This window comes from Enhydra lutris, unplaced genomic scaffold, assembly GCF_002288905.1.
Source record: "Enhydra lutris kenyoni isolate GAN:26980312 unplaced genomic scaffold, ASM228890v2 scaffoldscaffold22, whole genome shotgun sequence".
NCBI classification, from domain to species: domain Eukaryota; kingdom Metazoa; phylum Chordata; class Mammalia; order Carnivora; family Mustelidae; genus Enhydra; species Enhydra lutris.
The window spans coordinates 3,704,496-3,772,649 of NW_019154106.1; the positions used below are offsets into that span (position 1 = coordinate 3,704,496).

The 68,154-nt window shown below is 57.0% G+C and overlaps 3 protein-coding genes across 6 annotated transcripts; 2 read left to right on the plus strand and 1 right to left on the minus strand.

Annotated features, from left to right (window-relative positions):
• The first annotated feature begins 5,896 nt into the window (after window positions 1-5,896).
• Window positions 5,897-9,611, plus strand: LOC111149408 (fibroblast growth factor 19). The gene is made up of 3 exons (XM_022506446.1): window positions 5,897-6,137; window positions 6,506-6,609; window positions 9,297-9,611. The coding sequence occupies exons 1-3, from the start codon at window positions 5,897-5,899 to the stop codon at window positions 9,609-9,611; spliced, it is 660 nt and encodes a 219-aa protein (XP_022362154.1).
• Window positions 9,612-23,559: 13,948 nt separating this feature from the next.
• Window positions 23,560-31,456, plus strand: LOC111149459 (oral cancer overexpressed 1). Of its 4 annotated transcripts, XM_022506553.1 has the most exons (6): window positions 23,560-23,699; window positions 24,994-25,099; window positions 26,458-26,528; window positions 29,326-29,443; window positions 29,753-29,865; window positions 30,368-30,427. In XM_022506553.1, the coding sequence occupies exons 1-5, from the start codon at window positions 23,650-23,652 to the stop codon at window positions 29,819-29,821; spliced, it is 414 nt and encodes a 137-aa protein (XP_022362261.1). In that variant the 5' UTR covers window positions 23,560-23,649; the 3' UTR covers window positions 29,822-29,865; window positions 30,368-30,427. The 4 variants fall into 4 exon arrangements, with proteins under 4 accessions (XP_022362261.1, XP_022362260.1, XP_022362258.1 ...); XM_022506552.1 differs by having other exon boundaries at window positions 29,753-30,435; XM_022506550.1 differs by lacking the exon at window positions 29,753-29,865 and having other exon boundaries at window positions 23,611-23,699; window positions 30,368-31,456.
• Window positions 31,457-39,504: 8,048 nt separating this feature from the next.
• Window positions 39,505-49,184, minus strand: LOC111149458 (cyclin D1). Its single transcript, XM_022506549.1, has 5 exons — window positions 48,756-49,184; window positions 46,993-47,208; window positions 46,299-46,458; window positions 42,424-42,572; window positions 39,505-39,872 (listed from the first exon to the last, which is right to left on the minus strand). The coding sequence occupies exons 1-5, from the start codon at window positions 48,951-48,953 to the stop codon at window positions 39,708-39,710; spliced, it is 888 nt and encodes a 295-aa protein (XP_022362257.1). The 5' UTR covers window positions 48,954-49,184; the 3' UTR covers window positions 39,505-39,707.
• Window positions 49,185-68,154: the final 18,970 nt, after the last annotated feature.

Consider the following 68,154-nt stretch of genomic DNA (forward strand, 5'->3'; position numbering starts at 1 on the left):
CGTGAGCAGTGCAGGTGCGCTGGCTCTGGTCCAGGGTGAGTGTTGCTGCCCTTCTCCTCCGGCGTCGGCGGGCTTCTCTCTGCCGCAGACTCGTCTCCAAGAGGAGTGCCAGCCTTCCCGGCGTCATGGTGAAAATGAGCGAGATAGCCTGTCTGGAAGTGCTCCTGAAGTATGCTCAGGGTGCGGGGGCGTCCTCGGGGGCGCTCCGGTTGGGTCGGGAGCGCTGCCTGTGGGGTACCACAGGGCAAGAAAAGGTCCGATGCATGAGCTCTGACCCATCAGAGGTGCTCGGAAAATGTTGGCGGATCAGTGAACAGTGAGTATCCGGCCAGGGAAGTCAGGGCGAGGTGGAAGGAAGGATGGACAGAATGCGCAAGGCAAGGACAGACAAACGGAAGAACCCGGTGCCTTCACAGCCACGTGGACACCTCACGGTTTCCTTTCAATGATGCGTGAGCTATTTCTTGGCCACTGGCTACGTGTCAGGTTGTGCTCAAGGCACTGCGGACACGGCTGCACACCGAGCAGACGCATTTGCCACCTCCACGGACACGTGTCCGGGAGGAGACAGATGGCAGAGCACTGGAGCGCAGCCCCCAGCCCCCGCGGTGCTCCAAGGGGGAGCGCTCTTGCTGTCTCGCTGGTCAGGGGCCACCGAGTCACGAGTGCTCCCACTCAGTCCCTCTGGGACTTTCCAATATCAATATTTTTAAACCTTTTTTTTAAGATTTTACTTATTTATTAGAGAGAAAGCACAAGCAGGGGGAGCAGCCTAGGGAGAGGGAGAAGCAGACCCGCTACTGAGTGGGGAGCCGGACGCAGGACTCCATTCCAGGACCCCAGGATCACGACCTGAACCGAAGGCCGACACTTCACCAACTGAGCCACCCAGGCGCCCTGCCCAGTATCAATATTTTAATGCTATAGCTTTGAGAGACATCACTGTGAGCCCAGTTCGTGTTTTCTCATTCAGCAATTTTTTTTTCTTGAGGTGACGTTTCCCATGTTCCTGCAGTCTTGGGCATTGACACACTGGGGCAGGTCCAGATGGTTTTCACTGGAACACACATCTGCCTTCATGATTAGAATTCACCTACAGAAATCAGTTTTATAGGCATGCTGGGAGGAATCCCTCTGTCCCAGGGAAAACAGCCAGCCCCCGTATTGCACATGACAGAGTGAGGCACAACCACACCCAGGCGCTGTGCTGGTGGGGGGGGACTTGGCCAGCAGGTAGGTATCAGGTCCTGGGTGGGGTGGGATACTGAGCTGGTCCCCAAAGGAGCTTCTAGTCCCAGGTCCTCTGTCATTTGGTGGGCTGCTGGTGGCTGTGACTTAAACATAGTCTCAGACCCACCTAACGAAGTCTGGAGGAAGTTGTGCCTCCCTTAGTGTGGATGGAGAAGAGTAGTTTCCCAAATTCCAGGGGAAAGCTGCCGCATTCCCCCCTCAATCCAGTGTTTGTACAGGGACTGGGACTTACCTGGGAGAAGAGACCACGGGGCTGGCATTTCCCCTCTTGACAGTGGATAGGTGTGACCTGCGTCTCCATGGATTTCCTCCCCTATGTGACCTGGGAGAGGAGACTGGAAACAACCTAATGTCCAGCCACAAGGAACATGGCAGCCCCCACAAATCTCTCAGTGTCCGTGGGGGCTGTAAAATGGGTTTAATGTCCTCGGAGATGTTCACAGTAAGTGGAGGAAAGGAGGATACAATTCAGATGTTGGCTGTTTTGGTTTTTTTTTTCCCCCAAGGTACATAATGTATATTTTTTTAAAAGTCTGAGGAAGAAATTCACCCAGATAGAAGCAGGAGCTCACAGTGCAGTCAGCGTCCGGGTTTTAGACTTGTCCCCGTTGTGGTTTTCTGTATCTTCCAAATTTTCATCCACAAACAAGTACAGCTTTTACAATGAAAATGTTCCAACTCCACTTCATTGAGGCACAACTTAAAATGCGCCCTAATTTTAAGGGTACCATTCACTGAGTTTTGACCAATGTCATTGTCCGTTATTCAGCACCTCAATCAAGAAAAGGGGCATTCCCACCAACTCAGAAAGCTTCCCCAGCCCCATCTTCCGCCTCAGGCAACTACTGATGGAGCTTTTTGTCCCTATAGACTAGGTTTGTCTTTTTTTTTTTTTTTTTTTTAGGGTTGCAACTACGTTTTAAAATAAGTACTAAACATGGCAAAGAGAGCCAGAGTAGTCTCTAAGTAAATAATAACTACCCCTCCTATTATGTGCCCACATATGCCAGGCTGTCTCTGTGTAAACATTTCTCTCTCCATCGATGGAGTTACCTTTGCTAATTCTCCCATTAACTCATCTGGAGGTTAAAAGCATGACTTCTGCTGTCTTACAAATAAAGAGGCTGAGAAAAGTCTTCCCTTTTCTGCTCTATATGGTCTCTGCCAATTTCTGGGCTACCACGGTGCTGCTTTTTTAGAATAATGATCCTAGAAGGGGGAAAACGGATTTTGATGACACAGAATGCCTTGGGGGAAATGATGCAGGTTCTAGCAGATTCTAGCAGAAGTCCTGGACTGACTCAGGCATGCCCGAGTTCCATTCTGGGCTCGGTCAGAAACCAGTGGCTTCCCCAACCCAAGTATTCACCGTCCTTTCTGTCCCAGGCTCGTTTTGGCAGTTTTTACTTTTTGATGAAGATTTTTACCAGCATCCAGAAGTTTCTGTAATGACAAAGGACTTCTCAACTGTGAGGCGGGGGCGGGGGATCTGGGATGGGCGTGAGGAGGTGCTTCTGTACTTAGGAAGGCATGTTTGACATTGTAACGTAAATTTCTAGCCGTAAAGTGAAAAGAAAAACAACTACTTTCGTAATGCGGAAGACTGGAAGTGAACGGGAACCAGATTTTCTTGGGTGCTGGGAGGTGGGTCTAGAAACAATGAAAATCCCTTAGTGTGGCTCTCATTTGCCACATCAGGACTGACTCAGACAAGCTTGGGTTGAGAGAGGGTGACCCCGGGAAAATAAAATCCAGAGCCAAGCTGCCAAGCAAGGTCTTTCTGGTCACCTGGGCCTGTGACCCCTGGGGGTGCTGAGCGGGGCATCGGGGGTGACGTGCAGTCTGGCTCCAATCGCCCCTCCACACCGGGGTAGGCCACCTGGGTCGGTCACCACCAGAAGAATCCCGGTCATCCCCCACCCCCCCCCCCCCCCCCCCCCCCCGCCCCCGTACGGTGGCTGCAGGGGTGGGAGTTTGCACTGGGTTCCTCCTTCTGGGCAAGCTTACCTGGAGCCTTAACCACAGCGCCCCCTGCTGGCCAGCGCCACCTTTCCTCGGCCCCTCTGTAGTCTTCGTCCAGCACAGAGACCCATGGTACCAGCAGATCTGCCCAGGCCCCCAGCTCAGGTGAGCTGGGTGCAAACACTTGCGGCTTATCTGGACAGCTCTGTACGCATCTGTTTCCTGATCTGCAGCATGGATTAATCACCCAGACTTTCAGAGCACCCTGCGACTACGAAGTGCGTAGTACCCGGGTGGGTGACGCTTAGTGGATGGCCGTCGCTCTTCATGAACCGTATCTGGGACCTCATGTCCGCTCTCCCATGTGACCCCAGGACAAGGCTCAAAACAGGAATGAGGATGCAACAGGCCCAGCAGGTCCACGACCTGCACAGGCGTTGGCCAGGCATGGATCTGTGGCAGAGGGACTCCGACCACAGAGCCTGCACCCCTGCTTGGTGGCCACACCACCTCTCAGAGCGGAGGCACGGCCTGGATTTACAAGCTTGATGGCCTAGGTTCCGATGTTCTGGTCACCACTTGCAGGCTGGGTCCCACTGTGCTGGGGCCCTTGTTTCCTATCTATTCAAGGAGGCAGGGGACAGAACCCCCATGGAGGTTCTTATAGGGGTTTAAGCTGAGAACACCCATGATGTGCTCAGAACAGGGCCTGGGCATAGGAAGCTGCTGCCGCCTTTACCACCTTCCAGAGCTGGGTGATCACAGTGGACGCTCTCCTCCCACTGTGGTCATGGGAGGGGTAGCAAAAGAGCAGGGGTGGGGCCAGAGGCCGGTGTTCCCCACCCCCAGACCCATTCCGGTGGGTCCCCCAAGGCAGCTCCTGCCATCCTCCTCAGTGCCCCACATTTATCCAGGATCTTTAAAATGAAAGCTGCAGGGGAGGGTAATTAAGTTTAATAGGAGCCCTGTCGATTTAAAGCCACAGGGGGGAAGTAATTAGATTTAACAGAAGCGGTGGCTTTCTGAACCGAGACACACAGCGTGGGGGTCCTGGTCTATAAAGGCTTTGAGATTATGTCTTTCTGTAAAGCCTTTCCTGGTGACATTTTCTGCACGCTCGGTCATTAACGCCAGTCACGGACTCGGGTATGAACATGGCCTTTACTCATTGAAATTCATTAGGCCTGGCACTGATTTCTCTCTCTGTGTCTGGACTGCTTGCCCGCCCATCGCCTTTGCGCTGAGACAGCATGACTTTCCCCCAGAACTGGCCTCCTGGGGCCCCACACCCAGGAGTTCGGGGGGTTGGAGAAGAAATGAGAAAGAATCAGGGTCCAGCCGAAGGTCCCTGGGAGGATCCTCTCCTTCCCAGGGGGCATTGTCTGGATGCTTTTCCCCCTTTTCTGAACATCACCAGAGAAAGTCTGGTTTGCGGGACCCACTTCACCAAGTGGCCCCAGTTTCCCGGCCTGGCGCCGTCCCCCGCCCAGCAGCGCCCCTCACTGCCGCTCTGGCCCTCCCCGACCTCTCCTCCCGCAGTCTCCCAGGACATCGCGCCCTGGCCCGGGAAAAGAGCTCAGGGACCCAGGGACCGGACCAACGACAAAAGGCACTCAGAGAGGGGGCTCCCTGCGCTGCGTGGCTCGAGCTGGGAAGCCAGAGCTTCCCCGCGTGCAGAAGCAAGCCCGCCTCGCCCCCGCGAAAGGCGCCTGCAGGGTGACCGCCAGTCCGGGCTCCGGCTCCGGCTCCGGCCCCGGCCCCGCCGCGCGCTCTGGCCGGCACCGAGGCCGAAACCGGGGCGGAAGCGCCATCTAGCGCCCGCCGTGCGCCACTCCTCCATTGTTCCTCCCGGGCCTCGAGCCCGGCCCCCCGTCGGGGGGCAATGGATGGGGGTAAAAGGGGCGGGAGGGGGGCCGGGATCGCGAGAACATAAGACCAGGAAAACGTGAGCTAGTCCGAGCGGCAGGGGGAAATTCTAATGGACGGCTTGGCATCTGGAGATATGACGGTTAGGGCCGTCGTGGGAGGGAGCGGATGCGGGCTTTTAAGGGGAGGGCGCCCCAAAGCCAAGGCGAAGCTTCTCCGTATAGGGGGTGAGGGATGCAAAGGTCGGTGCCCGGTTCTCTGGTCACGGGGTTCCTGCTCCCTGCCCCTGCTAGCGCCTCGCCACCAGCGCATTCCCTGGGGGGGCCGGGGGCGGGGGGGCGGGGACCGGTTGTCTCCTTTATTGCTTTATAAAATCAGACTCTCCCAGCCAAGGAGACCTGGTCCCGGGCCCCTGCGCTGCTGGGGGGAACTTCCCCGAACCCTCCGGTGAAACGGGGCCTCTCCTCCCCCAGATCTGGGAGGCCTGGGCGGGGTCACCCGGGCGGGGTCCGGGGAGGGGCTGGGGCGGGAGGCGGAGTGTGAGTGGGTGTGTGCGGGGGGCGGAGGGCTGATGCAATCCTGATAAGAAATGCTCGGGTGTCGCGGGCACCCACCCGCCGCGAGGGTAAGACGTGCTATATAAGGCCGCTGGCCTCGAGCCGTCGTGCCGTCGGAGCAGGACCGCTGAGCGCCCAGGCGCCCGGAGGGCACTGCTGGCTGGAGGGACCCACCCCGCCGCTGCACCCGCATTCCTGCTGCCGCCCAGCCTCCCGCACCCTCGCCGCCTGAACTGCGTGCCGAGCCCGAGGGAGGTGCCATGCGGAGCGCGCCGAGTCGGTGCGCGGTAGCCCGCGCGCTGGTCCTAGCCGGCCTTTGGCTGGCCGCAGCCGGGCGACCCCTAGCCTTCTCGGACGCCGGGCCGCACGTGCACTACGGCTGGGGTGAGCCCATCCGCCTACGGCACCTGTACACCGCCGGCCCCCACGGCCTCTCCAGCTGCTTCCTGCGCATCCGTGCCGACGGCGGGGTTGACTGCGCGCGGGGCCAGAGCGCGCACAGTGAGTGCCCACTCGCCCCGGTGTCCCTTCCCTTTCCCTCTTTCGGGAAGCCCACGTTTTGGCCCCACTGCGTTCTGCTCCCTGCCCGCGGCCCCTGACAGCGCGGGGAGCTGAGAGAGGGGGTTGCCGGCACGTGGACCCACTGCACCCACGCCTTATCGTTCGCTTGCCCCCTTCAGTTCCCGCGAACCCCCCACTCCCAGGAACTCCAGATCTTGGCACTTGGGAGTCCCAGTCCCTCCCCAGGGTCCTAGGCAGCACGAGAAGACAGGGGAGTGGGGGAGGGCCTGGGCCTGCGCGCCCACCGCATCCACGTGTTGGGGGCCCCGTGAGTCCCGGCTGCAGCCTTCTGCTTCTCTGGCGCCCAGGTTTGGTGGAGATCCGGGCAGTCGCTCTGCGGACGGTGGCCATCAAGGGCGTGTACAGCGACCGCTATCTCTGCATGGGTGCGGACGGCAGGATGCAAGGGCTGGTAGGTGTCTCCGCCGGGGGATACGTACGCCTGTCCCCAGGCGGGGCCCCGCAGGGGAGCTGGGCGTGCTGGATCGAATCCAGGCTCTCCTCGCATTCTGCCCCGGGTCCGGCATGGGGCTCGGAAGGGAGGACGGCAAAGGGCCAGATTAAGCTGATGTGCGAATTTTTTTCTACGCAAGTTTACGGGGAGTCCTCTGGCTGGTAGCCAGAGAATGGGTGAGAGCTGCCTTTGCATCTCCAGCGGTGCCGAAGGCCGGCCCAGTGGGACAGAGGAAGCGCTGTACTCGGCTTCCTTTGACATTAAACAGTGAAACCCACCTCGGGCCTTTTCAGTCTGGGCGTGCGCGTGTGTGGTCCTCGCCCCCGTTTCCCTCCCTGCCGTATAAAGTAAAAGGAAGGCACGAGAAAGGATATTCACAACTTGGATCATTTTTAAAAAGCCAGCCTTCAAACAAGTCAGGAAAAATTACATGTGGGACTTTTTTCTTCTTCTTCTTCTTAATGTATATTTACTGGAAAAGCAGTGTGGTTTTTGCTGACGAGTTGGAAGAATACTCCGGGGGCGTGTTCGTCCTTGTGTCGCGCTCACCTGTACTGTAGATGCTTTGGGGGGAGGGGGTGGGGGGGGCGGGCTGGGAAGGCCCAGGTAACCATCGAGGTCTCGGGGAAGGAAGTGCGCGGATATCGGGTCTCGGTCTCTGGGAACAAAGACTGGGAGTTCAAAGGGAGCCCGCGCCCCTCCCGCGCCCCCGGGCGCACAGAAGAGGCTGTGTGAGGTCCCGGCCCCCGCGCAGGGGCCTCAATGCAGCCCCGCTGGGTCGGGGGCGCGGCAGGAGGAGCCGGGCGGGCGGGGGGGATGGGGCGGGGCGGGGGGAGACCGCGCCTCCCGGGATGCCCCCACCCCCCAGAAAAGATGCAGATGCCGGTCCTCCCCCCCCCCCTGCAGCGCGCATCTTTTTAGTGTCCCAGTTGTTTTGTGTCTCTGGGGCCGGTTTAGCGCATTTATCCAGAGGGGTCTGTTTCAGGTTTTATGGCGGAGTCCCGCGTGAAAGGACCAGAACGGAGGGAAAGAAAGGAGGTGGTCGGCTTGCTGAAAGCTGACACCCAAGGCCGCCCCAAACCCGCAGTTGCAACTTTTGTTGTGACATTTACTTGGGGCGGAGGGAAGGAAGGTCTGGAGGACCCGCCAGCGGAGATGGGTCCAATCCAGCATTCTAGTCCAGATTTTGGGGTGGAGGGGTGTCCCTTCCCCTAAAATCCTGCTTTGCTTCCTGATCCCTTGGGTATGGCTTAGCCAAGACGGAGGGGTTTTTTGTTTTGTTTTGCTTTGTTTTTTGTTTTTTGTTTTTTTTTTTTTAAATAAATTCCACTTTTTCCGAGCAACTGGATGGAAACCAGTTGCTTTCCTGTTTGGAGAAGAGAATGGGGGTGCTAGTTTGTCCCAAAGGACCGGGAGAGTGAGATGTGCCACCGTTTGCTTTCTCTTCCCTTGTGTGTTTATGGGTTTGCATTTCCCCCGCTGTCTGGTGGCCGTGTCCCCATGTCGGGAGCAGGGCTGGCCCTTGCTTCCTGAGACCTGAGCCTTATCAGAGCCTTATCAGCACAGCGCTCACCCACCTGCAGTTCAGCGACCTTTGTAGGCTTGGGCACAAATGCGACTGGGTGCCTCCTGGGGTTGTTTACCGCCCAGCCCTCCCTGGCTCCCTGCCCTCTGTGTCCCCCACAGGGTAATGACCTCCCTCCATTTGGCACAGGACTTGGCCCACAGGTACCTGTCCGGCTACCAGCGTTTTGGGACCCCAGGGGCTGCTTTTCCGCCCTTCGGTTTGCATTTCCCGCCACCCCGCTGGGTGCAGGCTCTGTCCTGGGCCTGGGGGGAGGGGCCGGCTTTATCTTGATAATCCTGGCAAGTTGCCCGGAAGGCTCTGGGCCCTAGAAGGAAGGACCCCGTGGGGGCCTAGGTTGCCTATATGGGCACCAGAAAAAAGGCCTCAGAATGGCCCACCACTCACTGAACGCAGGTCTGAATGGGGAATAGGTGCTTTAATCTGGTTCCCAGATGGGATCGGAGAGCCTACCTAGTTCAGCGGGGTCTCCCCAAGTGTCGGTGGCTGCCAGGGACGCAGACACTTGTGTTGCATGGCTGATTTTATGCCTCTGTTGCTCAGAACACTACTAAATTGAAGAAGAGGCGTGATTTAGGGAGAGAGAGAGGAAAGATACACAGATAATCTGTATATACAGATACTGGGCCCATACGTAAACCACACGTGAATTACACACCTGAACTTCGTGCATGTGTACAAAGGTTATAAAGGTATATAAAGCAAGTTTATAAAGTTTACGTAAAGTTTTATATAAAGTTTATAAAGCAGTACAAGTTTATATTGGAGTATATTTAATATGTCATACTTCACGTTTCATATGATAATTTATCGTGTTTATATCCATATAGGCTTGGTGTGTGTATTAATGTAATGCATACTTTCTATAAGCATGAATTTACACACATAAGCACGTACTTTAAGTGTAACTACACACACGCATTTGTAGGACCGATCACGTGGACCCACATGGGAGTCTGTAGCTCAGATGGTCCCCTGTGCCCAGCCTCCCTGCTGCTTCTGGTGATGTCACCCCACGGGGCTCCCACTGGTACTCACGGCCCTCCCCTTTTCTCCCTAGGCTCAGTACTCCGCCGGAGACTGTGCTTTCGAGGAAGAGATCCGCCCCGACGGCTACAACGTGTACCGGTCCAAGAAGCACCGTCTCCCCGTCTCCCTGAGCAGTGCGAAACAAAGGCAGCTGTACAAGGACCGGGGCTTTCTGCCCTTGTCCCATTTCTTGCCCATGCTGCCCGGGAGCCTGGCAGAGCCCAGGGACCTCCAGGACCATGTGGAGGCTGATGGGTTTTCTACCCCCCTAGAAACAGACAGCATGGACCCTTTTGGGATTGCCACCAAAATGGGACTAGTGAAGAGTCCCAGCTTCCAAAAATGAGTGGGGCTGTGGCCTCCCCCTGCGCCCACACCACCCTTAGAGGCCAGGACTGTGGCAGACCTGTGGCGCTTGCAAAGCGGGTTCTGGCCGTGCTTCTATAAGTACAATCCTGGGCTCGTGCTCCAGTTAGCTTTAGGAAGAAACATCTAGAACTTGTACATACACAGAGTCGGACATTGGCTGTCCCAGTTCCTAGCGGATAGACTTGTATGCTTGTGAAATCATAAGCCCCCACCCTGCTCCTTTGCCGTTGCTGGACAGTTGCTGTGCTGCCCTGATCCTGCTTGAATACCTCCACTGACCGGGAGCTCACCTTTGGGAAGATTGTTAGGCCAAGCTGAAGTGTTCTACGGGTCTCTCTCCCATCATTTCCATCAGGGGCAGCCAGAAGAAAAGTGGTCAGTTTAAACTCACGTACAGGCGATCAGCTTTGTGAAACCCTAGGTAAATTCAACTCTACCACAGGAGAACTGATCGAGCTCTCCACTGCAGAGAGCAGCACTGGCTCTCCCCTAACCCTTCCAGGACAGAATTGACCTGGCACAGGCATGGCCAACCAGGCTTCGGGAGCAAGGGGAGCCCAGAAGCCTTCTCCAGCCTGGGTAACCCTTAAGAACTCCCCACTACGGCTGCTTCTGGGAGGGATAACCTTCACCGGACTACTTGAAAGTCTGCCCAGGGCACATCGGGGAATTCACTTGCCCCTCCCCTTGACCTTCAGCACCCTGCACATAGCCCTAACACTTGCAGGGCTCGGTCTGGTCCCCTGAGTGAACGACCACCTGCTCGGAGGGACAGGACACAAGGACAAACGCAGCAGCCCTCCTTCCCTGGGATCCCATCAGCTCTGGGCATGTGGGTTTCCCACAAGCGCCCCTCTGGACAGAGCCCCATGGGCCTCTGCCCCTGGCGTGCTCCCTCCTTCCTCTGCAGCCGTGGATACGGACCAGAGAGGAGCAGACACAGCCTGTGGGGCTGTTTCCCCATTGCCAGTCTTCTTGCCAGGTGGTGGGACTTGGCAGCCTTACCCCTTAGGGAGACCTGCACATCCCGTTCAGAAGCCGGGAGAGGTTGGGTTTGGAAGCCCCCGGTCTTGCCAGTAACTTGCAGAAGCAGCGGGGAGAGGGGCCCTTCCCCAGCACTTAGTTGCCAACGTGGTATTTATGCGTAATTTATTTTGTTTGATATGTACATCTATTTTCTTACTTTATTTATACCCCCATGTTGTATTTATGATGTACATGAGCTTTGTTTTCTACATTAAAGCACAATTTGTACCAAAAGTCGCCTTTCCTTATCCAGCTGGGATGCCTGCGAGGGAGAGCGGGAAGGGAAGGGGGGAGGGAAGGGAAGCAGAGCCTGGCATGGAGCTCAGAGGAGAGGCTGATGTGTTTGCTGTGTTTAAAACCACACTTTCTACAGAAGCTCCTGGTCATCGAAGCCTCCCTGGAGGCCGGGGTTCAGGTGGGTCAAATACTAGGTTAGGTTAACCCAGCAGTGGAGGCTGCGCGGGCCTGGGTGCCGGCTTCCTCGGCTCCGCTAGGATCTGCGTGGTGGGGGCGGGGGCGGGGTGGGCGTTGCAGGTGTTGCCGAGGGAGCTGGGATGATGAACAGTGACCCCCCTGCTCCGTCCACTAGACGCCAGTGGTAACCAGTGGTCATGACTACTAAAAATCGTGAAGAAGTTGCTGCGCTTCTTAGGACAAAATTGCCTTGCCAGCCGTTCGTTCTGGAGGAAATCATCGACCTCTCGAGCCTCCGTGTCCTCACCTGTAAAATGGGGGCAGGATGGAGAGGGCGGTGAGGCGTGGAGCCACCGCTCTGTACCTGGTGCGGGCAAGGGTCCAGTTCACCCCTCGGCTGGGAGTTACTGGGTGCTCAGGTTGGCTGGTAGTCCACCAAAGATCAAAGTTAGTCTCCCGAGGCCGTTTTGTGAGGTGCCTCCCACGCCCCCCCCCACAAGGACTCCCCACTCTATACGGCACGCACCCCCACTGCTGCAGACATGCCCAGAGCTGACCCCTCCCCCCTACTCCCGCCCCAGGTGGCAGTGCGGGGTGAGTGACACGTGCTGACTGGCGTCCTCTAGCCCTTGCCCAGGTGAGGGACTCCAGGACCGCAGAGGGAAGGCACGTACCCCAAGGTGCGTAGCGCGGAAGCAGTATGGCGGGAGGGCTGTGGGGTCAGGCAGTGGATCCCCCCACGCCTGTTAACTGTGCTGCCTTGAGTAAGGTGAGTCACTCTGTGAGTCTGTGTCCTTGTGCGGATGGTGAGCTGAACAAGGTATGCACTGAGCGACTGTGGGGAGAGTCGCATGGAATTCTGTCTGCCAGATGGTTGGGACCGAGTAGGCTCCCAGAAGGCAGCCCTCACCAGCACTAGAACTTGTGGCTGGGAATAGTTATTTCCACTGGTTCTTATATTTGGTTGCACGGTGGAGTCACCTAGGGAAAAATCCGGTCCCAGGAGATGGGGTCTAATTGGACTGGATGCGGTCTGGACATCTAAGATTTTGTGACACTCCCCAGTGACTCACACGTGGAGCCCAGGTCGACAGCCACGGGACGCCTGTTTACATGTGATCTTCTGTGCCCTGGAGACAAACACTTCAGGGGAAAATGAAGTGGAGTGTCCTCCCCATAGCACAGCCCATAGTAATGAGTAGATGCACATCTTTGTGAACTAATTCACACTAGAGTGTTGATGGTTAATACTTTTTCACTCTAGGTCACATTTTCGTTTGACCTGGCAGCCAAAAAGCTGGGATGGCCGTTTCTGTGGCTGACGTGGGTCCTCTGGCAGGAGATGGGGAAGAGTCTTCAAGGCTGGACCTTGCATTCACCCCATTGACTGGCCTCTACTCCTCACAGGAAGGTGGGCTTGCCCTCTTGCTGGATCTCCCCCCGCGCCTTCGAAGGTTGTCAAGTCTAGCAAATAGAAACACGACAGCCCCGTTACATTAGAATTTAGGAGAAGCAGCACACTTTTTAGTAGAAGTATATCCCATGAAATATGAGATATACTTATGCTCAGAAATTATTTATTATTCATCTGAACGTCAGACTTAACCGGGTGTCCTCTATTTTGTCTGGCTTTAGATCCACAGCACCAACGTGGGGTCAAATAAGGAGAAAGTACCAGGGGCAGGAAGTGACTCATTTGGTTAAGCCTGTCCAGGGGAGAGGTCCCAGAAGCAAAATGCAGAAGAATTCTTTCTTTGGGCTCTTTCTCCACCTGTGACTGAGAATCCTTACACTGCCTCAAGACTGTTACCCTGTGTGTGGGGGTGGGAGTGTGGGGGGATTGGTTCACCTTCTTACAAGGCCAGGTGTGCCTGGCTTCGGGCATGCTGTGGGGCTGGGGGTGGCGGGACAGCCCCAGTGTCTCTCTTTGCATCTTCTCCCCTCGAAATGACACATGGTCCCCAGCAGCTGCGGCTTCTCTTCCATCCTCTTGCAGCCTTGGCGGGGGCGGCAGACGGTCCTTTCCCACCAACAGCTCCTACAGGTGTCCCAGAACCCTTCTCCTGCCTCGAGTTAATTCTCCACCGGATCTGCGCAGCCAGGGGCCGAGTTGCTCTGATTGGCCAGCCTGGGGTCACCCCCTCCATTCTGGCAGGAGTCAGCCCAGGGAAGCTCAGGGGTTGAGAGCAAGGGTGCTTCCCCAGAGGAAAGCCCCAAGGGACAGAATTCTCCCGAAATGCCTACGTCTGTGGATTCACCATCCAGTGTGCTAAACTGGGCGAGTTTCCCTCCTCTGGATCAGGAAACGCTACCTGGAAATGATCCAAAAGATGGAAAAGTAGAAGGGGGTGGTGGGCACAAGGCCTCCCTGGACCCAGAAACTGGTCATCCATTTACAGAGGGCAGGAGAGCCGTGGCCGCTGCCTGGGGTTCAGGGCACCGTCAAGGTGATGGGAAGGGAGTCTCAGCTGGGGATGGGGAGAGGAGAGAAGGGGAATCTTTTGCAACTGGGAACAGAGGGAGAAAGACGGAGAGACAGACAGCTATATTAAACATCCCATCACATAGGACAATTTTGCCTCAACGGTCAAATATGACTTTAAAACGCTCATGAGAAGGGTCGTCTAACAGATTTGCCCTGGGTTTTCCCAGTCCGGTGCTGTTCGTTCCTTCCCAAGGTTCCAAGCCCTTTTCTGTTGTAATTTCTTCCTCTTCGGAGAACTTTGGTTCCCATTCTTGAGAGGCAGGGTGGCGGCAACACATTCTCCTCGCTCTCCCTCCACCTGAGAATAGCTGTTTCTCCTTCCTTCGGGCGGGTCTGGTCTGCGGACGGAGACAGAGTTCAACCGCTTTCTCCTTCCTCTTCCCTCCCTTCATCCCCCAGCACCCCAGAACATGACCATCTTTGGAGATGGGGCCTTTCAAGGGGTGATGAAGGTACCATGAGTTCACCAGGATGCATGTCCTCTTAAGAAGGGAGGAAGGACCGGGACACCCAGAGAAGACCCATCTGCTACAAGCCAAGGAGAAAGGCCTCCCTCCGGGGCAGCCAGACTGCGGACTTCCAGCCTCTGGACCTGAGACGACAGATGTGTGTTGGGACTTCAGGCACGGCCTCTCAGCAAACTCTCGTCTGTCTCCAGATGGTCTGCTGGTGACGAGAAGAGAGAGTTTGAGCCTGCACCCCCTTGGGCTCATGGAAGGCTGTGGAAAGAGTGGGTGCCCTGCCTGGTTTGCTGGCAGGAGAGTTGCAAGTCCCCAGGGGGCCGTAAGTGCCCTGGGGAGCTGGCTCCGTGTCCCTGTCTCCCGGAGGGCTCTGTTCGCTGGCGGGGCAGGGGCGGGGGGCACCCCGGCGAGGCAGGCTCCTTCTGGCCAGATGGAGAAGATGGGCTTCATTCCGCAGGCCACGGGGGTCATGGGGGTTACCCAGCACAGGGATGCAGGTCGCTGGGAAGCTCCATCTGCCATGGGGTGTAGCATGGAATGGGAGACACATCGCCGAAGTCCCCCAGGCCACGTGGGTGGGGTGCACTTCCTGTGGCAGGAGGGGTTCATGGACACCCGGGGGAAGGGGGAGCCCGGGAGGAGTCCCCGCCGGCCCCAGCTCTCACCCCAGCCACAGAACCCTTGGCCCTCTGGGGGCCTCCACCTTCCGGCCTGCTGAATGGGCGTCCTTGGGTTCTGCGTGAGGTTCCTTTTCAAGGGGTGTGTATTTAATCAGACTATGCTTGAGTTACTCTCCTTGTGAAAAAGCCAGCTATGGGCAGAGATGAAGTCCCTCCTAGCCCACCCCATCCCTGTCCCCGTCCCTGTCCCCTGTCAGGGCTGCTTGTGTATTGCCACACACTTGCGTGCCTCTGTGGTTCCAGGCACCCCACACTCCCCTCTGCACCCCTCTGCCCTCGCTGTCCTTGTCTCCTGCCTCCCTTATCGATCTTCCGGCCTCCGCTCCACTCTCTGGCCTCCTCCCAGCTTCTCCACGTCGACCACTCACTGTGGAATCTTCAGTCCCCACGGCCGGGACCCATCCTGCCTGTCCTGCCTGTCTCTTCGATCCAGTCTTTCCCAGCCACTCCGGCTAAGCTAGCCTGCCTCGACTGGCACAGAATCCCAGCCGCAGAGGACAGGGTGCTCTGCACCTCGGCCTGGCCTGGCCTGGCCTGGCCGAGGCTCTGGGTCGCCGCTCAGTCCCCTCTTCCCAGCAGCACTCCTCAAACATCCTGCATTCATTTCCTAAAGCTCCCATCACAAATTACAAAGAAGCAGGAAGCTTAGAACAAGAAAAATTTATTCTCTCCGTCTGGAGGCCAGAAGTCCAAAATCAAGGTGTGAGTGGGTCTCACTCCCTCCGGAGGCACTGGGGAAGGGTCCTTCCTGCCTCCTCCAGCTTCTGGGGGGCCTAGGCATCCCTGGGCTGTGGCTGCGCCCCTCCAGTGTCTGCCTCCATCTTCATGTGGCCCCTCTGTGTGTCTGCTTTTCTTTGTTATAACATGACACATGTCACTGGTCGGAGGGCCCAGGTAGGTAATGCGGGATGATCTCGTCTCGAGAGCTTTACTTCTGCAAAGATACGTTTCCCAACCAAGGTCACGTTCTCTGGTTCTGGGGGTAAAGACTTGGACACATCTTTTGGGGGGCACCATTCAACCCACGACAGAGGGAAGACATGAGTAGGGTTGCTTTGTTGGAAAGAGTATGCACTCTACAAATCTTTCCAGACGCTTCTGGATTGCACAGTCAATTATCCAGGGACTAACTTTAACGCACACTAGAGCAGTCAGGCCTCACAACCACCTTAACTGACTTTACCGCAGGGAAGACTGGGAGCTGATGGGGAGGGCGCCAGGCTGGGGTTTCACCCCCCTCCCCCACTGACACCGGGCTGGGCACTGCTGGGGCCCTGGCAGGTGGGTGTGGGAGAGCCCCAAGGGAGGCTGGGGGTCACCTCTTTTCTTGTCAGCTGCCCTGCCCTCTGGCTCTTGGGCCCCAGGTGGAGTGAGCGGGGAGGAGCCCAGGCCCAGGTGAAGCCTGGATCCGACACCAGTCCTCCATGAGGAGTCTGAGAGCTTTGGGCGGCTGGGCCCGGACCAAAGCAGGCGGATGGGGGAAAACCCTTCCTGGGAGACCTGGGACGCAGGTTCCATGATCGTGGTCCTCCATCAGAGCTGGTGATGTCGGTTGGCCCCGGGCGTGTGTCCTCCATATGTGATCTGTGGCCTCAGAGCTGGACACGGGCAGTGGGCCAGGCCCTGCCTGCTCTCATGGGGGCTGGGTGGGTAGAGGCTGGGGCAGGTGGTAATGGAGGGAGGCCTGTGATCTGGGGTGGCCAACCCTGGGAGGGCTTTAACATCGGTCTGTCAGAAAGCCAAGTAGCCCCCCACCCCCAGTCTCAGTGTCCACCCTGAGTATCACTGATAACATCCGGCTCCAAGGGGCGTTTTTAAGAATTACAGGTGATAGGGGTGCCTGGGTGGCTCAGTGAGTCAAGCCTCTGCCTTCGGCTCAGGTCATGATCCCAGGGTCCTGGGATCGAGCCCCACATCGGGCTCTCTGCTCAGCGCGGAGCCTGCTTCCCCCTCTCTCTCTGCCTGCATCTCTGCCTACTTGTGATCTCTGTCTGTCAAATAAATAGGTAAATAAAATGAATATATAAAAAAATTTAAAAAAAGAGAATTACAGGTGATAACCTGAGAAGGGGTCTGACACACAGATGAGCGGGTCCTTATCGTTATTGCAGCCTGGATGGGGGAATGGAAGTCCGTCCGGGATAAGACCGGTCCCGCCGCGAGGAGGGATCCCCCCCGCCCCCCCCCCCCCCCCCCCTCCCCCCTCCCCCCTCCCCCGGCCCTGGCGGCCGGTGGTCAGGAGTGCGCTGGGAGGAGCGGCCGGAGGCGCAACGGCGCCCCCCAGTGGCGGGTTCCCTGGCACGGTCTCCGCCTCCTGCCGACTCCCGGCCGGAGTCACCTCGGATGCTGGACCCCGGGAGCCCTCCGAAGGGAGGGGAAGGCTCCTCCCCTTCCGCGCCCCACCATTAGATATACACCAGGAAGTTATCGTGTTGCCAATAGTTACTAACATGTTTGTGCACCTCCGGCCGGCCAGGCACACATTCTCTTACCAACCCTGCAGGTGCGTACCTGTATTCCTCCCATATTACAGATGAGCACACTGAGCCCCGGGGTTGGGGGAGGTGAATTCCACTGAGGCCCAGAAAAGCTGGTTTCCTCTGGCAGCCCCACACTCTGAGCAGAGGAGAAGTGGGAAAAGGGGGTTGGCCTTTACTGTTGCAGACCCTACACTGGGTGTCTCCCCTCCCCCACCCAAGGCTTACAGGGAGCCCCAGCCTTGCCTTCTGATGTCACCGCCCTGCTGGGAGGCCGGTAGTCAGGCCAGGAGAAGGAAGTGTCAAAGCAGGAATATCTGTTCCACAGAGGTGGGAAATGAGGGATCTCTCCCAGACAGGGGAAGAATGGGGGACGCCAGGAGGGGCAGAGGGGAGGGAAAGCCCAGAGAGGGGTGCTGGGCCAGAAAAGGCCACAGCCCTGGGAAGACAGACACTGGAAGACCAGAGCTGGGGCCCCTCTGAAGAAAGGAAGGGGTGTGTCACACCGCAGAGACCCTCTACAGCCTCTGTTAGGGGTTCATGAGCCCTCACGGGTCCTCTCCAGTGACAGCAGGTTTGGGGGGGCGGGTCAGGGCTGGGTCCTGCCTTCACCGCCTCACGCAGCCTCAACAGGACCACTCCCTCTCCGAGGGGCCACCGTGGAAGGCCACCCTCTACGGGGATGACCCCACACACCGTGATCAAACACGCCAGGCAAACAGCCCCGCTGGGCTCTGGCCCTTCCTCCCTCCTCTGGCCCTGGGCGGCCCTTCCCAGCCACCTGCCACCATCCACAGGGCGTCCACTCTGTTACGGGGCCTTTGCAAAGTGAGCTTCGCAAGTGTGTCGTCTGCTCCTCTTCAAACTTTCATAGTATCTTTTAGAACTGTATTTACGTTGAAACTCACGGTTTTGGAGACCCCCCCCCCCCCCGCCACGCCGAACCCTCCCAGCCCATACTGGACTCTGTGTTAGTGGGAATGAGCCCTTCCTGGCAGAGGCCACGAAGACGTTGGGTTGTGTGTTTGGGACTGCGGCACAGCCAAACCCAAGGGAGCACAAGGGTGTGCGGGAGCAGTTGGTCCCCTCTTGGTGAAAGGACCATTACCAGGTCTCTGTGCTACTCCCCCCGTCCCATAGTCTCTGCTTCTGCATAAGCATAGAACTCCCCTGAGACCCACGCAGCTTTAAGGAATTCTGGTGCGGCCTCCCTGCCCAGACTCCTCTTTTCTCCTTCTTGTACTTGGAAGCCCTGGCTGTGTCCCTGTGGGTCCCAGGGCCGTCGGGATGCTGGAGTGATTAAAAACTTGGGTGGGGGGGGGGAGGAACTAGGGGTCACCAGCTCTGGCCCAAATCTCAGAGCTGTCCCAGGGTTGGAGGCTGGTCCCTGCTGGCCGGGGCCCTTCTGTGGGTGTGAAGGCTCTGAGAGGTCTCTTGGTCACTGGTCACAACTGGGGCCAGACCCCCAGTCCCCACCGCAGGTCTCCCGTCATTTGGCTCCAAGAGATTCCCGAGTGGGCAGGTAGAAAGTGGCCCCCCCTCCAGGAAGGCGCACTGGATAACATCCTATTAATATCCGGAGCTTCCTGCTCCAGAAGCTACAAATACAACTGCCCTGTGATCCAGCAATCGCACTCCTGGGTGTTTACCCCCCCCAAATAGGAAAATGCCAATTCAAAGGGACGTATGCAACCCAACGCTTATAGCCCCGCTATCTACAACAGCCAAGCTACGGAAGCAGCCCCAGTGTCCGCTGATTGATGAATGGATAAAGAAGAGGTGGTGTATATACGCAAAGGAATATTACTGAGCCATAAGAAAGAACGAACTATTGCCGTTTGCGGGGCGCGTGGGGGGCTCGGTCAGTTAAGCTTTGGCCTTCGGCTCAGGCCATGATCCTGGGATCCTCACTGAGCTCACGTAGAGCTCCCCGCTCAGCAGGGAATCTGCTTCTCCCTCTCCTTCCGCCCCTGCTCCCGTGCTCTCTCACTCACTCACTCTTTCTCTCAAATTAATAAACAAAAATGAAATAAAGTATTAAAAAGAAACCTTCCCTTTTGCAACGATGAGGATGGAGCTAGAGAGTATTATGCAAAGTGAAGTAAGTCAGAGACAGACAAGTACTATAGGATCTCACTCATTTTTTAAAAAAGGTTTTATTTACTTATTTGAGAGAGAGAGAGAAAGAGAGAGCACAGCGGGAGAGGGAGAAGCAGATTGCCCGCCGAGCAGAGAGCCCGATGCAGGGCTCCAACCCAGGACCCTGAGATCACGATCGGAGCCACGCAGGTGCCCCATATAGGACGTCACTCATATGTGGAATTTTTTTTTAAATGTTTTCTTTTCTTTCTTTTTTTTTTTTAAGATTTTATTTATTTGACAGACAGATCACAAGTAGGCAGAGAGGCAGGCAGAGAGAGGGGGAAGCAGTCTCCCCGCTGAGCAGAGAGCCCGATGCGGGGCTCGATCCCAGGACCCTGGGATCATGACCTGAGCTGAAGGCAGAGGCTTCAACCCACTGAGCCACCCAGGAGCCCCTCATATGTGGAATTTAAGAAACAAAACAAATGAGCAAAAAAAAAAAAAAAAAAAAAGAAGAGAGAGACAAAGAAACTGAATCTTAACCACAGAGAACACACTGACAGTAACCAGAGGGGAGGTGGGTGGGGGGAGGCAGGCAGTAGGTCATGGGGACGAAGGAGAGCACCTGTTGTGATGAGCATGGGACATGGTGTGGGATGATGTAGGCAAGTGTTGAATTTCTATATGGTGCACCTGAAACTAATATTATACCGTATGTTAACTATATTGGAAATAAAAAAAACTTAATTAAAATGGTGGATTAAAAAGGAAGAGAAAAAAAAAAGAAAGTAGCCCTTCTTTGCAGGCTCCCAGAGCTCCACTTTGGGGAGGGAATGGAGGGGAATTAGCTCCAGAGTCTGCAAGGGACCCAATCCTTGGATTCTCTCCCTTCCCAGGGAGTCACACTGGGATGTTAAAGCCCCCAGATGCCTCTTTTTTTTTTTTTTTTCCAGTTGTGTTGTCATTTATTTTTGGTGAATACAGACTAGGAGGAAGAGTTATTTCCTGGAAGTAAGTTGTCATCTAATGACTTCCTTTTAAGAATTTGAAATCACTTCTTTTTTTCTCCCTTCTGATTATGAAAGGCATTTTTCCTCCATGATTAAAGGAGAAAATCAAACACAGAAACACCTACAGGAGAAGAAAGATTACTTAAAATCTCATCAGTCCATTAGCCAGAAATGAGCCCTCCAGCTCTGTAGCTAAGGACAGAATTAATCTGCGACAGGATAGGGCCCTACCCTTGCAGATTATTATTACTATTTTTTAAAGATTTTATCTATTTATTTGACAGACGGAGATCACAAGTAGGCAGAGAGGGAGGAGGAAGAAGGCTCCCTGCCGAGCAGAGAGCCCGATGCGGGGCTCGATCCCAGAACCCTGGGATCATGACCTGAGCAGAAGGCAGAGGCTTTAACCCACTGAGCCACCCAGGCGCCCCCCTTGCAGATTATTTTTAAACATATGTTGAATATGTTTAAATTTTGAGAGACCCGCAGTTTTCTTTAACCACCACAGGAACAAACGGCACATTTTGGTTTTAGCTCGCTAATAAAATGGGTGTGATTCTGGGTTGGCAGTGTAGATCGACAGGTTCAGGTTTGTTTCGTTTTGCAGGCTGCTGAGTATTTGGCGGCGGATGCATGTAAAATTAAAAAAAGAAAAAGGTCAATTCCATAAGTGAATATTTCACAATGAACTTTGAGGAATTTTGTTTTTCACTTGAGTTATGTCAATTTGGTTCTCTTTGAACTTGAACAAGAATACATGAAACATTACATGTTTTTGAAGTGTATTCTATTTGATATGGTCGATTTCCAGGAGCTGATTCTATCATCCCCTTTTTACCTTTTTTATCAATTAAATATTTAATAGTGTATCGAAGTCATTGGAGTAAGTACAATTAAGGCAGCCTTCAGAGATCCTAAACATGGAAACGTAGAAAGCTCTATACCTTTGAAAAACCTTTTTGGCTTCATTATACCTATACACATTTATCATTTCTTAATTCTATTCAATTAAATGCCGGAATTCCAGTTCCTTAGATCTCTACACAAGCAAATATCAGAACATTTTCTCAAAAAACTAAGATAATAAGGAGAAATACTAATTCAGAGTTTTTCTACCTACTTTTCAATGAATTCATTTGCTAAAAAGGACACCGAATTTGAAACTTATCTAAGGATTTTGAAATAAATTATATTTGTATGTTAAAATTCCCTTTTCCTACCTTGGAGTCCCTCTTTTTAAAAGTCTGATGCCTATTTGAAAAGGAAGCAATTTGTGAACAAGTATTGAAAATCCAAGATAACGCAGCGAATCTTTTACCCTTCAATGTTAAAACAATCTGGGTTCAAGGTAGTATTTTAGGAACATAACCATGGAACACATTGGGGGAAGATCTCGCCAAAGCTTTATTTTGGACACAATAGTTTGAATCAATACTGTTGGTTTTTGTAGCACATGTAATCTTTCAAAATTCTGCAGCTATTTAAGGTTTGAAATTAGGACTCTACTCTTCTATATACATCTTTATTTTTTTTTAAGATTTTATTTATTTATTTGATAGAGTGAGAGCACAAGTGGGAGGGAGGAACAGTCTCCCCACTGAGCAGGGAACCAGACTCAGGGCTCATTCTAGAACCCTGGGATCATGACCTGAGTGAAGGCAGATACTTAACTAACTGAGCCACCCAGGCGCCCCTGTATATATCTTTATATCCAAGGGTTTTATCCTGTACTGGCCTGTTTCTCCACCACATACTAACTCCCATGCCGAAAGAAACAGCTTGTTTCGTTTTCTTTCAACCGATGAGGTTTATGTTAAAAAAAATCTATTTTATATATATGTAATAACGAGAGAACCATTCCCTTACTTGGGACATTTTTGTAATATAATGTTAACTTTCATTAACTCATTAGTAGGCGGGGGTAAGGGTATAAAATTGTACATATATGATTATTTTTGTGAGAAAATGCAAAGGGAAAAAATGTAACAAGGTTAGCAAAAATTAACTGGTGGCAGACACCTGGGTGTGCAGTTGGTTAAGCGTTGAGCTCTCTTGGTTTCAGCTCATGTCGTAGTCTGGGGGTCCTGGGATGGAGCCCTACATCTGCTCTGTGCTGAGCACTGAGTCGGCTTGGGATTCTCTCCTTCTCCCTCTGCCCCACCCCTGCATGCATGTGCTCTCTCATGCACTCTCTCTCTAATAAATAATCTTTTTTAAAAGAAATATACCAGATCTTTAAAAAAAATTAATTGGTGGCCAGAGGGGTGGGAAAGTGGATTTGTTTGCTTGTTTTCCCTTTTACCTACATCCCAAATGTTTTGTGATTTTATCTGCTGATGAAAAAAGAAAAAAAAAAAAAACCCGACCTAAAAACGAAAAGATATTTAACGAACAAAATATACAAAGTCTATTTAATTTCATCTTCTGTGGGAAAAAAAATGTCTTATGGGGCTTTTTTATGCTCCTAAGGATCATAAAACATGGACCACTCAGAAAACATATAAAAGAGGACATTTAAAAATTAATGTAATTCCAAAATCTAGATCTAGTCACTGTGGACATTTTGGGGTACTTTCATTCTTTTTAAAAGAGTAATTGTGTGATGTGGTTGGACTGGGAGGATACATAGACTTTCTTTCCTTGAACATCAGGAGCATTTTCCATGACCTTCCTTTCGCCTCCTACATCGTGTTGGGCGCTGCTGGAGTCCGCGGGGCGCACGTGCAGTGGGTGCTGCAGCGAACGCGGGAGGACGTCCCGGAGGTGAAGTTCCAAGGTCATGGGCACACACACCCCCTTCTCCACTCTGCCCGCCTGACCGTGAATTCCGCCCTCCAAACTTTGGCCCATCTCTTCGCCCCTGTTAGGATGCACTCATTGCTTATCCTTTATAGCAAGTTCTCTATAAACCACACACATTATTGCCTTAGTTGTGATATTTAGGACAAACACACCTCCAGATTGTTCCTGGCCTTTTAATGTTATCCCCACTTTGGGCATGCGCGAGTTTACATTTGCACGTAGTGAAATATATCGGTTTTCCCTTCCTGATTTCCTCCGGGCTCTTCCTGTGAAAGGACGGCCCCTGCACGCTCACCTGGACGCCCCACCTAGAATTTCAACCCTTTTTTTTGGCAAAGGTGTCTCGACTTCGCGGGCCCCGCCCCCGGCGCGCATGCGTCCGGGCCTCCGCGGCGCCGGCTGGGCCCTCCGGCGCGCCGTCCTTACCCGGCCTGCCCCGCGCCGCCGCCCCCCGGAAGTGGCCTCGCCTCCGCAGAAGCGGTGAGTGGGAGCCCCGGCCTCGCGGGGGGCGGCTGCCGTGCGGGGCGGCGGAGCCCGAGGGGCAGGGCGAGCCGGGCCGAGCCGGGCCGGGAGCCGCCATGGCGGGGAGTCAAGACATGTTCGACGCCATCGTGATGGCGGACGAAAGGTGGGTGGCGGGGCCGGGCCGGCGTCTTTCTTCGGTTGCGAAGGCAGCGCAGACCTGGTGCGACGCGGGAGCGGGCGTCGGGTGGGGGGCGCCCTGGGCCGCCGGCGGGCACGGACGCGTGTGGGGCCGAAGTGCCGGAGCGGCTGCTTTCCTCCTCCTCCTCGGCGGCGCGGCACGTGCCCAGCTGCTCCCCCAGACCCGCCTCCCGGTCCGGGGCGGCCCCGAGCATCTGCTCGGCCTGATGCCCGCCTTCCTCCGGGGACGCCCCGTACTTGGGTGGGACGGACCTTTGCCATCTGGGCGCTGCCCCTTTTCCTTGTTCCTTCGTGGCGGGACATACGGCCGCATTCACGGACATGCTGATAAATGTGTCAGACGCCATCCCCCTGCCTCCGGGGCCCCTGGGGAGTGCCCGGGGCTGTGACGGTGGGGACCCCCCTCCAGTGCCCGGCCCACTTGACACATCAATAGGCCTCAGTCGTGGAAGAGAGCGAGCGTTTAACCGCCAGCCGCTGACATTTATTTCGAGCTTTGTGTGAGCCCACCAGCGAGCTCGGTAGACGGTGGTAGCGCTGTGAGTCAGGGTCTGTGATGCAGCGTGTTGTACAGACGGGGAGGCAGGATCACTCCCCGGGGCGCATCGCCAGTAAGTGGGAGCGTACACGGCCTCACTGCGTGCGGGGCGCCGTCCCACTTCTTCTGTTTGTGGTGACTTCAGGTTAAGATGGTCCCACGTCCCCTGTTGCGCCGGCAGAGCCCGAGCCGTTCCTGTATGCCGGGCACCGCTGCCTGCGTGTACTTTGTCGTGATCCGGTGGCGTTTCTCCCTTCCCGGGTACAGAGCTGAGATGGAAGGCCGCGTGGGTGGCACCGTGTTGGGAAGCACTTCTTGTCGTGCAGGTCGCACTCACAGAGCGCTGGCTCCCTGGCCTGGCTACACACGGGACTCTCCTAGGAGGTTTCAGAAAGCGCTCCCGGGCCTTCCTCCTGACTGGGTGTCGGGGGCCCAGCCCTCGAATTTGTGTCTCTAAAACTTCCCTGTGTTTCTGGTGTCCTCCCAGGTGTGGGATTCATGAATTTGGCTCCCCACCCCCCCCTCCTCGCTGTAGAAGAGGCAGATCGGGCTTCCAGGGGGTAGAGCTGGGGTTGTGACCTCCGTTTTCTGACTTACATTCAGTGCGGTTTCTTCTATACTGTGTCTCTTGCTGAGTCTGGGGTCTGTGGGAGAGAAAATTTCTTCCAGGAAAAACAGTCTTTCTCCTGTTTCTTTGGTCAAGCTTGCCTCTCCATCACAGGTTTCACGGGGAAGGCTACCAGGAAGGCTACGAAGAAGGCAACAGTTTGGGTATAATTGAAGGAAGACAGTATGGCACGTTGCATGGAGCCAGAATTGGATCTGAGGTAAGTGGGACCCCCCCCCGCCAATTTTTAGAAATGAATCTTCTTCATTCATAGTTTATAATTTCCGGCGACGGTCAGTGTGGCAGAGCCAGGTGTTCCGGCCTCTCGGAACGCTCCGGACTGGACAGTGTAGCTGGGGCAGCGTCCTTCACCCAGACGGACAGGGCGTGTTGCTGCGCCCGCACAGCTCGCCCCAGCTCCGCAGGTAGCCTGAGGTTGTCAGGTGGAAAGTCTGTGCGCCTCTGCCAGGCAGGCCCGTCGGCACCGTGTTTCCAGCAGCATTTGCTCACTTCTTGTCTCTGTGTCACACCTCGCTGACTCTTGCGTCGCTCCAGACCTTTTCGTTAGGATTATTATATTTGTTTCTGTGATGTGGGACCCGTGGTGACGGCTTGCTGAGCGTCGGACGATGGTCCGTGCTTTTTAGCCATAAAGTATTTTCTGCTGAAGGTACGCGCAGTGGTCTGCAGACCCAGGGCCGTCTCGCCGAGTAGAGTACCGTGTGGCGCAACCGTAACTTTCCCGTGCGCCGGGAAGCCAAGCAGTTCATCTGTTGGCAGTCGGCCTGGAACCGAGCCCGCCTCTCCGAGGTGTGCCTGCTACAGAGAAGGTGGTGTGGTCTGGGGGACGAGAGAGCCGGTCCTCGGCCATCTCAGCTTGCGCCGGCGGATCACGGTGCTTCCGCTTCCTGAATCCTTGCTCTGGGTCACCCCTTCCCACCGAAGTCCTCCGGAGTCCGTGGTCGTTCTTCCCTTCCCTCTCGATGGGCCCTCACTCCGGAAGACCGGCTCTGAACGGCAGAGCCTGGGGGGCCCTCAGGACTGCGGTAGATGTCTGCTGCGGGCGACTCTGACAGACACTGGACTGGGTGCTTCTGGCTCCGCACCGCCAGGGCAGGAGGCAGGCCTGCGGCCATGCGAAGGCTCGCCTGCGGCTGGGAGAGCCACTCCGGACACCGTTCACTCTCACCACTGCTCTTGCCGCGTGCACCCCCGCAGGGCTGCTGGAGCGGCCGTGACACGGGCCAGCGATGGCAGGGGTGATGTTTGCTACTCCTAAATTCAGAAGCCACGCTGTGCCTCCTCTGTGTTCTGCTGGCTACAGCTGCGGTTAGAGGGGACCACACGGGGCATGAGACCCGGGGGCGGAGCCAGGGGACCTTCAGGGAGGCCGTCGCCCCACTGAAGGCTCGGCCACCTGACTTCCGGGGTCTGATGCCCAGCACGTGCTTCCAGAACCGCAGCATGAGAAGCACCACTGCCCTGGGTCCCCACCTTTAGTTTGGAGAGCGCGACAGTTAGATGGAATGTAGCTTCTTGCTTATTAATTTCCGTCTTCACTTTTTTGTGAATTCACAGATTGGGTGCTATCAAGGCTTCGCTTTCGCTTGGAGATGCCTCCTGCACGGCTGTGCCGCAGAGAAAGACAGGTAGGGTCTAAGACTGCGTCCTTTTTCATTGTGTGGAGCAGGAGTGTGGCTCCATAGCTTCCCCTGACTTCGGGCAGTTCTGTCTCCATGTCCTCATCTGTCACGTGGAGAAAATAGACCAGACGTGAATGTGGTCCCGATATTTGCAGGAAATTGTGCCTTGCACAGATCTCGTTTACGGTGTCTGGCGAACACGCGTTATTACTTGTCTAGCCTTCGTGGAGCCGCCTGCCGGTTCCCTGCAGGCACCCTAGCACCAGTGGGTTTTAGATCCCTGCTGGTGAAGGTTGTCGAAGTGGATTCTGTCTTCTCGTTCGTCTTTCCCGGAGCTTCTAACAAACACAGTACAGTAGCCTCGGTACCAGGGTCGGAAGTGGGGACTCTGTCGTGGCTGGGTTAGCGCGGCCGACTAGGTGTGCCAGTGAGGTAAGGCAGCGTGTTTGACACGTGTCTGGGTCCTGGTGGTGCTGAGTAAGTGGTAGCTATTTTTTGGGTCATTTCTAATCTTTGGAAACTGTTCTCGCTGTATGCCACCTGCTGAAGCCCCAGGGACCCTGCTGCACATCTGTCTTCAGTCTTAATCTGGGAACGAGCCCTGAAGTCAAAGGCATGCGTGGCTCAGCGGTCCCGCCGCTCCTGGGAGCCCAAAGTTGGCTTCAGCTAATGCCGTGCCTCGTTCTGATGCCTGCTGCCTTCTCCTGGCCCCAGAGGGGCCCAAGGACAGTGGAGGACGGCAGGGAAGGTTGCATTCCCCTGTCCGAGTGACTTGTCTTACTTGAAATATTTTGAATTTCTCAAATTGGGGCACCTCCGAATTCGAATGTGAGGACGAGGGTGCTCGTGGCTGACTGGGTGATGCTGGGACAGCCTGCCCTACCCTGATGGAGCCCCTGGGCCGCTCTGGCGGCCCGAGTCGCTGGCAGTGGACCAGATGTGTACAGGAGTCGAGGTGCACCCGGGGCGGGGATGGTCCTCTGAGGACTGCGAGAGCGGTCGAGGTCACGTTTGGCAAGTTGGGGCGCCACTGGGTGGCAGGCGAAGCTGAGCTTGGCGCTTCACTCCAGCCTCCGAGCTGGGGTCACTGATTTCTTAAAGCCGCGCACCCGTCTGTCTCAGCTGGAGGAGGACCCGCGCCGTGCGGATAGGGACTGGCGGAGGCTGTCTGGTGCACCTTGCTGCCGCCCCCTCCCCACCAGCGCAGCCCAAGGGTCTCCTTGAAAAACAACCTAGAAGCCTGTCTCCTAGAGCTGTGGGTCATGGTTTTTTGCATTCTTGTGTCAGTACAATTTTTTAAATAATGATAGAGGGTTGATAGAGGACCTTCCACTTCCTTATGTTCCAAGGAAGGGAAAACCCCTATCTGCGTTTCCATTCAGTGACCTAAGGGGCCTTTAACGCCGGAGAAGCCACGGCAGACGGTGTCTCAGACGGAGCGGTGGTGCTTTACATCAGATGACTGCGGGTTTTTGATGGACTTGGAGGTGCTTCTCTGTCTCCCCACCCCTGGCCCCCCAGCAGGGTGGTGGGGGCCGTGTGCGGGCCAGCGTTTGGCCAGGGCTGAGCTTGAGGTCTGGCGCCGGCCGTGCCGTTGGATCAGCCGGGAGCGGGCACGCCCTGCTGACGGGCATTGACTTTGACGGTGTGATGGGCCGGGTGTGTTTCGAAGTAGCTTCACGGATCAGAGAAGGCGGAGTTGCTACTTGCCGACTTAAAAGTGGGTGTACTTTTATCACGCTGGAATACAGCCGTTTCCCGCCTGCTGGCATCCGCCTTCCGTCGCCCCGGAGACCGAGTGCTTCGTTGCTTTAATTGACTCCTTCCGACCTTTTACAGTTTGTGTTGGCTTAGAGAGGCGGCCATCGCCATTCTCGTTCACTGACTTGCCGTCGCAGACTCTGCATGTGACTGAGAACAGCAGTTCCGAGCCGGTACTTAGGAGGTGGTGGTTGCTTTTGATTCATCCTGCAGAAGAGTTCTGTCGAATTTCCTTTAGTCAGACACCTGGCGTCCTTCTGACGCTCGGGTGGCCCATCTCGGTCATCCGGGTGGTCTGGGGGGGTGCCCGTCAGGATCGCCATGCATCTCCCAGGTGCGCACATCTGGGAACGGTCTCGCCCAGCCCCGGGTGTGAGCCCCGGTCTCCAGGGTCCGGTGGAAGCGAGGAGACCTTACGATCACTAAGCACCTGCCCTGGGCTAGGTTTTGGGCTTGGCGGAGGTCACTTCTCCTCTCGAGAGCCGTGAGGTGGCTGTTGAGTCTGCATGTCACAGAGAAGTGAAATGCCGGAGGGCTGGGAGCCAGCTCGCCTCCCCGCAGAGCTTCGCCTTCCTGGGAAAGGGAACCGGACCCAGACACCGGACGCTGAGTCCTGCCCTTTGGAGGGAGGGGCTTGCTGGTCTACCTGCCGCGGAACTCCCCAAGGCTGTGAGCGTGATGTTTCTGGGTCCCGGAACGCCCCAGGCCCACAGCGGGCTAGATCGTGTCCCACCCAGCGCTCTCTCCTTGCCTGGTTTTGTCTCTTCCCACGTCCGTGACCTAGAGGAGGTCGTGGCGGGTGCCTCAGTCGCCTGCTCCCTGGCTGGGACGCAGCACAGCCGCAAGCTCCCTACCGGCAGCGGAGCGCGGGCTGTGGGCGGGAGCGCGTTGCTGGGTGAGTAAATATTACTGAGTGAGGAGCTCGTTCTCGCGCTTCCGGACTCAGGCATCGTTGCTCCAAGTACGTGATCAGCGTCGTCGTCCCGTAAGCCGAGCCCGCTGTGTGCGAAGGACTAAAAGTTTTTATTTCTGTGCTTTACAGCAAAAAGATGAAGGCCTTAGAGTCGTTGCTTGGGATGATTCAGAAGTTCCCTTACGATGACCCCACTTACGATAAACTTCACGAGGACTTAGACAAAATTAGAGGGAAATTTAAACAGGTTTGTCCGCTGCATGTGTCTCTCGGCTCGGCCTGCCTCTCTCCTCGCCCGCCGCACGCAGCCCCGGGCGCTCACGTCGCTCGTGGTCTCGGGGCCGCGTGTCCCCGCGCGTGGTCCACAGAAGCACGTTGATTTTGGGTTTCTGTGTGAGAAAACTGAAGACGGTCTAGAGAACGAACAGTCGTTAGAACTTTCGGGGGCGGTGTAGACACAGAAAGCTGCAGGTAGAGAGAAAGTTTTGTTCTAATTTGTGAGTAGAAACAAGTAAGATTTCAAAAGAGTACATGTTTTTTTCTTCTGTGTTTTCAGCTTTGTTCATTACTAAATGTTCAGCCAGACTTTAAAATTAGTGCGGAAGGTTCTGGACTTTCGTTTTGAGGATGACAGATGAACAAAGATGAAACCTCAAGGAACAGATGTCCGTATGTTAAGTGTTTAAAAATGTGATTCAAGGCAAAACAATGATGGAGTAGTCATTGTTCTGTGGGGAGGGTTCCAGTTTGGTCGGTGAAAGGGCTTCCTCCTCCAGGGGCTGCCTGTGTCGCCCGGGTGGCCCCCGCGGCCCCTCCACACAGGCCTGGCCTTTGTTGGGCCCTGTCTGCTGTGCAGTGTGAGTGCGCGCCCGCCAGGGCCCTCGTGAGGCCACTCGCTCCCGCTCCAGGGTCACTGGCCTGGGGTCCTTTCGGCTGGACAGGCCTGGCTGGTTCTAGAGTGGGGGCAGCTCTGGCTAGGATTTCCCCTGCCCCGAGCCTGGACTCGGAGCTCAGAAGAACAGTTTTTTAGGAACTGAGAACGTGGGCTTGACGTGAGGCGAGGTGGTGGGCAGTGTGCTGGGACTGACATTGGCGGACCCCGAGGATGTGCCGGTGCTGGGTGATGGGCTTCCCTGTTCTGTGTAATCCCTCCAGTGTTCCCACTTTTCAGATGAGGAAACCGAGACCCGCGGGGACCGCCCGGTGCAAGGGCATCGGCAGCAGAGCTCGGACTCCGATCCCACGCCCGCCTGTCACCGCAGCTTGTGCTGCCTGCTCTGGAACGCACGGCCACAGCCATGGAGCGGGCGGCTGCTCCCAGGCCCGGGGTGCGCGGGTCCCCACTGCGGTCCATGGAGCCACGGGGAGTCCCTGTGGCCTGCTGACACGGCCTCTGGCCGAGAGGGGCTTCAGAGGGAGCCCAGACACGCTTTTCGCACTGTCTCCAGATGGGGCCGGGCTCTGCAGCATTAAGACGGTTAAGGGGGCTGTACTGTAGGCTCACGACGGAAGGTTGGGCTGCTGCCGTCTCTGCAGACTGGGGGAGCCTTGTGTTGAGGACACTGCGTTTCTCCTGTGACGCGACTTCTCTCGTCGTCTGCCTGCACTTCACAGGCATCTGTATCCAGGGGAGGTATGGGTGGGGGGGGACGGGGGTTCCGTCAGTGGTTCTGGGGTGTCCCTGTGCCCGGCCCATGCCCTCCGGGGGACACCCTCAGCATTGCTGGCAGGTCTGCCTGCTTCTCTCTGAGGCAGCGTGCCTGAAAGTCAGGCATGAGGTGAATAAAGGGGTAACCGTGAATCTGTTCCAGTTTTTAACATCATTCTGGAACATTCCAGTGATCGCTGCTTTGCCGCACAAGCTGGTGGTCCTGAGCATGTGCCGGAGACTCCAGGCTGGGACCCCCGCAGGAGCGGGGGTGGGTGTTTGTTTCCCTCTCCTTCGGTTCCCCTGGCCAGTGCGCCGAGGAAGAGACTGGGGCTTGATCCTGCCATGCTGGCATGTGCGTCCCTGGCCACGGCCCTCGACTCGGTCCCCGCTGAGTCCCTGAGAGCTGGTGTGCTTACGGCTGCAGACAGTGCCCGACCCCTGGCTGGGTCCTGCGGCCACGAAGGCCAGCTGCGGGTGTCCCTTGCCTGTGGGATGGGCCCGGGGGTGGGGTGGGGCAACTGTGGTGGTTTTCCTTGGTGGGTGGTTGTGTTTTCTAAGTTCTCTGTTGTGGTGATAAGTGGAGAGAAAAATAAATAGCCCATTTTAAAGCAAAAAGCTGTCTGGGAGCATTTAATAATGTGACATCCAGCAAATTCATTTCTTTCTTTTTTTTTTTTTTTAAAGATTTTATTTATTTATTTGACAGACAGAGATCACAAGTAGGCAGAGAGGCAGGCAGAGAGAGAGGAGGAAGCAGGCTCCCTGCTGAGCAGAGAGCCCGATGCGGGGCTCGATCCTAGGACCCTGGATCACGACCTGAGCCGAAGGCAGAGGCTTTAACCCACTGAGCCACCCAGGCGCCCCAGCAAATTCATTTCTTACTCCCACGGTATCTGGGGTCCAGGTCTGAGGGCAGGTGCGCGTTGAGTGGGCCAGGCTGTTGCTTCCGGTTGCATTTCTGCCCACGCGTCTCGTTAAACCACGTAGACCTGATTGCTGTGAGAAAGTGGTCCCCCGTGATGAATGTTCGGGGGGGTTTCATTCCTCCTTGAGGACCCTGGCTCAGCCACGGTCAGCAGCTGTAACTGCCCCAGACTTCTCCTCTGTCCTCCACAGTTCGGCCCCTCATGTTCCGGGGCTTTGTGTGAGCCTCGGGGCAGCCCCTGGTGGGGGGTGGGTGGAGCTGATCTTCAGAGCTCTCCCCTGGACATCGGGCTTGGCCTGGGCCCGCCTGGACGCGGCATCTGGGAACCTTTGGTCACACCAGCAGACCCCAGGGACAGCACACAAGGCCATCGTGACACTTCCTTCGTTCTGTCCCGGGTGATGCCCCCTGCAGGGATGGGTCAGGCATGAGCAAGGCGCTCTCAGCTGAGGATATGGTGGCGGAAGTCTTCTGGGGGCCTCTGGGAAAGCTGCTGTCACTACGGAGAGAGCGGATCTGTTGTGGAGATTGTCCCGCGGCGGTGACACCCGGGCTCACTGCAGGCTGCTGACCGCCAGCTCCGGCTGGAGCTGCAGCGGGGCGTGTGTCGCGGAGCGTGGAGAGCACCTGGCCCCGGTGTGCTTGAGCCGCTGGCAGCCGGCCCGTGGGCTGCTCTGCTTTCAGGCTTCACGTTGCGTGAGCCGACGACCGTCCCACTCGCTCACGGCTGTTCCGGGGTTTCCGTCCTTCGCAGGCAAGGTGTCCTGCTCGCCCCGCACCCCCATCACACCTGCTCCCATCCTGTGCACCTGCTTCTCTTGGATGTTGACCTTTGTCCAGATCGGCCTTGAGTTTAGGAGCTCTCCGGCGTGGGTTTTGTTCTTTTCTGATGGAACAAAACACTGGTTTCCCAAAGCTTTGGCCTGCTCCCTCCTTCCTGTTGGAAATTCCCAGCATATCCTGTGCCACTGTTAGTCTACCCGGGCCCCGTAACAGACACCACAGATGAGGGTCCCCCAACAGGTAACGTACCGTCCCCTGGTCCTGGAGGCTGAAGCCTGAGGTCCAGGTGTGGGCAGGGCGGGGTCCTCCTGAGGCCTCTCTGCTCGTGTGAGGATGGCTGAGCTCTCCCTGGGTCCTCACGGGGTCGTCCCTCCGTGCGTGTCTGTGTCCTGTAAGGATCCTGGTCATGCTGGATCAGGGCCCACCTTGGTGACCTCATGTTATCTCGATCACCTCTTTAAAGACCCCGTCCCCAGGAGTACCTGCGGGGCTCAGTGGGTTAAGCCCCTGCCTTTGGCTCAGGTCATGGTCTCGGTCCTGGGATCAAGCCCCGCAGCATGGGGCTCCCTGCTCAGCAGGGGGCCTGCTTCCCCCTCCCCACTGCCTGCTGCTCTGCCTACTTGTGATCTCTTGTCTGTCAAATAAACAAATAAAATCTTTAAAAAACAAAAACTAAAGACCCCCGTGTCGAGATACAGTGATGTCCTGAGGTGCCGGGGCTCAGGAATTCAGCGTTGGAATTTGGGGGACACAGTTTAGCCTATAGCAGCCACCCTGAGCAGCTGCAGGGAAAGAATGTTGACCGAGGACTTAGAGGAGAGAAAACGTTTCACCTGGAGCTGTGTCATCGAGTTCTGGAATGTGAGTCATCGGGACCAAGGGCAGTGTTTGTGTACAAGCCGAACTGTCCTAGCAGAGGGCAGTGGTTTACTTTTCATTTCATATTTACACGCTTTTTCTCCACTCGGGGTCAGAAAAGGATTTGAAGGCACTTGGGGAGCATGTAAGGGGTTGTTCAGAATGAGGGAAGGGGAAGGTGGGCAGGGAGGGCTTTCTAGAGGAGGTACCCTCCACCCTCCTGCTTTGCTGGCCCTCGGCTGTGCTCCTCCATGTCCTTCCACCATCTTTCTCACCCCAGGGTGTGGCTGAGCGGGGCGGAGACCTTTTAGCCAGCCCAGCTGTGGCCTCTTGCTCGGCCCGTTCTGTAGAGTTGGCTGCCCTTGGCCTAGAAGAGGGAGACTTTAGCCGCGAGAACCTAGGGCCACTCACCGGGTGGTTTTAGGATTTAGGGAGACACTGCGTGGGGCCCTGAGCACAAGGCCGGGTCCAGCGTTTGTGCTCGGTGAGTGCGAGCTGGGACTCTCCTGGGGACGAGGGCAAGGAGCGCTGGGCTGGCCACGCTCCGAGGGGCCGGGGGCCGGGGACTGGGATGCATAGCTCACAGGGAGGCCATGTGTGGAGACATTGGCCCGTCTCCACTAGATGTAGCTGAAAATGTTAAGGGTTCCTGGCCCCCGCCTCCTCTGAGGCTCAAGGCTCACTGAGGCCCCCTCAGGAGGGCTCTGCATTCTTCTCCCCCACCCTGCGTGGCGGTGGCAGTGCGGGCCCCAAGGCCCAGGCCAGAGCTGCCCGCCCACCGCGCGGGCTATTGTCTGCCCTGGGCCTCAGTGTGGCTCAGGGCTGGGGGCCCCGGGCGGGCCAGGGGGCTGTGGGAAACGGATTAGAAGCCTCGCTGCGTAAACTCCTGATCAAAGGCATTCCTGGGATGACAGAGCCCTGTGCGCTGCAGAGGCCTGCCGGCATGTGGCCCTGGCAGCCCCGGGCACAGGTGTGCCCTCTGGAGCCAGTGCTGCCCTGGCCGCCGCTGGGAGTGGCCCATGGTGGGACCGTCCTCCCCAGCAAACTGCAGAGCCAAGATGTGCGGGCAGTGAGGCTTCCAGGAGCCCCTGGGGCCCCGGGCTCAGATGAGTTCTGGGAGCCTGATGCCGGGGCTGGGGCTGTGGCCCCTAGGAGCCTGGCAGTGCCTGCCTCTGCAGACCTGACTCGCCTTCCAGCTCAGTGCTGAGTCCTCATGATGCAGGGGTCTGCCCGCCGCCCCCTGGGTCAGGCGATGTCTGCCACCCTGCAGCTCCCAAAGCTGGGCCTAGCCCGTGGGCCCTGGCCTACTGCCCTCTCCATTGTGCTCGCGTTCCCACTTCGGAGCACCTGCCAGGCTGGGAATGGGGCCACGGAGAAGGAACAGTGAGCACCTGTCCTCAAGGAGTGAGGGACACCCAGGGATCATGATTCCAGAACCAGGGGTGGGAGCGCCTGCAGGGAGCGCCCCCTCAGGGGCAGGGAGGCAGGAAGTAGTTCGTAGTGCCTGTAGTCTTGTGGGTGGACACTGGAGGAACATGGGTGAGTGGGGAGAGGTGGGGGGGATGATGGGTAGGGGATAGACAGGGGTGAAGGGGAGAGCTGGCTCAGGTCTCAGGACCTTGGATGGAGCTGGAAGGAGCGAGAGGCCCCTCAGGTGGTTGGGAGGTGGGGCCCAGCGAGGACAGGCCTTTGGGCTTGGGAGAGAGGCAGCAGGGGGCAACTTGTCTCAGAAGTCCTTCAAAGGCCATCTGTTATCCCATACAGATTCGAGGGGCAGCCAGACCTCCCACCAGGGGACAGGGTGGGTGGTTTGCCAGGTAAGGCCTACAGAGTCCTTTCCTAGGGTCTTCCAAGACCCAAGGCGGGGCATGGGGAACCTCCAGAGCCCTTCTCCCCACTGCCCTCTGCCCTGCAAGGGCTCCAGCTCCCCCTCCGCGCCTCACCGCCCTTGCACTGAGCCCACGGACCAGCTGTGCAGGCTCCCCACTTGGTCACACTCATTTCTGATTGAACCTGATGCGCTGAGATTGTTACCTCTGCTCCCCTAGAACCACTCCTCAGGATACCTCTGGCCTGCCCCTGGGGCTAGAGGACTACCCCGGCTCTGACGGCCCCTCGGTCTGCCGAGTCAGAGGCCCTTTCAGAGCTCCAAGCATGCACCTGCTGGATGTGGGGCTGCGGTAGGGAGGCGGCAGTCCCAGTGCCACCAGAGCCCCTGCTCGTAGACATCCATCTGGAGGCTTCCCGCTGGGAGGAGGGTCACCCCATGGGGCAGGGCTGGTATACAGCAGGAGCCTCATAAAAGCCACAGCAAGCTGACCTGCCAAGGAGTGATATCCTTGGCACATGACCCGGCTTCCCTCCTGAGCACTCACCACCCAACAGCCCCAGGGGTGGGGGGGGTGAGGACACTTTGGGGACCCCAGACTCCAGGAAGAGGCCCAGGTCCCACGGAACTGGCCGTGAGGCCTGCTGCTGCCTTTCCTGTCTGCTCCCCACCTCGGGCTGGGAATGAGGTCGGCCAAGTGCATCTGAAGCCGAGGCAAGCGTCACAGGTGTCCACGAGGCCTCCCAGGTCATGGGTCCGTGTGAAAGGCCACCGGACTGAAGCCCAAACATGCACTTTGCTGTCGTCCCCGAGCTGGGTGGGGGTGCCTTGGGACCTGGACCATGATTCACCAAGAACAAACAGCAAGTTTACGCCAGAGGAAGGTTAGCGAAAGCTGGCTTGTTTATTTTCCCATCTGCAAATATCCTGGGGGTTGGGGGGTGTGCTGCTGGGGAGAAGTGAGCTGGAGCCGGTCCTCATCAGCAGGCAGGGCCTCGCCACTGGGGTCAGAACTCCGCTCAGGTGGTGGGAGCTGCCTTGTAGAGGGGTCCTGACCTCTTTCCAGCCCCCTCCTCCACATGTCCTCCCCACCAAGAGCACGGACTCCCTCTGCATCACCAGGGGACCTCTGGCCGTGTCAGAAGTCATTCTGGGCTGTGACAACCAGAGACTGTCCTGTCGTCTGGTGAGTGGGAGCCAGGGGTGCGGCTAAACACCCCACAGTACACAGGACAGCTCCCCGAGACCCAGGAGCATTTGGCCCCAAACATCGGCAGTGCCGGGGCGGGAACCCCCGCCTGCCTGCCATCCCCCCAGCCCAGGACCCGGCAGCTCGGACCCTGTTCCTGAGCCCTGTGCCCCTAGCTCCCCACCGGCCCCAGGAAACAGGCAGGCCCCGCACTGGGGTTTTAACCAATTTTATTTCTAGACTTTTCACGTTTGTCTTTTGTTTTCTGCTGGAAACGTGCCGGTTACATGTCTGCGCCACAGTGTGCAAGCCGAGCACCCCCCAGACCAAAAGTGCCCGCCCACCAGAGACCCTCACAGACTTGCTGGTCACAGGACAGACTCCGCTGTGCTCCCCAGACCTGCCGCCGGCCTTTGGCCTTTGAGCGCACATAACGTTCAACCCCTCCCCCCACGAGGACAGACCGTCCCTCAAGGACCCCGTTTGGTTCAGACACAGAGATGCCGCACCAGAACGGTTGAGGTAAGCAGAGGCAGTGTTCCTGCAGGGGCGGGGCATGGCGGGGCCAGGGCCTGCCAATGGCCAGGGAGCACCCAAGGCTGACCCAGCCGGGACAGGGGCCACCCCGGGGTGCAAATCCTTTTGGTTCGGCAGCGTGCCGGGCGACTTGGGCACGCAGCACGGTCAGCCGGCTTCACTGAGATCTGGAGTCCTTTTGTTTTTAAATCCGCATCTTGCTGTAATGCAGAGAACACACAGAACACTGGTACTTAACAGACGCGACACCCGGAACGTTCACCAAGTCCAGAAGCGAGTCCGCTCATCCCGAGTGACCGAGTCGCGCCGCACAACCCCGCGGTGGCATGTGACGGCACCTGTTACCATAATAATAATATAATAGTGCGACTTCCATAGCTTCACGGGAAGAACAATACGGCTGTAGAGACTGGGGAGGTGGCCCGTCCCAGGCCGGGGGTGGGGGACAGCCCAGCATTACAGGCGCAGGGAGAAGGAGGCAGTCACGGCCCCGAGCCCACCCCCGCCAGGCCCATTTCGGGATCCCGGTCCGCGTGTCTGCCTGCCGGAGCCGGACCGCCGGGTCTACACATGGCTAAGAGAAGCATGAGGTATCGTGAAACAGGAACCTTTTTGGAATAGAGCAGTAATCACATTAAGTCAAAATTGATCACATAAAAAAAAAAAAAATCTACAAAAAAAAAGCATCCTTAATACATTTTTCTATGAGAAAATTAAAACTAGAAAATGGCAGTATATGACATTGTAAAACAGAAACAAAAACTGATCTTCCAATAGCAGCAAAACAATGTGAAAGAGATACAGAGAAGCGATGTGAATGGGTTTCCAAACTGTGCTGGGAAGTCATCGGTAGCATCGAATCAGGAGACCGAGCCACCACCGCCTGGCCGCCGCGTGGTTTCACCGTCGGCCCTCTGCTCGCCCCCACCCGTGCCCCCTACGCCCTCGCCGAGCACCAGCCCTGTGCCCTTGCCGCCTTCTACTCTCCCTACATAGTCATCACGAAAAGGTACATAGCCAAGATGTGCAAATTGTCTATTGGTTGCTAAACTTTTTTTCAAAAGGAGGGGGTCAGGGGACAAGAATATGTTGGGGCTGAACGTGTTTTCAAGTACCCTCATTTTCTGAGGAACTCCGAGTGGGGTTCCCATCTGGGGAACTGCCAGGATAGGCCGAATTAGCCAAATCTGTGCTTCTCTGTGTTATTCCTCAGGATCTTTTTCTCTCTCCTATGAGAAAGGACCTAACTTGGACAAACTGTATGAAACCTACAACGTCAAAGGTGCGCGCACGCGTGCGTGTGTGTGCGTGTGTGTGTGAATCAAAGGGAGATTGCATTACTTTATAAATCATACTGGCCTTACGAACATCCTCTGCAATAAATATTCTTTTTAGCCTTAACTATAAATTATATATTTTAGTGTTTAAAAACCTTCCTAAGCCTTAAACTACGCGTTCTCTAGGTCAACCTTGAAAGGCCCCCTACGCTTTCAAACACCAGTTGGCACCAAGGACTCCCGAACTTCCACTGCTCTACAGAGAAAGGAACACGTCACCCTGGCAACGTAAGAATGTACTTCTTGACCGGAAGCTCGCCTTCAAGAACATCCCCTCCCGCTAACTCCATAAGTGACCTCACTTGCCTCGCCGCCGTCCCGTCCGCACACAAGGACGCGAATATTCCCAAACCATTCCATGAAGAAAACGCGCCCCCACCCCTCCACACACAACAGACACGAGAGATTCCCGATAACCACTGGATCGAAAGTGCTTTGAAATGGAATGGTTCTAGAATATTGAGAAGGAAAGAAAAGGAAAAAAAAAAAAAAAGGAGCTGTGGGTTTCACCTGGATGTGAGCAGGCTTGTGGGTCTGTGGGGGTGAAAAACCAGCATCTCATCAACAGGCAACTACAAAAATAGGACGATTATAAAAATAGAATATATTACGTCACTAGGGCGGGATCTGTTCTCAGCAGCGCGGGACCGCTGCGCCGCTGGCCCCGGGCCCAGCCACCCACCCACTCCGGGTCAGGCCAGCATGCGACCTCGCCGAGCTCTACGCTATGCCAACTGAGGTTCCATCAGCCACGGACAGGTGAAGAGTTTACACACCTACCTACGGAATAAAATAAAACACGCGCAAAGGGCTTATAAAGTGACTACATGCACGAGCAAGCGAGGGGCGGGGGACCTAGGACCACCACGAAGCCACGCTAAGGAACGTGGTTGCTACCTAAAATCCTCTTCTACTCCAAAAACGGCTGGTTGGCTTTTTTCTAGTTTTTTAAAAATGTTTTTATGCTTTTTTTTTTGTTTTGTTTGAAACACAGAAAGCATCAAATCTAGTCCTCCCCCGCAGACTCGTTCCTTGTGTTAATGCCTATCCTTACGACACAGAGACGCGAACACATCCGTATAAAATCTAGTCCGTTAGGGGTGTAAGAGCCTCTATTTTGTAGCAAACCTCCCCCCACCCCCCAGCTCAGGGTTATGCAAATACTATTTTTTTTTTTTGCCTCTCTTTTTTTTTCTTTTTTTTTTTTAAAGACAGTATTTTTGGGGTACTTTTTTTTTCTTTTGTTTAAGTCAGAGATGGAAGAGAGAAAAAGAGCAAAGGAAAAAAAACGACAGGAAAGGAGAAGGAAGCTTTTTCCCTTCTGGTGGTAACCGGTCCTGACGAGGAGCACGGTCCTGTCAGGGCAGCACCTGGGGTCGGCCCCTCCCATGCCGCGCGCCCCCTCAAATGTTCACATCTCGCACGTCGGTGGGTGTGCAGGCCAGATCGGCCTCCTCCTCTTCCTCCTCTTCCTCCGCCGCCTTGGGGTCCAGGCTCTGCTGCTGGGCCTGGCGCAGGCTGGACTCCAACAGAGCTTCGATCTGCTCCTGGCACGCGCGGAGACAGTCCTGGCCAGATGGGAGACAGGGGTCCTCAGATGGAGGCCGGTGGGCCAGTCCCCTCCCAAACGCCAGCACTTTGTCCATGTGGGGTAAAGCACTGCCTCCCCCAAATCGGGTGAAGAACTTGGGGCCATTGCCCAGACTCCAGAGCCGACCAGCTTGGGCCCCCACTTGGCCACAGCGCCACTGGCTATCTTCTGTGCGTGAGGACGCCCTTGCCCACCCGCCTGGCGTCCCCCCGGCCAGCCTCACCCCTGATTGCTGTTCTGCCGGCCCAGTCGCCGCCCTTGGCCGATTCAGTGCTGTTTGAGCAGGCTGGAGAGGCCCCCTGAACCCTGCTCTTCGGACTTAACCTCTGCCACATCAGCCCTCGAAGTGAACCCAGCCTTCCATGACGAATGGCCGACAAAAGCGTTAGGCCGTGCATGACCGAGGGTGAACACTGGGTGGCCCGGGGCGGGGGGTGCCTGGACCCTTTATCTTCCTCCATCCTTGCCCCCTTGGCCTGCACCCTGGGAGAACGCACTGGTCTGGCCCGGTGCCCTCCTCAAGGTCTCCACGCCCAGGAGGCTCTCCCAGGAGCTGAGGTGCAGGTGGCGGGCTGCCGTCCCAACTCCAGGCATGCCCCATTGGGCTTCTATCCTGGAACAGAGAGTCTCCAGCCCAGCCTGGAAAACAGACCTGCACCTTTCCCCCAGGAACCAGGGAACCACGGACGTGCCTGGGGAAGGTGCCGCTGAGCTCCCAACCAGGTGGGGCTGGAAACAGGTGTTCCCTGCCCAAAAGCAGTGGCTCCAGGCCAGCAAGGGTTCTGAGTGAACCCCTCCCTGGGGCTCGGTCACACTAATGGAGCTCCACGTTTTCACATGGAGGGCTTTCCTACCCCACTCCTTCTGCGTTTGTCACGGCGAGTGAGCAAGGCAGGGTAGGCGCAAACAGCGTTTTACAGATGAGGATTCAGAGGCCCAGAAGGCCTGGTGAGGGCACGGGACTCCTAATAACTTCCTCGGGCTCCGATCCTAACCCCCAGCACAGCCCCCCAGTCCCAGCCCCAAGGCCAGATGGCTCCTCCCCGCCCGCCCGCAGTGGCTCTCTGCAGGCAGCTCTTACGGGCAATGGTTCACTTACCGCCGGGGACTCGGGGGACTGTGTGGCGGAGGGGAAGGCCAGGGGTGCAGAAAGGGACTCCCCTTTGCCACATGGCCCTAACTTCCTCCTCACGGCCAGAGACCTGCAGCTTCGGCCTGGGAAGAGCCACGCCGGTGACCAGGGCCCAGTTCTGGGGAGGGGCAGACGCAGCTCCCAGCCCGAGGACACGTAGGGCTCCGTGGCCCAGGCTTCCCGTGCCTGGGCTCCTCTGCGCTGGTCGCCGGGTAACCAGACCAACGAATTTCAGTCCAGCTGTGATCGCGGTTCTGATCTGCAGCTGTCTGTGCCCAGGCTATCTGTGGTGTCTCCCTCACCAAGGGTGAGCTGCAGGGCAGCGCTGGCCCCCAGCAGCCGGCCAGGACACCCCATCCCTCTAGGAGGCCCAGTAAGCACGGAGGCTGAGAGGGGAGCCTCCCCACCCACTCCGGGAACCACCTGCTCCCAGCAAGGACAGAAGCAAGAATGTGGTCCCCTCCAGGCAGGGGATGGGCAGGCTTCTCCCCACAGCCCGGCTTTCCTTCCCTGAATGGTGTGGTGGGGTGGCGGCCGCTAGGGCCCATAGGGCCTCCGGGGCCCTTGAGAGTGGACCCCCAGAAGGCAGCCCGAGTCCGAGCCAGACCTGGACTGGGGTCAGGGCGGTCACTCGCTCCCGCTCGGCAGACCAGCGGAGGCTGAGGGCTGACCCGCCAACCTCGCTGGTCTCATCCAGTAAAGGCCACAAAGCCCCGTAACTGGGATTTCCATTCTTTCTCTAAGACAAGAAAGGAAGCGGCAATCAAACACTGGCATCTCGAAGAAGGACGACACAATCGGCTCCGGCTCGGGGCACCAATGGCAGCAGCCACTCAAAGGGGGCCGTAAAACACGCGGTCGTCTCCAGGGGCCATTGTTGCATCTGCAGACCTCACAGAAGCCCTTTCAGGCTCCCTTTTACGAGCCATCCGCATTCGTGGCTCAGACAAAGCCCCACTGGGGCCCAACTTCACATGCCATTAGGACACGGATCATTGCCAGGCCTGCCTTGTGGCCCCTCTTCCTGGACGGCTCCCCGGGAGGGCTGTGTGGCTCCCGCCTGCCCCTGGGAGCCCTGGGAGCCCCAGAAGCCCGAGGACCCTCCTGGCCTGCCCGCAAGTTCTGGGAAATGCTTCTCCTTCCAAAGGAGCTGCAGGAGAGCAGGGAGAGGCCTGCAGCCGTCAGCCTCAGGCCAGGTCCCATGCCTCTGAATCCGGCACCTGTCCCGTCCCACACATGGTCCCCACCTCCATCACTTCTGGGCCCTTGGCGCGAGCATGGCATTTCCCATCAGTGAACTTGCAGCTTTGGGCCCCCGTGTGCTAGAAGTTTCTAGTACCTGGTGCCGGATGGGCCCTGCCAAGCTGGCATGGGAGCAGTGCCCTCAGTCACTTACCGCGTCACACTTGATCACTTTGGAGAGGAACCGAGTAAGGCGATGGCAGGACAGGAAGCTATTGGAACCTCCCAGGTGCAGGCCTTGCACGGCGGCCACCACGCTCCCGGCTGCCACCATGGACGGTGGGTTGGAAATGAACTTCACGTCTGCAGGAGAGAGGGAGAGAGGTGAGGGGGCCGTGAGCTGGGGACCCTCCACAGGACCCGGTGGTCCCGGCAGTCCCCAGCCCCAACTCTGCATCAGGGCGTGTCCCCGCCCACGGCTGGCCTGGGCTGATTCTGCAGCGCACGACCCAGCGCTGGACAGAAGCCAGGCCTGGGAGTCACCCGACGAGCTTGTCACGTTCCCTTGAAAACGGAAAAGCAAACGGAGGAAGCCACCATTGGCAAAAGCAAACTGCAAAGCCTCTGGGGAAGGGACAAGGAACATCACTGTACTTGAGCCTTGAGAACCATGTTGCTCATCCACAAAAATTAAAAAAGGTGACAGACTACAAGGGACAAGATGTGCTGCTGGGCCCCAGGGACAGGGGGGTGGCTTGTCAGGTCTACACTCTGGGAGGGGCACACGGGTCTCACCGTCCCCCAGGAGTGTGCAGGGGTGGGGGACATTGGTCCCCATGGTGGCATGGGGTGCCCGTCCTCACCAGACCTTCCTCCTGGGACCCAGCGGAGGTAGCGTCCTCTCACTACCTCACCTGCCAGTTGCCAGCACTCCCTCCCCTCTGTTCCAAGGCACGGCTCAGTGATGGATGGGGGAGACCCCTGCCTTTGCCCCTAGGCTGAGCCCCAGCACCTCTCACCCTTATCATGAAAAGGTGGGAAAGTGGTAAGGATGTGTAAATGGCCATGTGGGGCCAATGGGCTGCCATTCTGGGGCACGCAGTGAAGAATTTTTGGTGGGAAAGGCCGCCGATTTTCTCGATCAGGGGGTTGGGGGGAGGGAGGGACCATCGTAGCGTCTTTGTCAGACCCTTGATCCCCTTTTGCATGCACGGAGTGCCAGGGCCTGGTGGGCCTGAGGGTCTGCTCCCTCCTCCGGGGAGCAGAGAGCAGGCCTGGCCAAAGGAACGTGGCCAGGTTGGGGGCTGGGGAGCCACCTTGGAGGGGCCACAGAGCCCACCACTGGGTACCACGAAAAAGAAATTTCTTAAGAGGCAGCCACCTCCTTCCCACTTGACATTGGAGCAGTGGCCCCAAGTCTGGGAGCCCGGAGCCACGAATGAAAAGCTTTTCACTGAGGCCCATCAGGCGGGGACAGAAATTGCCATGTCCCAACTAGTTTGGCTGGACCTTGAGACTCCAGTCCACAAGGGACGATGAGCTGGGGACAGGCTCGCTTTTGGAGCCCGCCTCCCCACAGAAGGGTGTGCGTGTGTGCACAAGTGTGAGCATGTACGTGTGCACAGCGCAGGGTAGATGGGTGTATGTGTGTGTGCAGTGCAGGGCTTATGTGTGGAGATGCGCGAATGGTACAGGGTAGATGTGTGTGCACACGGTGCAGGGCTTACACGTGTAGATGAGTGTGTGCATGCACAGCACAGGGCAGATGAGTGTGTGTGCGTGTGTGTGCACACTACAGGGCTTATGTGTGGAGATGAGGAGGAACCCAACTGCATCCCCAAAGCTCTGACACTGGTTTCCACTCTGCTGGCTGCAGAGCAGGGCAGGGGGGCCTGTGGCCAGAGTGACCCCCAGAGGCGTTGTGGACTCTCGCTAAGACCTACTCGTCAGTCCTGATGAGTTGTCAGCCCTGGTCGTTTGCTTACCTAACCCACTGCAGCGCCCGGAAAACTCCAGGACACACAGATGAATATACATGTTCACCAGGTGTGGGGGACGTGTGCACTCGTGTGGGAGCCCGTCTGCGGGTCTCCAGAGCAAGAACAGAGCCCCTCCTCTCACGGCACCATCAAGCGGGACCCTTGCTCCGTGGAGGACAAAAATATCTTCTGGGGCTTTTGCTCAGGCCTCCGTCTCTGCCAACCTGTTTCGGAGCAGCCACTCAAAAGTGAGAGGTCCCCTTGTGACCAAGGGCAAGGTTGCGTCTCTGTTACGTTCGGACCGCACAGGCGAACATCTGGACCCGGAGAATCTGTCCCTGGACGTGGGTGGGTGGGTGACCCTCTCCTCCTGGCCTGCCTGATCCCCCCCCGGAGTTAATACCTAGGAGAAGTGGGGTCCTCCCCCCACTTTCCCTCAGGAGAGACCCAGGGCTTTGGGCCCAGGCTGCACCCTACAGGCCGGGGGTGCTTGTTGGGCCCAGTCTTAGAGGCCGGCCACACGCGCGCACACCGACGCGGGCCAGCTGGGGGTCCGCACTGAAGCCCACTTAGCCTCTGCGCCAGGGCAGCTCCCCGCACGGCCAAGCCCTGCACGTGGGCTACACACCCCACTTCCCCAGGGTTCTGGGAGAGGGGGAGCTCCAGGCTGCCCCCGCCATCCTGGGGGGGGGTAGGGGGAAGGGTGTACAAGAACTGTTCCTTACATTATCTCCAGGAAACTCTGCCGTTTCTCTGAACCACTTTCAGCTCCATAAAAGGCTGCCTGGACGTCTCCAGAGGCCTCTCTCTTCCGAGGCGGCCCAGCCAGAGAACGCCTCCCTGCCTGCTTGTGCGGCTGGCCCCTGGAGGCCGAGGGGATGGCCAGCGGGAGGCTCCCCGGCCCTGCCCCAGGGCCAGAGCTGCCACCCCTCAGATCCATCCGGACGACAGTGTCCCCCACTCCTCTCACTTGGAAGGGCTCGGAGGAGGGGGTTCACGCCTTGAGCAGGAGGCGGAGGATGGGAGGCCAGCAGAGTCTTCCTGACTCTTGCCTGAGCCAGAAATAGCACCCTGACATCAAGAGGGTGCCAGGAGGTGCCAGACTAGGGCTTCTGCGGCTTGTGAAGAGGGAGTGATAGATGTCAACTTCCCCCTTGGATGCCCTGTGGCCCTCTGGTTGCCCACGGTGAGCCCCAAACACAGGTGACAGCAGAGGCCTGACCGGGGGCAGAGGTGGCCCACTGCAGAGCTGGCTGGGATGGGGGCCTGGGTCCCCAGGCAGGGTTGCCCACTTCATGTGATCAGAGGGAGAGAGAAAGAGGTCACAAAGAGGGAGAATGAGGGAGAGAGAAAGGGTGTTAGGGTAAGGGCTGGGGGAAACGAGAGGCAAAGCCAGCGTGTGTCCGTGGGAGTTCGCCCCAGTGCTGAATCCATGGCTGCCCAGGGGCTGGGGCCAGGGCCGGGTCAGGGAGGGGCCGCCAGGGACCATCCAGAGCCCCGCCAGGGGGAGGGACGACCGGCCCCTGCTGCCAACTGCCGCGGCCCAGCCCCAGGCTGCTCTGAAGCCCCTCCCAGTGCTCAGCTGAGCTGCGCAGGCCCGAGGCACCCCTTGGCGGGGCCTCAGGCCGCCAAGTTCCTTTGCGGGCCGCCCCCGCACAAGGGCCGCCCGTAGCACGTGGTTGGTGCAGGCACTGCGGGCCGACTCCCCACCCCTGTAGGCGCCCCTGGCAGGTGGCCCAGCCCAGGAGAGGCCAGAAGGGGGCCCCTTGAGGACACAGGGAAGGACTGGTGATGGGGGAGGCAGGCTGGGCAGCCAAGGGAAACCCTTTCCAGCACGGAGTGACCACAGCCTGGCGGACCACCCACCCCCATCCCGAAGGCACTGCTGGTGGCTGCGGCCAGCCTCAGCGGCCTGACTCAGGAAGGGACCCCCCCACTGCCCCTCACCTAGCCCAGCACTCAGCCAAGGGAAGAGGAGCACCTCCGAGAGCAGGAGGGTCTGGGGACCAGCTCTTCAGACGGGGAAACGGAGGCAGAGGGCAAGAAGCTCTTCTGGCAGGGGCGAGGGCCCCCAGGGAGGCCGGGGAGCAGCGGGACCCAGCTGCCCTACCTGTGGCACAGAGGGCGACGAAGGTCTGCGCGTGCTTGCGAATGATCTGTCTGTTCTCCTCGGCCACGGGCATCTTGGACAGGAAGTGTTCAATGAAGTCATGCGGGGTCATCGCGGCCAGGTTCCACTTGAGCTTGTTCACCAGGAGCAGCTCCATTTGCTGTGGAAGTGGGGTGAACCGGCATAAAAAGAGGGGCGGGGCTGGGTCCCCCCTCTCCCACTCCGTGGGGCACGGCCCAGGAGCGAAGGCACGGGGCACGCTGGGGGTCTGGGAAGTGGAGGACAGCACGCCACCCCAACAGAGGTCCAAAAAGAGAGGGTGCCGTAGAAAAAGCCAACTGTGCCCAAGTGGGGACCAAAAAGAGCCACACCTGGAACGCAAGCCCTTGGGAGCCGCGCCGGCTGCCCGCGCCGCCGTCGCTAGAGGGCGCGCGCCGCCCACTTTTCGGCAGCGCTAAGGGGCGCAGCAGAGGTGGGAGTCGGAGCGACCGTGTGTGGTGGGGCGCGCTGGGGATGGGGGCAGCGGGGGTCCCTCCCGCTCCGCCCAAGGAGCCCCACCGGTGTGGCCCCCAGCCCTCGGGGCGTAGGGTGCGGCAGCGGCCTGCGGGGGGCCTCCCGCCCTCTGCACCTCCCCCACCCGGGGGGGTCCTGGGGCTCAAGGGGCGTGGGTGGGCCGCGGGGGGTCCCAGGTTACCAGCAGCTCGTCAGGCCGGATGGAGTTGTCAGTGTAGATGCACAGCTTCTCGGCCGTCAGGGGGATGGTCTCCTTCATCTTCGAGGCCACGAACATGCAGGTGGCCCCCAGCAGCTGCAGGCGGCTCTTTTTCACGGGCTCCAGCGACAGGAAGCGGTCCAGGTAGTTCATGGCCAGCGGGAAGACCTCCTCCTCGCACTTCTGCTCCTCGCAGACCTGGGGGGCACGGGCGTCGTGACCGCCGCCGCTGGGCCCCTCCGCGGGGACCCCGCGCCCCCCACCCCAGCTCGTGCCCGGGCGGCGGGTCCCGAGCGCGCAGCGGGTCGGTCGTGGGGGGCGGCTGAAACCGCCGCTGCCGCACCCCCTCCCCCGCGTGTCCCCAGTGCCCACCCAGCCCGAAACTGAAAGGGAAAGTCCCCAAGAGGCTGGCACGGTGGGGGCGGGAGTGGGCACGGCTGGCGGCGTGCGCCGCGCGCGGGCGGCCCGCCCCGGAGACCCCGGCCCGCGTGGGTGCTCTGGGGCCCGCCGGGCCGGGGCTCGCCCCAAATGGGGTGCGGGGCCGCGGGGCGGGCCGCGGGGCTGGGCGCCGCGCTCACAGCGCCTGCGAGACACAAAGGTGGCGTCCCAGGCCGCCGCGCCGCATTTCCCCAGACGTCATCTTTTCAAAAAATATTTAAAAATATAAAAAAAATAACTGGGTACATAAAAAACCCCTGAAAATGACCCTCGGGCGGCCCTTTACCCAGGCCGGGGGTCGAGAGCTCGTTGGAGGCTCCGGGGAGAGCCCCAGGAATTCAAACTCGGGGGCCCCCCCTTCCCCCTGGGCGCGGGCGCCTTTTCCCTCTCGCAAGGGCACCACGCCGCACTTTCAAAAATTATTTTAAAATATCTGCGGGTCCCCCGGGCGCCTGCTGAAGGCCTGAAAGTGTGCCCCGGGCCGCCGACTCGCTCCAGACAGGTCCCCCAAGCTGAGACCCCTGCAGGCCAGGGTCAATCCCCAGCGTCTTGGGGGCCACGCGACCTTGTAGCTCGGCGTGCTCTCCGGCCCAGGCTGGCCGTGCAGGGCGCCCCGGGACCGGCAGCTTGAACAAAGGGGCCCCTCTTCCCGAGCGGGGGCCCCCCCCAAGCTGCCCGCGCTCGGTCCCCGCGCCCCTCCCTCCGGTTCGCCGCGGCCGCGCGGCCCCTCGCGGCGGCCCCAGCGCCTCGCCGGGCGCTCCCCGCCCCCACCCTGCCCCCAATTATTAATAAACACTTTTGCTTTGCAATAAAAGAACAAAGATGGCGCATAATACTGGCACGAGCGGCCCTTGCATACGTGTCCATGGATATTAATTTAAAAATCAAATCTATGCCCCCTCCCCCTGGAGCAGGCGGCCCGCGGCAGTGTAGCCGTAGAGGAGGCGCAGCGGGGGCTCGGGCTCAGGCGGGGGCCACAAAGGGCGCCCAGGACGCCGGCCCGCACCCTCGAGTCAATTGGGGTGCCCCCGGCAACTGGTTTTCCCCGAAGGGTCTCCTCCCCGGCCGCTCTCCCAGACTACCCCCGCCAGGATAGGGAATTTCAAACGACCCCACCCCCCACCGCATTTTCGATAAAAAAAAAATACCCACAATATCTATATATTTTGAAAACGCGATTCCTAGCAACCCCCGGGCAAACTTCAAAGTTGGGGTGGGAGAGGAGGGAGGGAGACGAGCGGCAAAGAAATGGGGTTTGGGCAACAAGTTGCAGGAAAAGTCCTAAAGAGCCGCCCGAAGCCCCGCACCTCCAGCATCCAGGTGGCCACGATCTTCCGCATGGACGGCAGTATCTCCTTCTGCACACATTTGAAGTAGGACACGGAGGGTGCGCAGGTCTCCTCCGCCTTGAGCATGGCCCGCAGCACCCGGTCGTTGAGGAGGTTGGCATCGGGGTACGCCCGGCGGATGGTCTCCACCTCGCAGCATAAGAGTTGGTGTGCCATGGCTGGGGCTCTACTGGGGGGCCTGGGGACGGCGGTGGGTCCCGGGTCGCTCCGCGCTCAGCTCTGGCTCCAGCTGCCCCGCGCTCCCTCGAGCTCGTCTGCCCCTCGCCGGAGCGCGCGGACGCTGCTGCTCGCTGCTACTGCGCCGACAGCCCTCTGGAGGCTCCAGGACTTTGCAACTTCCAACAAAACTCCCCTGTAGTCCGTGTGACGTTACTGTTGTTAAGCAGAGATCAAAGCCCGGCAGAGAATGGGAGCGGACGGGGGGGGGGGGGGGGGGGCGGCGGGCGGGCGCAGGGGGAGGGGGCGCGGGCTCCGAGCGCCGGGGAGCTGAGAGGGGCAGAGCCCAAAAGCCATCCCGGAGGCGCCACGCCTGCCCCGCGGCGGAGTTGCCCCGAAGCCTGGTTTTCATAGAAATGCAAATCGCCCGAGGCTGCCTTTCTCCCCGCCGGGGAAGAGGGGTGCAGGGGTGTCTGCCCTCCCCGAGTGGGTCCCCCGGGATTCGGGGGGGGGGGTGGAGGTGGCTCTGCAGGGGGGAACAAGTGGGGGGGGGGGGGCGGCCAGGCCACACGCAGCCGGGGGAGACCGCATGGAGGGGGCACTCTGGGGTTCGGAGACACCCTATATCCGAGCCGGGAGAATGGGCGCATTTCCGAAAACGCCACGAGGGCACCCACGGGCGGAGAGCCGGCCAAGGGACCTCAAGTCTACATCTTCTTTCATTTTCATTAACACGTGTAAATTTCAGGAACCACTTAGCACTCAGGGACGCGAAGCGGAGTCCGTGACCCTGCTGGAGGCTCCTTTCCCGCGCCGGAGGTGGGGGTGGTCGTTGCAAATGCCGGAGGGGGTATCCCTAAGCCAAAAGGGGTTTCAGCCTAGCATGTGCTCGCTCAAAAAATAAAATAAATAAAATAAATGCCCGAAAATTCCAGCAGCAGCCCAAGATGGTGGCCAGCCTTTCCTTCATCCCGTCCTCCTCGCCTGGGGGATCTGCGGGTCGCCTTCCTACCTTGGCCAATACAACCTTCCAGGGGTCTCCGATCGCCCCCAGCCCTCGACCCCCCATCCCGGCAATTTAAGAGCTAGGAAAACTCCTTGAATGGAAGACTGCAAAGTAGTGGTCTCTGTCCTGACTTATTTTTTAATTAAAAAAAATAAATTAAATCGCTGGAAATATTAGTCGCTTCTCTTGCCTCTGACAAGACCACCGGAAGCTTCCTAATTGGTTTTGTCGGGGGGTGTGGACATCTTTGCACCCTTACAATTAGCCCGGGGCTGCATTCGTGAGCCTGTGGGGGGAAGGCAGGGGCCGGCAAAAATTAGAACAATTGTAAGTTAAAGAAATGGGTGCATTGATCAGGTTTTAAGCAAAATCTATATAAATTAGTGGTTATAAGAGAGGGAACCCAATGTTATCGCTACCTTAAGAGGCAAATAAAAGAATACAGAAAAGTGGGTTTTTAAAATTTTTTGTTCAGATTTAGTGTCTTTGGTGCCTTTTTTTTTTTTTTAAATAAAAAGACATTTTGCCCAATCTTAACTTTTTTTGAGTTTTTACATTGCTTGCCCCCAATTAATTAGACCATTCATTTACTTCCCTCCGAATACAGTTTAGGGTCATCAAACCGCCGTATCCCCTAACAGTAAAGGCTCAAAGAAAACGCAGGAAAAAGCCCACTCCCCTTCGCAAGGGTGCGCGCAGCGAGACCAGATACCCCCTCGCAGGGCTGATTCTTCGCGCTCCCCTCCCCCGCCGGGAATTAGGGTTACTGAAATTCCGGGTCCAGCAGGGCAATTACTCCGGCTCACGCCTCGGAAGCGGTGGGTGGCCCGAGCGGGAGCGCCCACCGCCGTGTCCCCCTCCCCGGGCACCCACGCGAGCGCCTCGCGGCAGCAGCAGCCCGCGCACGAGGGCGGCCGGGCTGCTTTTTCATTCATAAAATCCCGACCCGGCGGCTGCCCCGATGATTTATGGGACTGCGCGCTATCGCCGAGCGGCCGCTGCTCCGCGGGGCTAGGGGCCCGAGCCCCGCGGGCGCCCCCGGCCCGGCCGGGCCCGAGGCGGCCGGCGACAGCGAGGGGCGGCGGGTCATAAAGAGGCTCGCCCACTACGGCCAAACGGGCTCCGGGTCCGGGAGGGAGCTCCCCCCTAACCCGGAGAAAGACAGAGGAAACTGGAATTAGCATGAGCCAATGGGGGCGCGGCGCTGTTACTAGGCGGACGGGGCAGATCTCGACTAGGAACTTCGTTGATTTCCCCGCTCAGGGATGGGCGCAAAAGTGCAAGCCGGCGGGCGAGCGTGAAGACCGTCCAGGAACCCGCGGGGGAGGCGCAGGAATTTGGGGCCTGGCGGGGAGCGCCAGCGGCCCAGCCCCCACCCCGGGGAGCCCAGATACGCGTCCCTGGAGCTGCAGAGGGAGCCGCCGGCCCTGGGCCCTTGAGGACGGCTGCTTCTAGGAGTGCCGAGGACGCGTTTTTATTTTATTTTTTTCCAAAGAGAAAAGCAACTCTTAAAAACTTTTCTGCAGCAGTTTTAATTTTGCACTGCCTTTTAAAAACCTACCACGAGGCAGGAACTGCGAGTTCTGGGCTCGTTTAAAGTGCTCCGCGCTTATTTCTCGGTGACTATATGGAGACAAAGGGCCAGCGACCCGATCGGGAAGGCGCTGCGTTGGTTGGAAAGGAAATCCGAAAGTGACTTAAATCACCTTCCCGCTTTCCTTGCCGCCCACCCGTCCCCAGGGGAGACCGCGGCCGGCCAGGGCGGATCTCCGGCCCCGAGAGGGCGAATTCCGCGGCAAGCGCGTTTGCCACCGTCCCTGGCTGTGGGAACCTTCATTCAGGCGGGGGAAGGGAGCGCGTTCATTCAGGAACCGGCCCGCCGCGGCGCCGACCCCTGCGCGCACTGCGGCTGCGGCCCGCCCCGCGGGGGGCTTTGGGGAGGGGGCGCAGGCCCCAGTGGAGATGATCTACAGACATCGACCTCCCGCAGCCGCCCACCCTACACGGGACCAGAGGGGGCGCACCCAGGTGGAGTCACCTGCAGCCGCATACCTGGCGGCGACTTGAAAGGACAGCCATTAAGTCGCTCAGGAAAACTTCCGAATGCGGGCCGCGGGGTCCCGGGGCGCTGGGGTCCCCTCCCCTTCCCTCACCCTGCTCGCCTCCTGGGGGTGCACGCGCTGTGTATCTCCGCCAGGGCTGCACCGGGCGGGCTTCTGGCGCTCCAAAGCTGCGGGGAGCGTCGGGACGAGCTCTGGGCCCGGCGCCCACCTGGGACAGCCACACGCTGGGAACAGGGGCAGCCGCACCTCCCACCGTCCCAAGCCACGGACTTGTTTCCGCCCCTGATCAGTTAATTTCAGCCACGCACAGATCAACTCCCTACCCGAGCCCCAGACGTCGGCCTGGCAGGATGCGGGGACGGGACCCTCCTCCCCGAGCTCGGAGGGCCGTGGGCAAGGTGTGCCCGGAGTTAAATAGCAAACCCCAACAGGTGGTGCCGGGGGCGAGGGGGGCGGCGGCTCACAACGCCTCTGGTTTCCCTAGGGAGAAGGTGCACTTTTAGGGGTGAAAACATCTAACTCCTTGATCTTCGTCCCTCAAAAAGCATGGCCTGGTGCCCTGAGCAATATGAAATCCCCCAATTCGCTAGGAATTCCCTGGCCTCTTGGCTCAGGCCCCTGGCCTCTAGCCAAGTGCCAAGTGCCGTGGAATGGGCGCCCGGACTGAGCAGATAACCACCCCCAACCGAAGCAAAGAAATTGGTTGGGGGGGGGGGTAATGACCTAGGAGGCCAAGTCCCATCCGTGTCTCCCTGGGCCAAGCTAGGCTGCGGCCTACCCTAGGAGGACCAGACCCCGCCCCCGGCGAGCGCGCGGAGCACCCCTGCAGAGACTCGCGTGGGTGGGTGGGGGGGCTCGGTACCCAGCCCGCTGGCTCGCTGAAGCCGGACTTTCCCCAAGAAGGACCCGTACTAAGACCCTTTGGGCTCCCGCAATGTTCCCCGCCCCCCCTCCCCCGGGTTAGGGCTCGACGCCCCCTCATTCGCCTGGAGGATTGGTCACTCGCTCCCCATCCCCGCGCTTTCCCGGAGGCTGTGTTCGGGATGTGACCACGTCCTCGTGCCTGCTTTTTGTGCCCTTGGAATGCCCGAAAGCGAGAGCTTTTCCATCCTTCGCTTTGGCCTTTGGGGTGGGGGTAGGGGGATGGCCGGAGGGACGTTCCGTGTCTTTATTATGGGGAACCTCCGAGTTCTGGGGCTCCAGACACTTGCCAAGAGGAAAAAGGAAAGGAAATTCTTTTCCAGGTGCAGGGAGAGGGGTGGCATACCTAACACCCTACACCCCTGCTTTTAGGTCCCCTCGCCTCGTGACTTCTGGATTGGTGGCAGCGGCCGCGGGTTTGGACCCTCTGGGGAGTTCTGGGCGTGCGGAGTCCGAGGAACCCGATGGGCCGCGCTCGGTCCCCAAACCCCGCCAGGGGGCTTGCTTGCGCGGGACTCGACCTACTCCCACGAGTCCCGGGCGATCCGGCAGGGGCTGGGGGTGCGGTCCGATTAGGGAGAGACGGGAGCCAAGGGCGCGCGCCGCGGGAACCTGGGTCTTGGCTCCCGAGCAGCGCCGGGCCGGGCGGCACATTCCGCACATTCCCGCCCGGCCTCGGTTCCGCCGCCACGTGGTTGCTCAGCGCGCCACGCTTACCGTAAGGCTTGGAGAAGGCGCGCACTCGCCGCTCCGGAGCGCGTGAGGACCTCCGTGAGAACACGGAAGCATGGTCCAGCACCGGACCCCCCCCCACCGCCCTGCGGCGAGACAGCGACACAGGCCCCTGCCCATTTGCTCAGAATCTGGGCTACTGCAGGGTTTGGAGAGCGAGCCTCTGCTCACGGACCCATCCTCGTTTCTCACTCCTCCTGCAAGTCACCCCAGCCCCAAGCTTGTCGCTGTCACGCATTTAATCTTCTAAACAAACCCCAAGAACACACTGGGCGGGTGGGGAAACTGAGGCACCTTATCTGGGCTCACACTGCTGGCAACCGTGATGTCCGCTGTTTAAGCCCTTAGGCTGTGCCTCTTTCAGGGTTCAAGGGCACTGTCAGGAGTATCACCTCCGGACCTGCGTCTCCCAGGAACTCTGTGTTCTGGGGTAGATCTTTGTCTTCATCTGTGAAATGGGTTGTGACTGCCCTCTTCCCAAGGCCGCAGAGCAGAGTAATTAAGGTAGTATGTGCGAAGCGGTTAGCAGGAAGCCCTGGTGTATGTCACGTCCGCTCGATGTGTTCATTCATGTATTGGTTCTTGTGCAGAATGAAGGCCATGAGAGGCGCGGTGTGTGTGTGGAATTGATTAAACATTTTCAGTTTGTTACCAGAAAGAGAATTTTTTAAAAAATGGCTTTCTAGTCTACAAACTTGCTTTTATTTGCTGGCTTCTCCTGAGCTGTCTGTGGGCGTGAGATTTAAGTCATCCAATGTATTTTTAAATTAAAAAAAAAAAAGTTGAACATTAGGTTTCCCTTCTTCCTTCTCAACCTGGAAAAGGAGTAAAAAGGTTTCTTCCTTTCTTTTTTTTTTTTAAGATTTTATTTATTTATTGGACAGAGAGAGAGCACAAGTAGGCAGGGAGGCAGGCGGAGAGAGAGGGAGAAGCAGGCTCCCCACTGAGCAGAGAGCCGGATGCGGGGTTCAGTCCCAGGACCCTGAGATCATGACCTGAGCTGAAGGCAGAGGCTTAACCCACTGAGCCACCCAAGCCAAAAGGTTTCTTTATAAAGTAAGTGCACTGGGGCGCCTGGGGTGGCTTGGTTGGTTGAGCATCAGAGCCTTGATTTGGGCTCAGGTCGTGATCTCAGGGTCTTAAGATCCAGCCCCACCTTGGGCTCCATGTTCAGGCATGGAGTCGGCTTCAGATTCTCCCTCTCCCTCTGCCCCTCCCCCTGCTTACACGCACGTGCATGTGCACTCTCACCAAAAAAAAAAAAAAAAAAAAAAAAAAAGGTAAGGACGTTAATTAAGGGCACAGGTGTCAATGCAAGGGTGAGGGACAGATATAAAAGTAGGGGGGTTTTGGCTGGGTCCAAGAGGGCCACTACCCTACGGCGCTGCTCGGGTCTCTGGATGACCAGAACTTGTACCTGTCATCCTATCACACAGAAGGAGCCATTCTCTACTCGGGGGGGGGGGGGGCGATCCCAAGGGAAACTGGCCAAAGGTGTGGGTCAGTGACAGGGCTGGAAGCAGAGAGGTGCAACTCTCAGGAAGCCTTGAACCTGACCCTGGGAGCCTCCGCGTCTTGCTGCAGTGAGAGGAGGGCGGGGAGGGTCCGGGAGGCCCGGCTTAAACATTTAGCCTCATGGGGAGAGAGGGCTCTAGGACCTGCCATTGTGGAGGTGGTACCGATGGGGTGGGGGGTGGGGGGCGACTCATGGGGGCGCCTGGGCAGCCACATGACTTGGGAGATGGTAGGGAGACCTGGAGAGGCTAGAGTTTCAGGGAAGGGCTCCTAAGCCCTTGGGGTAGGCAGTGGGATTAGGACCTGGAGCTGAGTCCTAAGTAAAGAACTCAGTATTACATCCAGCCCCGACAGCCACTGAAGATTGACCAATACCTGAGAGAAGGAGTGAGGCGGGATGGGCCAGCCGAGTGCTCACCCTGCACCTGGAGCCTCAACCCCTCCTTGGCCCCGAGGAGACCCCTGTGACAAAGGACCACACACGGGGGGACGCTTAAAATGACAGATACTTGTTCCGTCACAGTCTGGAGGTCAGAGTCCAAAATCAAGATGCACGACTGTGCTCCCTCTGGAGGCACCAGGAGAGGGTCCTCCCTGCTCCTCCAGCTTCAGGGGCTTCGGGGTTCCCCGGGCTGGTGGACGTAGCCCTCTGGCCTCTACCTCTGTCTTCATGTGGCCGCTCCTCTCTGTGTTATCTCTTCTTCTGTCTCTTATGAGGACACTTGCTGTTGGGTTTGGGGCCCACACGGATGACCCAAGATGATTTCATCTCAAGATCCTTCACTGGATCACATCAGCGAGGGCTTCCTTTTTCCCAAATAAGGTCAAATTCACAGGCTCTGGTGGTTAGGAGGTGGACACAGCTTTTTGGAGGACACTGTTCAGCCCACTAGGGCCAGGGAGAGGGGGAAACATGGGGTGTGTAAATCCTTGTGTTTGGTTTGAATCAGGCCTTATGAGCTGTTGAGGGGCAGGGAGACGGGCCCCAAACATGACTGAGTTATGGTCTCTGTGCTCCAGGGCTTCCTACAGACACCTGAGAAATAACGCATGGAACGCTGCTTTACACGGGAGTTCATGGCCAATTTGGCAGGTGCCTTCTGTAAGCTACTCTCGTCCTTGTCTTGCTCACTCCCCTCCAGAGGTCGACAGTGGAAGTTTGAGCAGTCTGATGGCCTCTAGCTTTCTGATGGGGGTGAAGAGAAAGGCTTCACCCAGGAATGCGGAAGCGTAGAGAATGAGCAGGCAAAGAGGGAGGAGAGAATGTTCCAGATGTTTGAACAGCCCAGGAGAAAACCCTGAGGGGAGACAGGGCAGGGTCTACACTTCCCTCAATAGCTAAGAGTCTGAGCTCTGCCAGGGTTTGACTAGCTCGAAGGCAAATGGGTGTGGAGTGTGGGCTCTGGAAACAGCCCTTCCTAGTCTTAACTCCGCCACGGCCCATGTGTGTGACCTACCCGCCTTTGAGTCTCTGTTCCCTCACCTGTAAAACACACGGAATGACAGTAGAGACCTGGCAGGGTCTCCGCAGAGATGAAACAAATCAGGGGAGCGGAATCCAGGGTGCCGTCGTCATGAGCAAAGACCCGCCCTGAATCCAGCACCCTGAGGACCCACAAGTGGGCGTGAGGCACACCTCCTTCGTTAGGTCCCAACCAACTCACCTTCCCATTTATTTTAAAAATCAAAGGCTTGTACAAGCAGGGTTGACATTCTTCCAGCCAAAGGGGAAGATATTTGTGAGGTTTTCCTGTCCTTGCTCCACACGGGGCAAGGATCCTCTCCCCTCTGCCGTTTTTGGAGTTGTCGAAAGGCGGCAAGTCTCAGATCACCTTGTGGCTTCCCAGGTGAGACTCACAACTGCAAGTGTGAGGTCCCCCATAGTGGGGTGGGAGGCCCCCAGAAGACAAATCCCCCTTCCGGGGTCTCACCCACCCCACCCACCCACCTCGAGTTCCTGGCCAGTGAGGCCGCCCAGATTCCCCGCCCCCAGAGAATTCCCACAAGGGTTTCAAGGTCCTAGAAATAGGCTGTTTGGAAAGAAGAGATGAACGGTGAGGAGACCGGAGGGTGCGGAGGGCTGGCGGGGAAGGCCAGGAGCTGGGCAAGAGAGGCGCCCACCCTGGGAAGCAGCCCCTCTCCTGCCTGGGCTGCACCCAGAGCTGGGGAGGGCAGCCGGGACTGGGGACAGCAGGGCTGTGACAGCTGCTGACGGAGTGCCCCACCTGCATCTTCACAGCCGCTCTGGGGACCGTCCCTTTATCCCCATTTTACAGATGGAGAAGTCGAGGCCAGCAGGATCCTGTGGCCATTGTGGGGCTGGGATGCCTGTTGGCTCTGAGTCTAAAATAGGGAGGTCAGGGGTGGGTGGGGGCAAGAGGGGAATGATAAAGCTCCTGGGGATTGCAAGGTTCACTTTTTTTTTTTTTTTAAAGATTTTATTTATTTATTTGACAGAGAGATCACAAGCAGGCAGAGAGGCAGGCAGAGAGAGAGGAGGAAGCAGGCTCCCCTAGACAGCAGAGAGCCCGATGCGGGGCTCGATCCCAGGACTCTGAGATCATGACCTGAGCCGAAGGCAGCGGCTTAACCCACTGAGCCACCCAGGCACCCCGCAAGGTTCACTTTTAAAAAACGGCTTTAGGGGCGCCTGGGTGGCTCAGTGGGTTAAAGCCTCTGCTTTCGGCTCAGGTCATGATCCCAGGGTCCTGGGATGGAGCCCCACATCGGGCTGTCTGCTCCACAGGGAGCCTGCTTCCTCCTCTCTCTGCCTGCCTCTCTGCCTACTTGTGATCTCTGTCTGTCAAATAAATAAATAAAATCTTTAAAAAAAAATAAAAATAAAACCCTGCTTTATTGAGATGGAGTTTCCGCAGCGTGACGTTTACCCATCGAGGGAACAAGCCAGTGGTTTTCACCGTATTCCCAGAGGTGTGCACCCATCGCCCAGATCTACCTGTAGAACCCTTCTGTCGCCCTGGAACGAAGCCCCGTGCCCAAGGGCAGTCGGGAGGTTTTCCTCCTCCCCCTCCTCCGTGGGAATCACGCTGTTGTGGGCACTCGTGAGCAAGGTTTTGTGCGGATGCTTTCCCACGTCCTATGTAGCCAGGCCCATTCTGAGCGCCTTCACCTGGGGGAAGACCTTGGGGCTTTAGCTCTCCAGGACCCAGGAGACCTGGGACAGACCCGGCCGTTTTCTGAGAGGATCTCTCAGCTCTTCCCGCCTCCCGCCTCGCCCTGTCTGTCCTTGGGTCTTTCCTCCTACTCCTTCAGCAGGGAGCTCACCAAGTCTGGAACCACAGGCATTTGTAAGGGGAGATTTTTTGCTCCAATGTAAGAGCCTCCATAGAACAGCACACCATCCTAAGTCGCCACCTGAGGGTCAATGCTGTGTGAAGACAGCAGGGAGGGGGGACATTACCGCGGGCCCTGGCTCGGGCGTCTGCGGGGCCTCGCCTCTGACTCCTGCCGACTCAACCCACGCTTTTAGCACCCCAGACATAACCCGGGGCTCAGCCTGTAAAAGGAGAAAATCCTCTTGGCCATGCTTCCAGACTTTTTCCCATTCTCTGTCCCTGCAGGAAGCCCAGGGCAGCTGACTCGCCCTGGGACAGAGCGCTGTGGCTGCAGACCTGCTGTGGTTAGGGAGTTGGGGGTGTGTTGGCCCTGTCGGTCCCCTGATGTATGTTCTCCGTCCCGCCTCTGGGCTGTCCCAGAGCAGGTATGAAGAGCAGGTACCGTGACATAGGAAAGCTAGGGACGTTCCCACACCTCAGTGGAGATAGGAAACCAATCTCCTCCCTTCCCTCCAGCATATCTTACCGACTCGGGGACCTGAGTCTCCTCTTTTGTCAAGGGGGGGCAGCTGGAATAGGTGGTCCCTCCCGGGGCCAGCAGAGGATTCAAGTGAACCTGCCGTGTGCCTCTGTCTTCCCCGTTCCTGGGGCTTCTGCCCAGAACAGGCACCATCTCTGCTCCCCAGGAGCCTGCCTTCCAGCAGGACACATGGACATGGCCCCCGGACCCCCGGCGGTGAGTCCTGTAGCAGGGCAGTGGCTGGTGGCTGGGGAGCAGGAGCACCCCCCACCCCGCCCCAGAACCCGCCCTGGGCTGTGGGTGGGTGTATTAGTTATTTATTGCTGCCGAACAAATGGGTGCGACCGTCGGCATCAAACAAGCGAAGTGACTCTCACGCAGTGTCCGCGGGTCAGGGGTCCGGGAGAAGCGTGGTCAAGCCGTCCAGCTCCGGGGAGCTCGGTGGGGGGGGGGGGTGCGCCTTCACATGCCTGTGGGAGAGTCCACCGCAGGTCCTGGTGCTCCCGCACAGGTGATCTGAGCCGCTCCCGGGGACAGAGACAGCCCACCTTCCGTGCTGTCTGCACGAGAGTGACATGCTCTCACTCTACTGCATGCTGTTGCTCACACAGACCAATCCTAGTGTGTGTGTGTGTGTGTGTGTGTGTGTGTGTGTGTGCGCGCGCGCGCGGGGACTGCACAAGGACATTAATGACGTAAGAGGCCATCCCGGAGGCTCGTGGACCTGGGTGGGGCTTCCAGGCACAGGTGAGGACCCTGGGCACAGTGGGAGAGGTGAGCAGGCCCGTCGCTTCACCTCACTTCCAGGCTCACAGTCCACTGCAGCTGAGTTGTGCCTGCTCTGAGGTGAGGGTCAAGGCTTCTTTTTTCCCATGTGAATATCCACCGAAGCCAGCCCCGCTTCTAAGAAGCACTATCCTTTCTCTCTAGTTCGATGGTGGTAACTTCGTCCTAAGTCCGGTGAGCGTGCAAGTGTGGGCCTGTTTCTGTCCTGTCCCACTGGGTTAGGGCTTTCCAGCTGAGGTCACAGGGTCTGGTGGTGGGGTCTGGGCGATGTCAGCTATGCCGCAGAGTCCAGGGTGGGAGCGGTCCAGGGGCCTCCTGGGGCAGGGCGTGGGGTGTGGCGTGGGTGCGACTCAGGCTGTCCTACCTCCTTAATCTTTGCCTGTTTTCTCTGGTTTTCCTTTTCTACTTAAATCCACCAATGCTGATTTTTTTGCTTACCACCAAAACTCGATGGGGAGGGCCCCAGGTCTGAGCTCGCTTGCAAGCAGCAGTGAGACCCACCCCATCAATGCCAAGTCCATTTCTCTAAGAGTCGCCCTTGAAACGCTCATGCCTCCTAGCCGGGAACAGTAGCTTATGGTATGTTCGGAGGATGGAAGAAGATTAAGGGCAAAAGGCGAGCTACAAACATGTATGGACGTCATCAACCATAGGACAGACATTGCTGGTTTGCAGGACAAAGGACAGGTTGGACGGAGCTGGGACTTCTGGGGTGATAGGAATGATTTCTTTCCCCTTTCTTCTATATTCTAGTTTTATAGTCTACATGCTGTGTTCTCTTATGAACAAGTGTTATTTTATAACCCAAAAAAAGAACCTGACCAGGAACGATGCTGGGGACACCCGGCTGTTTTCTAGTGTCCCCCAGCCCCCGTGGTTGTCCTTGGAACACCTGATCCAGACTCCTGGGGTTCCTCAGGCACCAGCCCCCAAGTATCATCCTCAATTCTCACACGACCTCTCTTCTAGCGGACAGAGGACTGGAAGGCTGGGGTCTTAGGTAGAGCTTCCCGGGCCCCCCGGGTAAACACGGCTTGGAAATGGCTTGGAAATGCAAGGCCAGGCCTTCCAGCACCGGGTGGTGACCACGGAGGAGCCGGAGAAGCCCAGGCTCTTCCTCCTAAGACGGCATACGGGCAGCAGGAGGAGGTGCCAACGGGAACCCCCAGAGGCGGCCTAAACTGGGAAACGCGCTCCCGTCTGCGGCCGGCTGGGCTGGTGCAGAAAAGAGCATCAGTTTTCCCTTAATGTGGAAGACAGAGCCCTCTGAATTCTCCGAGGATTCATGCAGCGCTTGGGAGACACGTGTGTTCCCTGATCCTGCCGTTACTGCTGTCAGGACAAATAAGGATGCCTTGACGGGCCGGGCCTAGAGTGTGCCCCAGCCCTGGACCAGAAGCGGCGGCGGCTAGACAGCATCGCGTGGGAGAGGTCCACGGACAGGAGGTCTTGTGGCAGGTCCCATGCCGGGTCCTCTGATACTCATTTCCTTCCCGCAGACACAGAATTTTTCAGGGGCGCTCACTACTCAGCCAATGACTACACTTCCCGGCCTCCCTGCGGTTGGGTGTGGCCCCGTGACCAAGTCCCAGCCGGGGGCTGTGAGTGGAAGTGATGTGGGAAACATCTGGGTCGTGGCAGGGGCACGTGGCAGAGTTGCAGGCTGTGTGCGAGCTTGATGTACAAAGGTCAGTTGCTTTTCTCTGTACCGACAATGAACAAGTGGAATTTGAAATTAAAAACATAATCCCCCTTACAGTAGCACCCCCCAAAGCGAAACACTTAGGGGTACGTCTAACAAGATACATGGAAGATCTACATGGGGAAAAGTCCCAAACTCTGATGCATGGAACGAGAGAACTAAATGAATGAACAAGAGGTTCACGTCCGCACATGGGAAGATGCTGCACTGACCAGATGTTGGCTCTCCGCAGCGTGGTCTGCACGTCCAGGGCAGTGACAGTCCAAGTCCCCGCAAGCTGTTTGCCGGTGTCGACGGACTGATTCTATAATTTGTGTGGAGCCGAGACCCGGAACAGCCAGCACAGAACCGGAGGAGAACCGAGCTGGAACACTGACATCACTCAACGCCAGGATTGCTCTAGAACTGCCAGGTAGAGTAGAGCCCCCCGTGACTCTTAGAGTCACCGGGCTCTGTGCGTGTCTGCTGCTCTCCCCACCGCCTTGCCTGACGCACTTGAGGACTCTCCCTTACGATGCCACTCTGTGCTCAGGGGCCCTCAGCGTGTCCCCAAGCCCACCTGCTACGATCACCAGCCGCATTCCCAGACCGCGTGCGTGTCAGCTTCTCCCCTACCTCCCACTCATCCCTAGAGTCTCTCCACTCCCGTCGTTCCACACCTACCACTCCTCTATTACAGCCCTTGACCTTCAGCTGCCCTGTGCAATGGTGTCCCCTGCCCCCCAGTGCATTGCACCTGGGCCTTCCAAGCAAGATGCAACTGCAAGGCAGACTCTTTGGAAAGCCGCTCCATGTTCCGCTCCCCCCATCAGCTCGCACGGTGGGCGCCTCTCACTCCGCTGGTTGCTTTGGGTGCGAGTTACGCGTCCTACAGAGTAACCACCCTGTCACCTCCCACCGCCATCCCAGCCTTCCCAGGAGCTCCGGGGCAGGAGAGACCACATGTGGCTGGCCTCCCAGGGAAGACCTCTTTTGGGAGGTTTGGAGTTTGGAAAACCAGCTCTGAGCACTGATGCGGAGGTGGACTGTGGGGCGGGGATGGGGGTGGGGGAAGTTTGTCTGCAAAGGCAGTTCTTGGAAGTCAGGAGAGCACAGAGGCCCCCTGCCGAGGGGCCCCACATTGGAGCTCTGGGGCCACCAGCGAGCCCACTCCAACGTCCCAGGAGGCAGAGCCAGCCTCCGGCCAGTGCTCTCAGCATGGGTGTTTGTTGCTGTAGACTTGGGCTTTCAATGCACAAAACCTCCTCAAAAGACGATAGAGAGAGGAAAATTACAGGGAGACTGCCCGGGAACTTTGCAAAATTGGGAAAATGAGTGCGCTCCCCGTAGCCGAACGCGCCGGCCCGTCCCCTCGACCCTGATTAAGGGGAGCTGGTGTTTGTGGGGGCGTTCAGCAAGAGGCCTCTGATGGGGAGGCAGTTTTGTGGCTTCGGCCTGTAATTTGGATTCGAGGGCTCAGGCACCATTAATGTGATAAACTTGCAAACCTCCGCCTGCAACCAGACGTAGAGCACAGCCCGCCCAGACAGCCGTCCGTCCCAGCCAGCGGGTCAGACGCTCTGCTCCCGTGTCCGCACACGGCCAGCGGGGCTGGGCCCTTTCCTGGCTGGCTTCGAAAATCTGGAAATATAAGCCACTGGTCTTGTGTATCACCTCGTTGTGAATGCACACGGCTGTCAGCGTTCATTTGTGCTAGACGTTGGTGTCAGAGATTATCTGTGTCCTAGGGAAGGCTCCCTACCCCACCCTGGGGTCCTGCACGCTGTAGGGCCTTTGCATAGGTATGTTGGGCCAAGGGATGAAGGAATCAGCAGAGCTGAGGGTGAAGAAGGCCTGTTTTTGGTTCGAAGAGAGCATGGTGGCCACAGGCCAGTCCGGTTTGGATGGTTACCCCAAGAGATCTTCCTGATGGTCGGGTCATTTGAATGTCACTGGGAACACATGGGCTCTTTCTGGCTAGTGACCCCTTCAATATGTTTCTCTTGCTTCCTAAATCACCAAGGTCAGGCTGCTGAGAGTGGGTGTGTGCGTGTGCGTGTGCGTGTGTGTACATGTGTGTGTACGTGTGTGTGTGTGCACGCACGCATGTGTGTGCAATGTTGCAGGGGGATTTGAGAGGAGGGAGGAAATGGTTGGGGAGGGAGACAGTGGTGGTGTGGTAGAGGAATCAGTATCCGCTGTGGGTCCCCACCCTCTCCCTGTCCCTGCAGGGTCCCCTGGGCCTGCGTTCACCACTGTTGCCTTCGAGAACGTCTGTCATCGGTTGGCACCTGTGTAGTCTCTGAGGCTCTGGTTTTATTCTTGTGTTTCTCCGGTTCAGCTCCTCCTGCCTTACAATGGGACCAATGTGGGGTGAATTCCCTGCTCCCCTCCACTGGGCTGGGAGAAGATAAAAAATTTTAAGCAGGAACGCTTCCTAGGAAACAGGAGGCAAACAGGCCAGCAACACAGGCGACCGGAAAAGACATGAATGAGTTTATTTGGTGCAAATTTCTGGTCCCGACTCACAGTCAGATCTAATCAGGGGTCAGTTGGTGAGCGGAGCTGACACCATCAATGGGGAAGCAGACTCTGCTTCTTCCCCTTCCTAAAGGTTAACAAAGACAGGCGGACATCTAGTGCTAAGTATACGTTCCTGTTTGACTTCGGCGGCGCATGTAATTTTTGATAACATCTCTGGTTTTCCCAGTAAAACGGGGATCCTGAGCAATGACAGTGGGGAAAACAGGACTCCAGCACGTGGCCACAGCTCGCTCTCCTCCTGTTCAACTCTGTTCAGTGACTTCACGAAGAAATGGAAAAAGCCTGCTTTGCTGCCTGGCCAGTGCGAGAGGACTCAGCCTCGGGATTCTTATTAAATACAGCTGAATTTGGTAAGCCTTCCTAGGCTGGGGTAACCTCAGGTGGTTTCTTATTCTCTTATGCTTCTCTTATTTTCAGTGATTCCCAGCACGCTGTGCACTGTGAGGTGTCGGTAGTTATCACAAAAGGATTCTGAGGCCAAATCCATTGGCTAAGGGCTACCTGCTCTTGGAGGTTCTCAGTACACATTGCCTGTAAAGGCACTGAGAAGTCCTGCACTACAGGACCATGCTTGCTTGTGACCAGAACACTTTTTTAATGTCACATCTACTGACATCCTGGGGCAGAGTTCCAAAAGTTTATAACCTCGGATCATATTTTTGAAAGTCATATAAAGGAGTATAAATAGCTTGTCTCTTCTCCTCCGTAGGACAAAAAGGGCAGTTGGAGGACTTGCCAGACAGAAGCAGATTATGGCAGGCACCGCCAGCGTGTGGAGGGGCACTGCTTTCCCGCCGCTCCCCACCCTCTGCCACAGGGTCCCACCACTTTGTTTCTGTTTGGCTGAATCAACAGCCCAAATAATGAGGCTTCCATCTTGTTTGGTGTTAATTTCTTTAATGGCTAGTGACAAAGCTTCACATTTTCCCCAGTTACCTATTTGTTTTCTGAATTTTCTGGTGTAGACCTTGTATTTTCCTCTTCCTTGATCCCTTGTTAAGTTGAAGCAGGATACTGACCTCGCATATGTCATAGTGGTCATTCCTTCGTAGACCTGGAGAGTCAACCATCTTTATTTACGTTAATTACTTTCCACACGCTCTTGCTCTTTTCGCATTTCATCACCCATATGATTATGTAAGAAGTTAATTTTTTTTTTTTTTAACGTATTCAAGCCTCTTCATCTTGTCTCCAATGAGACGCTTCCCCCTCCCCCTCCCCCACCGCCTCGTCTTTTTTTGGTCAGAATTCCTCTCCTTTGCACGGATGGGAAAATGCTATTCTGTTTTCCTCCAGCTTGTTAAAGCAAATCTAAAAAAATAAAACATGTGTTTTCCCAACATGTAAGTAATCCATGTTCCTAATGGAAAATAAAAATAAGAAAAAATCAGGAGAAAAAAAAAAAACCCCAACGGCAGTCTCGCCACCCAGATCCATTGGTAATATTCTGTGGCTCTTTCCAGACCTTCCTCTGTGTCTGTATTCACGTTTGCCAACCTTTTGAACTTTAAATTCTTTAAGCAATCACACGCCTGTGCGTGCACACACCCGGTGCCCTCTGTGGTCCTTTCTTCTGATGGGTTCAAGAGGCATTTCGGGATCTCAAGGGCAGTTTTAGAATTTCACCATGAATTTATCATATTCCTAAAATTACCAGTAAAAAAAAGCTCTGGGCTTCACTCAGTTGGATGGTGTGCAGAGAAAGCAGCTTTTAGGGAAGAGAAGCCCCGATTTGTGGCTTCTGCTGATCTCCGTGGTGTAGATAACCCCACGGGGCTGCGTTCAGGGTCTGTATGACGTCACCAACGGCTTGTGAAGTTCCTGGATTTTTAGCCATCAGCTCCCACCTGTCTGCAAGGATCCCCTCGTCACCGTCCCCATGCTTCTCCTCCCCATCAGGAGCACCATAAAATTCTGCTTTTTGTTTTCCTCTTATTAGGGTCTTATCATGGCCTTTGAATAAGCATTTTGTGTTCCCCGAATAAATGGATACTAAGTTGTTTGACTTTAATCACTCTTGAAATCTCTTTTATGGTGCATGAGTATTCTGGTTGTGGCGTATTTAAGGGAGACAAATTTGGTACACATTTTTTTTTTATGTACCACTTCTTCCAGAATTAATTTACGAACCCCTCTGATGGCTTTCCTAAGTTTGTACTCATGATTCCAACAAAACCAACATTTTTCTGCCTTCTATTCCTATATTTAAATGTTCTTTCTTTTTCTTGTTAGCTCTAACCCCCCTTTCTGGCTTTACATTAAAATGGGATCAGTCCCTGGATGGGGCGCACTGCAGGACAATTTCAATTTTCAGTGCTAATGAATTATTAATTCAGGAATACTGCCTTTTGGCTTTGAAATTCACAGTTGTCCTCATGTTCAGAATAAGACCCGTCACAGGGATTTTGAAATGGTGACTTTTTTTTTTCAAATGCCCCCTTGACATCTACTGAGAGAATGAAATGACCTTTTACTGCCTCTCATGCTAATATGATAGATGTTCCTGCTTTATTGCCTCTCAGTCTCAGGATAAACCTTGCTTGCTTCCTGGTGACACTTCTCTTTTTTTTAAGTGCTGAGAGTTCCTGCTCGTGTTTGGCATTTTTAAAAATTAATTTTGAGGGGTGGGGGATGGGCAAAAGAACGGCCTTCTGATTGGGGGACTGAGAGGTATAAACTTCCCGTTAAAAAACAAATAAGTCACCGGGCTGTAAAGCAGAGCTTAGGGAATACAGTTCTGATATCGTCGATAACGTATGGTGTCAGATGGTGACCCGACTTACTGTGGGAAACGTCTGGTATGGCGTTTTACCGTTGAGTCACTATGTTGTACGCTGGAAAGCAAATACTATTGTACGTGAGATTCAGTTTAAGAAATGAAATAAAATAGGGGCGCCTGGGGGGCTCCGTGGGTTTAAGTGTCTGCCTTCGGCTCAGGTCACGATCCCAGGGTCCTGGGATAGAGCCCCGTCTCAGGATCCCTGCTCTGCACGGAGCCTGCTTCTCCCTCTCCCTCTCTCTCTGTTTTCTCTCTCTCTCTCTCTCTCTCTCTCTCAGATAAATAAATAGATACAATTACAAAACAAAACAAAAATAAAATAAAATAAGCATTTTTTATAGCAATGACTTTTGAGGGTGTGGCGTTCCCATCCACCCCTCCCGCGGGCTCCCCTCTTGTTAATTGCCTATGCCACCACGCTGGGCTCAGCAGAGCCGAGACCTGGCGTCAGCACTCTCTTGTTCACGAAAGCCCAGGCTGCATGGGCTCTGGCTGGTCCTCCTGCTTGTGTCGGGATTTCTGAGTCTCTGTGTTGTGATGAAGGCTAGTCAACACGTTTTCACTGTTGTTTTCATTTGATCTGAAACTCTTGCGTGCCCCTACAGCGTGCCCCATTTTCGTGTGTGTGGTTTTTTTTTTTTTTAATAATCGTTTATGGAATGGAAGAATTATTCATTCTTGGAAGGATATGATCTTCCCTGATTTGGGCAGGTGGTAAACATAGCTGGAAGGTTAAGATGTTGTGAAATAATCTGCGTTCTTGCTCTTCTAGAAAAGTCTAGGACTGAGAGCTGCCTTTCCCTTCTCCGTCTCTCCTTCCACAGGGCTTCGAGTCCTAGAGGCAGGGAGGTGGGGGCTCCTCTGTCCCTCCCAGGCCAGGGCTCATTCACTCTGGTTTTAGGGAAGGGTTGGAGTTGCTTTAAAGCAGGGTTTGTAGTAGGTGGCTGGACCTGGTCGGCAAGACTGGGGCTTTATGTAAAGGGGGGGCACTCTGAGAGTGGGGACGACCCTCACCCTGTCCCTCTACAGCACCCAGGAAAGTGGCAGGCTTCTGACAGGGTGGCACCTGGAGGCCAGTGTTGGGGATGGATGAGGGCTTTGGGGTGGGACTCAGGTCGTCCACACCTGGCATGGCAGGGTGGAGCTCCCCCTCAAATGGCCAGTGAGGGCGGCTCGCAGGTGACCCAGATGGCCCAAAGACCAGCAGCCCCTCCCCCACCCCAGAATCGTGTAACCTGACCACCAGAGGTGGACCTGTCCAGCTGGGACTTGGCCCAGGACCCCCACATTCATGGATGGCATAGCCATTGGATATCTGCCCAGGTCTCCTAGTTCACGTTGCAGACCTAACATTTCTG

Bases quoted from the DNA above. Each gene is read 5' to 3' on its own strand.
- LOC111149408 (XM_022506446.1), top strand. From the start codon at position 5,897: ATGCGGAGCGCGCCGAGTCGGTGCGCGGTAGCCCGCGCGCTGGTCCTA. The intron at 6,138-6,505 runs GTGAGTGCCCAC...TCTGGCGCCCAG, and splicing joins GCGGGGCCAGAGCGCGCACA to GTTTGGTGGAGATCCGGGCA. The intron at 6,610-9,296 runs GTAGGTGTCTCC...TTTTCTCCCTAG, and splicing joins ACGGCAGGATGCAAGGGCTG to GCTCAGTACTCCGCCGGAGA.
- LOC111149459 (XM_022506550.1), top strand. From the start codon at position 23,650: ATGGCGGGGAGTCAAGACATGTTCGACGCCATCGTGATGGCGGACGAA. The intron at 23,700-24,993 runs GTGGGTGGCGGG...TCTCCATCACAG, and splicing joins ATCGTGATGGCGGACGAAAG to GTTTCACGGGGAAGGCTACC. The intron at 25,100-26,457 runs GTAAGTGGGACC...GTGAATTCACAG, and splicing joins GAGCCAGAATTGGATCTGAG to ATTGGGTGCTATCAAGGCTT.
- LOC111149458 (XM_022506549.1), bottom strand. From the start codon at position 48,953: ATGGCACACCAACTCTTATGCTGCGAGGTGGAGACCATCCGCCGGGCG. The intron at 46,459-46,992 runs GTAACCTGGGAC...CCACTTCCACAG, and splicing joins TCCGGCCTGACGAGCTGCTG to CAAATGGAGCTGCTCCTGGT. The intron at 39,873-42,423 runs GTAAGTGACTGA...CCATCTGGCCAG, and splicing joins AAGTGATCAAGTGTGACGCG to GACTGTCTCCGCGCGTGCCA.